Below are 72089 nucleotides of genomic sequence, written 5' to 3' on the forward strand. Positions count from 1 at the left end.
AATCGCCTCAACAATTGCCTAGAAACTGAACCTGAAACTATATCGAAACTAATTTCACACATAACAGATTAAATTAAAGTATGAGGGCAGGCCATTCTATTGTATTGATCCATTATAATTATACGCCTAATCTTAAAATGGTATGTACCCTATATCAGTTCACCAAATCAAAGCAGTCTTATCAGTCTACTCTGGCCTACTTGGAATAGGCTACACAGTAAAAACGTTCGTAATTGTACATGCTGAATGGCTTTCAATCTCTGGGAAAATATCCACATCGGTTAGCAGGCGTGAGAGTTGGAGAATGTGGTGATGAGGCTTGTGGAACCTTATGTTGGCAAGGGGAATAATCTCACCATGGACAATTTCTTCACTTCAATGTCATTGGCAAACAAGTTGCTTGCAAAGAAAATAAAGAAAACATGAACAAAGTGAGATGGGAACTCCCTCCCTCTGTGCAAGATAATGCGGACCACATATACATTGCGGACCACAATGTCTTGCTCCCAGACAAACTAAACAACTTATTTGCTCGCTTTGAGGACAACACATTGCCACTGACACAGCCCGCTAACAAAACCTGCGGACTCTCATTCACTGCAGCCAACGTGAGTAAAACATTTAAATGTGTTAACCCTCGCAAGGCTGCCGGCCCAGACGGCGTCATCAGATCATGCGCAGACCAGCTGGCTGGTGTGTTTACGGACTTTTACGGATTTCAATCAATCCTTATCCCAGTCTGCTGTTCCCACATGCTTCAAGAGGGCCACCATTGTTCCTGTTCCCAAGAAAGCGAAGGTAACTGAGCTAAATGACTATCGCCCCATAGCACTCACTACCGTCATCATGAAGTGCTATGAGAGGACCATATCTAGCAAGCTAGCCAGCTAACGTTAGCTAGTTAGCTAACAGTACACTAACTTGAAATGAAAAGACTGTTAAAATTAGAAATGTGTAATATCTGTAAATGTCGCTAGCTAGACTATCTTATACATCATGGATGGACGCATCTCCTGTCGGATGTCATGGTTGCCCTTAGTTTGAAGATGTAATCCAGAGACAGGCGTTTTCTCCATCTCCTTAACTATCATACTCGAATTCCACTCATTTCAAAACTCGGTCCTCCAGAAAGTGGAGAGCATATACGTAATGTTAGCTAGCGAGCCAGCCAAAAAACGTGTTTTGATTTATTTATTTTTATTCGGTGCAAACGGCTCTCCTGTGAAGTAGTGACCCACGACATACGCCTAGTTTCCAGAAACAGGTCACAAATAACTACTGTTAAAGGGATGAGAAGATAAAGAAAACACCTTTAGGTTTTACAAAGTGGAAAACGTTCAGAAGAGGTCATTATGTCTATATTTTAATGCATTTTTATTTGTTTTTGACTAACTTGAATAATTTACAAACTTATGACACACATACTGAAAAAGCTGAATCTTTATTAAAAGGAAATACTTAATAGGACATACCATGCCGTGTTGGTGTACTACCCTTATCCTCCATCTGCTAACAATGAAGAGAGATTTTGATAGAAAACAGAAGTGCAAACTGGTGAGCACCAAGTTAATAAGGTATCTGAGAAACTGTTAAGTAATGTGAGAATGCTCAGTCATTAGATAAAAATAGAACAGAAGTAAGATTCTAGGTTTAAGATAAGACAGTGAAATGTTTAGTGATAAAAAACTAACCCTCCAAAAATCCTTACAAGTCAAAATGTAGAATATTTAAGGTTGACTCAGCGATGTGCCGTATATGTAAAAAGCATAGTGGGTCAATTTCAGCAACAACTCAGCTGTTTTGGGCCCGTGGTGAAGCGAACCCGTGCACATGCGCAGATACTGCTGTGTGTGAGAGAGAAGTCTTACATCTCACTTATCGCAAAGCTGTGGTGCTGCTTGTGGCAATGTCATTTCCCAGAGTCTACCTTTAAGTCAATCTTACGAGAAGACAAAATAGATTTAAACACAAAACATTATTTGCTACATGAACAATTTACATCAGTTGAACAAGTCTGTTCTCATTATTATTCTCTTTGCCTGGTAAACAAAGCATACATTGGGGTAAAGATATTGCAGTGCTGTACTCTACTTTAAAAAAAAGACTCCAGAGTCCCCCAGTAACTTTTGCCGATGATGGGCCCTCTGGATTTCGCAGCCTTGTTCATCTCAGGCACTCAAAACAACATGGCACATTTTTGAACAGCCGGTAATACTCCTCTTGGATCTGGTAAAGTCAAATGGAATGGGGAATGTGTTACACGCATTAGTTAGCCTCAGTGTGTGGATGAGGTAAAATATTTTTATAATAAAGAAATTAAATGAAGGAATGCTAAAGTAATTACAAATAGGGCCAGAAGTTGTTTATCTCCTGACCATATGATATGTCCAGGCAAAACTCTGGGCCCTGCGTTTCTCCTGGTCAGGTCATGTGGTCAGGAAAACCCCCTGGCCATAATTATGAACCTATTTTAGAGAAAGGTTTTACCTTTCTGGACAACACACAGAGGAAGATGAAGATGAACATCCCTTGGAAAGCGTTGGCAATGGTGAAGAGATAGGCTGTGAGGGTAGTCTCATTGAGAATGTGCAACACGCCAAATGTCCAGGTGGCGCCCAGGACGAACAGAAGGGCAAGGGCACCACGAGCACAGGACCTAGAAGGACCATATATAGTTTTGTCATTGTGAGCCATATTCTGACTTGATGTACAGTATGTGTGCTTAACTTAGGCTCATACAATAAGCTTAATGCTAATGTTTGTAGCTCATGTTCTGCCCTAACGTAAAGTATCTGCTCAATATTCAATACTTCTGTGTGACAACTTTACTAACTGTAGTAATCTTTATTTATTTAATTTTTTTTACACATGTTGAGTTTTCCTCAACAAACACTGGGTCTTTGGCATAAAGTCAATACATTCTTGGGATGTTTTTATCAATCTTACCTTATGTTTTGGTAATGGCTAATCTCTGGCTTCTTCACAGCAGTGTGTCGGTACACTTTGTAAATGATCACTCCAAAAGCCAGGAGATTGACCTTGGATAGACGCATACAAAACCATGAGAAACTACTGAGAGACTACTGCAATATGTTCTTTGGAGTAAACAACTTTTTGATGTAATTGTGGAATGTCATAAACTTTATTACCCATTACTGACATGCAAAATGATAACAATGATTTAATCAGTGTTTCCAGACATTTCTGAAAGAAAGGAAATTCTTGAATGTCCAATAAAATTTGTGAAAATGTATTGAAAATAATATGATGAAATTAAAATGTTGAACCTTACCAGGATAATCAAACATGCAGGCCCAATGAAACTCCAAATAAAGTTATTTTCTGTGCTCAGCCAACACCTTTGAAACATAAAACATTATTTAACCACATGCTGGTGTGTAGTGCTACAACAACACCTAACAAGCACACTCCCTTTTTCTACTTACACTTTATTGGTACCGTAATACTTGGAGCCAAGTGTAGCCGAAATGGCCACCACCACTGCAGGGCTTCCATATCCAAAGATGTAAAAGTTGCGATGCAGGAATCCTTTGTTGTAGATGACACCAACCACTATCAGGTACAGATGGATCCCCTCAATGCACATCCAGGCAAAAGCCGCTAAGAAGAAATAATGAAGAAGCCCAGCAATGATAGAGCAGAATAGCTGAGGGTAGAGAAAGAGAAACAAAATGGACCTTTATCAAATTAGACAGACTTACCATCTATGAAATCATATAAGGCAAGGGTGACTGCACATGTAAACAAATGCAAATGAGATACAGACGGAGGCACAAATACACACACAGGTTCACTTTATTCAACATACTGTCTTTATATGTTCAAGAATATACTGTTCAATATTTACTGGAGCCGAAATGCAGTCAGTGCTCACTTTATGGGTGTTCATATTGATCCCGACCAGAAAGATGAACTCAGCCATGAAGAGGCTGCAGCACAGGTTCTTGTGAATGGTGGTTCTGGTACTCTGTATCTCACTGAAGAACCAGAAGGTGAAGATGCACATGGACAGGCAGATGATTGAGATGATCATTCCCAGCTGAGTGATCCTGGTCAGAATGTTGTAGTGGGCCGCCATCTGAAAAGAAGAACCAACACAATGGAATGGTGAATCATTTTTACAGCTCCCGGCTTCTCCCCTAGTTTTGTTGTTGTCAGAAAATAGAAAGTGACATATCATTTGAAAGCTTCAGCCCTTGTGGTTTTGGAAATCAAACTCGCATCTTACTGCTGGCAATGTCATAAGAATGCCCTGTGCTTTTCAAATGGGTGTGTTCCTATGGGAATTTGCACATGTTTAGAGCGACACCATTAGATAAACAATTAACTGAATTTTTTTAAATATATTTTTTTATCCTTTTGGAACTGTAATTGGGGACATATTTTATTTCAAACCTAGACTTTCAAATCTCCTTTTCCTCAAACAAAAAAGCTGTACATTTCAGTTTTTTTTGGCCTGCTGTATCTCGGTACTTTATGAGGGTAGTTTACAATATTATGTGTTGTTTAGAAAAGGCCACCGGAAGGCGTCAGAGTTTGAGAGGTTAAACCTACAATCTAGTAGGTGTGGTTGAATGGTATAGCCGCCAATACTATGCATAGAGCCCAAAAGGTTGTGGGTTCAATCACCATTTTCTATTATCCTGCCCTATATCCCTATATATGTATGTGCTGTCTGAATAAACAACAAAAAATATGAAAGAGGGTGCAATTCCACTCTCCTTTAAAAAAATCTAAATACAAGTTAGCTTGTCTTTTCTATTAAAAATCACTTCCATTTGGCCTTTCATGCAAGATGTTCAGATCACCAACAAGACAGCCACAGGGGATTGGAATACATTCATATGGATGGTATGGACACTTACGTTGGCCCGTCCAGAAGACATGAGAATGGCAAAGTGTGTGAGGTGATTGCAGGAGCATGTGGTGGTGGTGCTGTTGACGTGGGTTTGCTCACAGCCCTGTGTGGCCCAATGGCCCTGCATGCTGGCCGGATCGTACTCCCAAAAGGCACATTTGGTTACATCTTCTTTAGTGTCAATAGGCTTCAAAAGAAAGGGAATGAAATAGGATAGGAATTGGATATGTTATGGCAAAATATGTTTTTGAAAAAGGTACAAAATAAACAAGGTGGTTTGTGTAAAACAAATGGCTACCTTTTGATTGTGGAAATACTGAACGACCATTTCGTGCCTGCATGCACTTTTAAACTAACATATGGCCATACATATTAATCACAACTCTCCATAACTTAATTTAAATTGTAACACAAAATCTTGTTGTGTTGTAATTTTGTGTGTGTGTCACAAGTTAGCGGTCTGCCACTGGAGAGCTAATGGATGAGTCTAGGCTGTCTGCGTGACTGCAAACATACCTCTGTGTGTCTGAGAGTGAAGGTCACATGGTCCAGCTGGTACATGTCAGCAGGTTTGATGGCAGCCGCTATCACCCGAGAGTTCACAGTGATTTCCCCTGTTTCTGCGTAGCTTGTGTAGTCTGTAACACCAGGGTCAGTGTTTGGTTTCAGGATGCCACCGACACTGTCATACCGCAGGAAAACTATGGACACACTTCCTGATGTACAGAAAAAAATTAGATTGAATTTGAATGTAGTAATATTGAAGTTTATGTCAGGTGTTGATACAGTAAGTGCTAGTGTCTGGTTCTACATTTGACAAATGTAGAGGTTCCCCCAAAAACAACAACATTTGACTTGTTACTTTGATAAGATTCTCATCTCATTTAAATGCATCTTTAGCTGACAATAATGTCGTAATGTTGTCATAGTGAATGTTTTTTCCCTTTAATCTGATCTCTTACCATTTTTGTTTCCCTTCTGCCTTTTAGGATTTAAGTTGATACGATCTCCTCCCATGGAGACAGAGAGCTCGGTTTTCTTTGTTTGCTGGACATCAAAAGTGTAGAGTTTCATTTCTGTAAATGAAAGAACAGAAATGATTCAGTTGAGTGGAATAATAATTATCTGATTAATACAGCATCTGCATCAATAGAACATGGATTTCCAATAAACCAAGATCTTAACACATATAAATACTTTTTCAGCATAAAACTGACTTTAACTATATACAGTGGGGAGAACAAGTATTTGATCCACTGCCGATTTTACAGTTTTTCCTACTTACAAAGCATGTAGAGGTCTGTAATTTTTATCATAGGTACACTTCAACTGTGAGAGACAGAAAAAAAAATCCAGAAAATCACATTGTATGATTTTTAAGTAATTCATTTGCATTTTATTGCATGACATAAGTATTTGATCACCTACCAACCAGTAAAAATTCCGGCTCTCACAGACCTGTTAGTTTTTTTCTGTTCTCCACTTACCTGTATAAAAGACACCTGACCACACAATCAATAAAACAGACTCCAACCTCTCCACAAGACCAGAGAGCTGTGTAAGGATATCAGGGATAACATTGTAGACCTGCACAAGGCTGGGATGGGCTACAGGACAATAGGCAAGCAGCTTGGTGAGAAGGCAACAACTGTTGGCGCAATTATTAGAAAATAGAATTAGTTCAAGATGACGGTCAGTCACCCTCGGTCTGGGGCTCCATGCAAGATCTCACCTCGTGAGGCATCAATGATAATGAGGAAGGTGAGGGATCAGCCCAGAACTACACGGCAGGACCTGGTCAATGACCTGAAGAGAGCTGGGACCACAGTCTCAAAGAAAACCATTATTAACACACTACGCCGTCATGGATTAAAATCCTGCAGCGCACGCAAGGTCCCCCTGCTCAAGCCAGCGCATGTCCAGGCCCGTCTGAAGTTTGCCAATGACCATCTGGATGATCCAGAGGAGGAATGGGAGAAGGTCATGTGGTCTGATGAGACAAAAATAGAGCTTTTTGGTCTAAACTCCACTCGCCGTGTTTGGAGGAAAAAGAAGGATGAGTACAACCCCAAGAACACCATCCCAACTGTGAAGCATGGAGGTGGAAACATCATTCTTTGGGGTTACTTTTCTGCAAAGGGGACAGGATGACTGCACTGTATTGAGGGGAGGATGGATGGGACCATGTATCGCGAAATCTTGTCCAACAACCTCCTTCCCTCAGTAAGAGCATTGAAGATGGGTCGTGGCTGGGTCTTCCATCATGACAACGACCCAAAACACACAGCCAGGGCAACTAAGGAGTGGCTCCGTAAGAAGCATCTCAAGGTCCTGGAGTGGCCTAGCCAGTCTCCAGACCTGAACCCAATAGAACATTTTGGGAGGGAGCTGAAAGTCCATATTGCCCTGCGTCAGCCCCGAAACCTGAAGGATCTGAGCTAAAATCCCTGCTCCAGTGTGTGCAAACCTGGTCAAGAACTACAGGAAACATATGATCTCTGTAATTGCAAACAAAGGCTTCTGTACCAAATATTAAGTTCTGCTTTTCTGATGTATCAAATACTTATGTCATGCAATAAAATGCAAATGAATTACTTAAAAATCATACAATGTGAATTTCTGGATTTTTGTTTTAGATTCCGTCTCTCACAGTTGAAGTGTACCTATGATACAAATTACAGACCTCTACATGCTTTTGTAAGTAAGAAAACCTGCAAAATCGGCAGTGTATCAAATACTTGTTCTCCCCACTGTAGCATCATCCCCGGCATCATCCCCATTTTGATACAATCAAAATGGATATGGTCAAAAGTAAGCATTGTGGCCTCCAGAGTGGCGCAGCGGTCTAAGGCACTGCATCACAGTGCTTGAGGCGTCACTACAGACCCAGGTTCGATCCAAGGCTGTGTCACAGCCGGCCGTGACTAAGAGACCTGTGAGGCGGCACACAATTGGACCAGCGTCATCCGGGTTAGGGGAGGGTTTGGCTGGCCGAGATTTCCATGTCTCATCGTGCTCTAGCGACTCCTTGTGGTGGGCCGGGCGCCTGCAAGCTGACTTCGGACACCAACTGGACAGTGTTTCCTCTGACACATTGGTGCGGCTGGCTTCCGGGTTAAGCGAGCAGTGTGTCAAGAAGATGTGCGGCTTGGCAGTTTTGGAGGAGGCATGGTTTTTTACTTTTGCCTCTCCCGAGTCCGTAGGGGAGTTGCAGCGATGGGCCAAAACTAACTACCAATTGGAGAGAAAAAGGGGTAAAAGTAAAAATAAAATAAAAAAGTAGGCATTGAATAGCTTTTGGTGTTAGAGTTGGATGTAAAGAAGAAAACACATTGCACCAAATGACGGTCTGTTGTTCATATGCCGTTTGTTCACCATTCGTTCAGCGCTGTGTGTTTTATGGACCAACCGCCGGTAGGCATCTAACTGTCGACATTTTCTCAGGTTTCTACATGTAGAATCGGTTTGCAAATTATGGTTGGCACTCTGTTCAGATGTGCCAAGTACAATCGGCCATTAGGCCTGCATAAGACTTTTCAGTCATGTCAACAGTAAATCACCGAATGCACAGAAAAAAATAAGTAAATCTGTTTTACACCATTATTGCTGTGGATTTCACCGAATTATGGGTAAAATTATGAAAATAGTGTTGTTACCTGTAATTGGAAGCCTGGAGTAAAAAATAATCCAACATACTGTACTTCTTTACAGTAATATATTTTTCCTACTGTAGATTCAAATGATCGGTTTCAGGTGCCAACCTCATACTGTCAGGTGAGATATAAAGCTAGACTATTTTAGTAAAATATCTTCTTAAAGCTGTGAAGTGGAATAATATTTTCAGCAGCTGCTGGGAAGGTACCTTGACTTGTTTATCTTTATTGCTAACCAATGTTGAATTACTACATGTTTTCCTAGCTAGCTAGCTAGCTGCCTTACATTTACAAGCTAGCTATAATAAGCTAGCTCAAGCTGACACAAGCCATTTCGGTCTGCCCTAAATTGCTCATAAATATATTTCTGTGATACCTAGCGAAAAAACAAATCACCCTGATAATGATTGTTGTGATGATAGGCGTCGCTCTCCCTCAGCCTCTGAGTGCCATTGATCATAAACTGAGTGCAGATTCGTGACCATTATGTTTTCACCATTAATTAAGAAAATGGCTCGTTTCTAGCAGTTCAAAATATATTACCGGCACATTATGATTGAAAGGCCGCATTTAACACATAAATCACAGCTGCAGCGAATGACCAGTGGAGGTGCTTTCCGATCTAAAGTGATTCCACTGGGGAGCTGTATCACAGTGTCACCATAGGTAGGTAGTAACGTGGCCATTCATTTTCGGCCATTTTTTTTATATGTCAAGTAAGATAACAGCCTACAAAATAAATTACTAATATTGGTAGCCATCTAGATGTCCAGTGATACAGTATGCTAAATGGGGAGAGCATGAACGGCATAACCTGTCACTGTTCACTCGGCTCTCAGCCGTATCCATATATCCTCTCAAACTTTGTTGCATAATGTTACAGTATTAGCCAAACCTGTTCACTTTACCAGTAGTATATAAACATTTGGTGGCAGAGAAAGAAAGGAAAATGTTGTGAGTCTGGTATATCAATGTTTTATTGGATTGAAATAGGTGAATCTAGTCGTCTTATTTGTATTTGTTCATTGCCTCAATTGACTTCATAAACTACACCGAAAATATAAATGCACATGCAACAATTTAAAATATTTTACTGAGTTACAGTTCATTAGGAAATCTGCCAATTGAAATAAATAAACTAGGCCCTAATCTATGGATTTCACACATTTTCACTGGGAATACAGATATTCATCTGTTGGTCACAGATAACTTCAAAGAATAGTTAGGGGAGTGGATCAGAAAACCAGTCAGTATCTGGTATTACTACCATTTCCCTCATGCAGCATGACACATCTCCTTCGCATAGAGATGTTCAGGCTGTTGATTGTGGTCTGTGGAATGTTGTCCCACTCCTCTTCAATGGCTGTGCAAAGTTGCTGGATATTGGCGGAAACTGGAACACGCTGTTGTACACGTCGATCCAGAACATCCCAAACATGTTCAATGGGTGACATGTCGGGTGAGTATGCTGGTCATGGAAGAATTGGGACATTTTCAGTATTTTCAGCTAGGAATTGTGTACAGATCCTTGCGACATAGGCCGTGCATTATCATGCTGAAACATGAGGTGAAGGCGGCGGATGAATGGCACGACAATGGGCCTCAGGATCTTGTCAAAGTATCTCTGTGCATTCAAATTGCCATCGATAAAATGTAATTGTGTTTGTTAACCATTGCTTATGCTTGCCCATACCATAACCTAACCGCCACAATGGGGCACTCTGTTCACAATATTGACATCAGCAAACCGCTCGAACACATAACGCCATCAGTTGAAACCGGGATTCATCCGTGAAGAGCACACTTCTCCAGTGTGCCAGTAGCCATCGAAGGTGAGCATTTACCCACTGAAGTTGGTTACAACGCCAAACTGCAGTTAGGTAAAGACCCTGGTGAGGATGATGAGCACACAGATGAGCTTCCCTGAGATGGTTTCTGACAGTTTGTGCAGAAATTCTTCAGTTGTGCAAACCCACAGTTTCATCAGCTGTGGGGGGGGGGGGGGGGGGGGGGGGGGGCGCTGGTCTCAGACGATTCCGCAGGTGAAGAAGCCGGATGTGGAGGTCCTGGGCTGGTGTGGTTACACGTGGTCTGCAGTTGTGAGGCCGGTTGGACGTTCTGCCAAATTCTCTAAAACGACGTTGGACGCGGCTTTTGGTACAGAAATTAGCATTCAATTCTCTGACAACAACTCTGGTGGACATTCCTGCTGTCAGCATGCCAATTGCATGCACCCTCAAACCTAAGGCATCTGTGGCATTGTGATGTGTGACAAAATTGCACATTTTAAAGCGGCCTTTTATTGTCCCCCAGCACAAGGTGCACCTGTGTAATGATCGTGTTGTTTAATCAGCTTCTCCATATTCCACAACTGTCAGGTGGATGGATTAGCTTGGCAAGGAAGAAATGCTCACTAACAGGGATTTAAACAAATATGTGGACCAAATTTGACAGCTTTTTGTGCATATGGAAAACTCTCTTTTATTTCAGCTCATGAAACATGAGGGCCAAACACATGTTTTTATTTAACCAGGCAAGTCAGTTAAGAACAAATTCTTATTTACAATGACAGCCTACCTGGGAACAGTGGGTTAACTTCCTTGTTCAGAATGACAGATTTTTACCTTGTCAGCTCAGGGATTGGATCCAGCAACTTTTTGGTTACTGGCCCAATGCTCTAACCACTAGGCTTCCCGCCCGCCGTTCTCAACCCCTACAATAACCCATTCTTCCAAGAGCTCACTGAGTTTGAATGAAGTCCTCTAGTGTGGTAAGTACAGACACACACACACACACACATTCTTGATATGTCCCTTGTCACCTTTCTTTTTACCCACAGAGTAACAGCCCTGGTGCGCTCTGTCTCTCATTATACTGTATTCTTTATTTTTCTATGGTTGTCCTAGGGGTGAGAAGAGCTAACAAATCAGAAATTAGGAGGATTGTTATGGCGACTCATGGGGAACGCTTGATGCTGCACTGACTTCTCTCTCCTGGATGCTCTCCTGTCCAAACTGTCCCGTTGTGTGTTTCACCACCTCTGAAACACCATACCCAGAATAGAGTTGCTCCTGATCATAGATCTAGGATTGTAGCCAATCCCAATTTTAACTCCATCTCTCTCTCTCTCTCTTTGTCTCTCTCTCCCCCACATCTCCAATGCACAGGCACACAATATAGTTTATAAATTAGTGTTCTAATGATGCTCTTATTTGGTGCTCTTATGTGTTAACTGTTGTTACTTCATTGTCAATTCTATTAATATGTTGTCACCAATTTGAATAAATGTATTTAATGTAAAAATGTACAGTTGAAGTCAAGTTTACATATACCTTAGCCCAGTACATTTAAACTCAATTTTTCACAATTCCTGACATTTAGTCCGAGTAAACATTCCCTGTCTTAGGTCAGTTAGGATCACCACTTTATTTTAAGAATGTGAAATGTCAGAATAATAGTAGAGATAATGATTTATTTCAACTTTAATTTATTTTATCACATTCCCAGTGGGGCAGAAGTTTATGCATGCTAAATTAGTATTTGGTAGCATTGCCTTCAAATTGTTTCACTTGGGTCAAACATTTTGGGTAGCCTTCCACAAGCTTCCCACAATAAGTTGGGTGAAATTTGGCCCATTCCTCCTGACAGAGCTGGTGTAATTGAGTCAGGTTTGTAGGCCTCCTTGCTCGCACACACTTTTCAGCTCTGCCCACAAATTTAAAGGCTTGAGGTCAGGGCTTTGTGATGGCCACTCAAATACCTTCACTTTGTTGTCCTTAAGTCCTTAAGCCATTTTGCCACAACATTGGTCATTGTCCATTTGGAAGACCCATTTGCGACCAAGCTTAAACTTCCTGACTAATGTCTTGAGATGTTGCTTCAATATATCCACATAATTTTCGTTCCTCATGACGCCATCTATTTTGTGAAGTGCAACAGTCACTCCTACAGCAAAGCATGGCCAAACAGTTCTATTTTTATGGCCAAACAGTTCTATTTTTGTTTCATCAAACCAGAGGACATTTCTCCAAAAAGTACGATCTTTGTCCCCATGTGCAGTTGCAATTCGTAGTCTGGCTTTTTTATGGCAGTTTTGCAGCAGTGGCTTCTTCCTCGCTGAGCGGAATTTCAGGTTATGTTGATATAGGACTCGTTTTCCTGTGGATATAGATACTTTTGTACCTGTTTCCTCCAGCATCTTCACAAGGTCCTTTGCTGTTGTTCTGGAATTGATTTGCACTTTTTGCACCAAAGTACGTTCATCTCTAGGAGACAGAACGCGTCTCCTTCCTGAGCGGTATGATGGCTGCGTGGTCCCATGGTGTTTATACTTTCGTACTATTGTTTGTAAAGATGAACGTGGTACCTTCAGGCATTTGGAAATTGTTCCCAAGGATGAACCAGACTTGTAATGGTCTACCATTTTTTTTCTGAGGTCTTGGCTTATTTCCCCATGATGTCAAGCAAAGAGGCACTGAGTTTTAAGGTAGGCCTTGAAATACATCCACAGGTACACCTCCAATTGACTCAAATTATGTCAATTAGCCTATCAGAAGCTTCTAAAGCCATGACATCATTTTCTGGTATTTTCCAAGCTATTTAAAGGCACAGTCAACATAGTGCATGCAAACTTCTGACCCACTGGAATTGTGATACAGTGAATTAAACTATAGTTTTGGCAGCGGTTGTGGAGCGGTTGAAAAACAACTTTTAGTGACTCCAACCTAAGTGTATGTATAAAACCTTCAACATCAACTGTATGTTTTTTTTTTACACATTTAGATTTCAGGGAGAATTACACTGTACATTTACAGCATTATACTGGCACTAGAATTTCCAGCTTAATACTGTAATGTCGCTTTATAACATATATTTCTACTGCAGTAATGTTTTACAATAAGGAAAATAGTATTGTAAAATATATTACAGCATCTCTGCTGTAAAGTTATATTGCAGTACTAAGTTGGCAACTCCGGAGCCAGCATAATGCTGTCAATTGAAAGGGAAAAGTTGTACAGTGTGGGCTTCTGGGACATCAACCCCATATGTTTTTACTCCAGACCCAAACCTTTTGATGGTCGAATAAGTTTTAAATTGCAAGTTGTATGTTAGCAAGCAGAGCCGACCAGCTGGCTTACAGACGCACTAGGGTCAGACAGGCTGCCTGTGTAGATTAAGACACTGCTGAGTTGGCATGAAATATCGGGATGAGACATGCGTTGTACTCTGAATTATCCCATTATCCCAACTGTTACACTGAGAAGGCTGAACAACTGCTGTTTTTTAAACATGCTAGCTAGCAAGCAGTAGCCACAGCAGCCATTATGGAATGGCACGTTGCGTTGAACAACAACCCAGTTAGCAATGGGCATTCGGAAGGACGTCGTCAGGTGCCGTGTAACAGCTTTTTTTGCCCATCGTCCTCATTGACGGGGAACTCCTGATAGGTTGCATGAGTCACGCGGCAGCCATGTTCCTCCCGCTGACGTGACACTTTTCTCACATGACCCAGCCACCCTTCTCCCGACAGGCGACACTACAGCCGGGGGCAAGCAATTTTTTCAGTTTGATTATGTGTGTCCAAAACATATACGATAACTAAGGCCAGTCCTGGTTCCCTGGATCAACAGGTGACGACAAATAAATAAATAAAAATAAAATACATTTATTGACAGTGATAGGTTATACGATAACTAAGGCCAGTCCTGGCTCCCTGGATCAACAGGTGATCAACAGGTGACGACAAATAAATAAATTAAAATAAAATACATTTATTGACAGTGCAATGGCAAAAAAAGTGACAGTAATCAAAGTGATTCAGTAAAGCAATCAAATAAGTGACATTGTACATAAACAATATACAACAAATCATTAAATTGCCCACATGGATATCCATAGTGGACATTGTTTTCCCATGTGCAAAGCGAGTTGGACAACATACTGTCCAGTAGCAGCATGGAATTATCCAGGTTGTGGCGATGGCAAGATGGTGCAAGATAGCATCCACCACACCGTCGACTTCAGGTCCTTGGCACCCATTACAGCAGAAACCAAAGCTACAAAATGTAGGATTAGAAAGTATTAGAAATGGCACACTATGTTAACATATTTCCCTTCCCTACCACCCATACCAGATTAGCTACATGAATAAAGGTTATATTTTATCCTCTGAATGTACATATCATGTTAGTTAACTAGCTATATTCTGTCATTAAAGGTTGGGTAGCATAAATGTCACCACACTTAACATATGGATTTGCACTAGTATGCACATGCAAAGACCCAATGCAAAGTTACACCTCACTTTTCTATTTTTCTATCAGAATTCTGAAGAATGCCAAAGTCACGTCTGAAAATGTTTTTCTGGGATGTGATGTAATATGAAGGACTTGGCAAGCAAGCCTATTCACCATAACATAAACTCCAACAGAAATAACTTCAAATGTATAACTTCAAATTAAACCAAATATTTTGCACTCATTGCACCCATGCTGGTTTCAATTATTTATCCTCTGAATGTACATATCATGTTAGTTAGCTAGCTAACCACATTGACTAACTAACATTAGCAAACCATCTAACGTTAGTAAGTTAGCTAGCTAAGTAACTTGACTAGCAAGGACACAATAAGATAGCAACTTAACAGCATTTAGCTAGCTAGCAACAGCCATGTTAATGTTTTTAGCTAGCTAACGTTAACAAACTAGATAGCCAAGGAACGTTAATTAGCTGGCTAGGCTAGCTTGCGTTATTGTCCTTGTTGACATTACACAAGTAAAACTACACATAAATGAAGGAAAGTAGAAACGTTACTTACTTGAACAAAAAAAGTTTAATTCCAATCTGGTGCATGAACAACCGAGAAAACAACTAAAAGCGAGAAACATTTTCAAACGTGTTGATTTGACCATTGTTTTACTAGATAACTAAGGTAACTAACAAGGTCCACCGTCTTCGTTGAATGATCCGCTTTTTCCATGCACGAGTCAAAATCCAGGCTAGAGAAATTGTGCTGAAATCAAAATGAATGGTGTGAAATAGGCTTTTAGAAGTGCCATCTTAATTTGACTTCTTATCATTAATGCCGTCTTTGGTGTGCTTATCAATGCATGAACACCTTTTTCACACCTATAGATAAAATAATTATATCATAATTATTATTTTATTTGTCATATAAAAGTTAATGTGCACTAAGTTTAAAATATATTCTGTCATTAAAGGTTGGGTAGCATAAATGTCACCACACTTAACATATGGATTTGCACTAGTATGCACATGCAAAGACCCAATGCAAAGTTACACCTCACTTTTCTATTTTTCTATCAGAATTCTGAAGAATGCCAAAGTCACGTCTGAAAATGTTTTTCTGGGATGTGATGTAATATGAAGGACTTGGCAAGCAAGCCTATTCACCATAACATAAACTCCAACAGAAATAACTTCAAATGTATAACTTCAAATTAAACCAAATATTTTGCACTCATTGCACCCATGCTGGTTTCAATTACATTTTCAGACAATTTTACAAGCAAATACTTTATGAATTTATTGTTAGAAATCAACTTGCAAGGTTACTAGCCAACTAGCCTGCTAACGTTAGCTCTATTAGTCAGCCTGCTGATGTTAGCATTGAATGAGTCAGCCAGTCACTATCAACACCTAGTTTACAGCTACATTAAAGTAATCCAGTTATCAAAGAATGGTAGCTATATAAAGTTATCTTAGCCAGCCAGCTAATGTTAGCTATTTCGCCAACTAGGTATTAGCCTAGCCAGCCTAGCAAACCCCCACGTTTATCGTCGGCAAGCTAGAGCACAACTTCTGGAAACCAGCTAGAACACAACACAACATAACAGAACTAAAACATAAACGCAGATGAAAAGCAAAGAGAGAGCAGACTAATACCCTGACCACACCGCTCGCGTCGCGTGCGCGAGCATTGCAAAATAAATTTAGGAATCTATGTTATTCAATTATTGCACCCACACTGCTCGCGAGCGTCTGCGTTGCCAAAGGCTAAAATAGAACTCTATTCTATTTCTAAAGCAGATCGCACTGAAAGTCCTGCCTCTCCCATCTCCTCATTGGTTTATAGAAGCAGGTACCCACGTGCTATCTCCTCATTGATTATACCCAAGTGGGTGATTGAAAAACGAACTTTGTTGCTGGTCGTCGTTTTAATACTATGAAAATGTAGATGCCAATCACCATATAAGTTCAAAGATGAAAAAGTCTGGAAGGAGAGATGACCAGTAATGATTCGGTTGACCATTTTATGTGTGGATTAATTGTCGGAGTAGAGGACCTTGTGCATTTCAGGTAAAATAGCAACTCAGTGTTTATATCCCAGGACAAATTAGCTGGCAACGGGTGCACGGTGTTTCCTCCGACACATTAGTGCGGCAGGCTTCCGGGTTGGATGCGCGCTGTGTTAAGATGCAGTGCGGATTGTTTGGGTTTTGTGTATCGGAGGACGCATGACTTTCGACCTTCGTCTCTCCCGAGCCCGTACGGGAGTTGTAGCGATGAGACAAGATAGTAGCTACTAACAATTGGATACCATGAAATTGGGGAGAAAAAGAGGGTAAAATTAAATAAATAAAATAATAGCTGGCAACAGCAAGCTAGCTAAATAAGGCAAATTAGCTAGCAAGTGCAAGCGATCTAGCTAGCTAAATTGCCATTGATGTTTAATGCTTTTCGACCTGTCCCCAAATTAATGTAATGTTTGTTTTGATATTTTAACCTGCTTGTCGTTATCACGTTTGGTGTGGGGGGACAAAATACGTTTATGCACGATGGCGCACGCGCACAGCCGGTTTGGGTTCCGTGTTACAGATTGATGGCGGGGGCCAATCCGATGGTAAAACTTTTAAGAGAGCAGGCTGTGTTAGATACCAAAGCGAGGGGGAGGCGGGCACTTCACCGGGCCGAGGGAGAGTCAGGGAAATCCAGTAGCTACACTACATGACAAAAAGTATGTGAACACCTGCTCGTCAAATATCGAATTTAAAAAATCATGGGTATTGATATGGAGGTTGTCCCACAATTTTTACGCACTACGAGCCTCAGCACTTGGCAGTCCTGTTCTGTAAGCTTGTGTAGACTACCACTTCACAGCTGAGCCATGTTGACCGGAGCAGCTCTAGCAGGGCAGAAATTTGACAAACTGCCTTGTTGGAAAGGTGGCATCCTATGATGGTGCCACGTTGAAAGATACTGAGCTCTTCAGTAAGGCCATTCTACTGCCAATGTTTGTCTATGGATATTGCATGCATGTGTGCTCGATTTTATACACCTGTCAGCAACAGGTGTGGCTGATATAGCCAAATCCACAAATTTGAAGGGGTGTCCACATGCTTTTGTAGATACAGTGTATATAGCGAGAAAAATCTCAAATAAATTGATTCCAGATGTCAGTCACCGAGCGCACTAGCACTAACTTTGGTGAAAAGTTGACAAATCACAAAGGAGGACAGATGAGGTACTACACAACTACATGTAGGATTTTCTCTTTTGTTTTGAGCCCACGGCAGGAAGGCACCAGAGCCTGTCGTGCAAACGGGGTTCCCACTAGATAATAGATACAGTCGAGAAGAACTACTGAATATAAGATCAGTGTCAACTCACAATCAGTACAACCAAGAATATGATTTTCGCGAAGCGGATTCTGTGTTCTGCCTTTCAACCAGGACAACGGAATGGATCCCAGCCGGCGACCCAAAAAAACGACTCCGTAAAAGAGGGAAACGAGGCGGTCTTCTGGTCAGACTCCGGATACGGGCACATCGTGCACCACTCCCTAGCATTCTTCTCGCCAATGTCCAGTCTCTTGACAACAAGGTTGATGAAATCCGAGCAAGGGTAGCATTCCAGAGGGACATCAGAGACTGTAATGTTCTTTGCTTCACGGAAACATGGCTCACTGGAGAGACGCTATCGGAGGCGGTGCAGCCAGCGGGTTTCTCCACGCATCGCGCCGACAGAAACAAACATCTTTCTGGTAAGAAGAGGGGCGGGGGCGTATGCCTTATGGCTAACGAGACGTGGTGTGATCACAGAAACATACAGGAACTCAAATCCTTCTGTTCACCTGATTTAGAATTCCTCACAATCAAATGTCGGCCGCATTATCTACCAAGAGAATTCTCTTCGATTATAATCACAGCGTATATATTCCCCCCCAAGCAGACACATCGATGGCTCTGAACAAACTTTATTTGACTCTTTGCAAACTGGAATCCATACATCCTGAGGCTGAATTCATTATAGCTGGGGATTTTAACAAGGCTAGTCTGAAAACAAGACTCCCTAAATTGTATCAGCATATCGATTGCGCAACCAGGGCTGGAAAAACCTTGGATCATTGTTATTCTAACTTCCGCGACGCATATAAGGCCCTGCCCCGCCCTCCTTTCGGAAAAGCTGACCATGACTCCATTTTGCTGATCCCTGCCTACAGACAGAAACTAAAACAAGAAGCTCCCACGCTGAGGTCTGTCCAACGCTGGTCCGACCAAGCTGATTCCACACTCCAAGACTGCTTCCATCACGTGGACTGGGATATGTTTCGTATTGCGTCAGATAACAACATTGACGAATACGCTGATTCGGTGTGCGAGTTCATTAGAACGTGCGTTGAAGATGTCGTTCCCATAGCAACGATTAAAACATTCCCTAACCAGAAACCGTGGATTGATGGCAGCATTCGCGTGAAACTGAAAGCGCGAACCACTGCTTTTAATCAGGGCAAGGTGACTGGTAACATGACCAAATACAAACAGTGCAGCTATTCCCTCCGCAAGGCTATCAAACAAGCTAAGCGTCAGTATAGAGACAAAGTAGAATCTCAATTCAACGGCTCAGTCACAAGAGGTATGTGGCAGGGTCTACAGTCAATCACGGACTACAAGAAGAAAACCAGCCCAGTCACGGACCAGGATGTCTTGCTCCCAGGCAGACTAAATAACTTTTTTGCCCGCTTTGAGGACAATACAGTGCCACTGACACGGCCTGCAACGAAAACATGCGGACTCTCCTTCACTGCAGCCGAGGTGAGTAAAACATTTAAACGTGTTAACCCTCGCAAGGCTGCAGGCCCAGACGGCATCCCCAGCCGCGCCCTCAGAGCATGCGCAGACCAGCTGGCCGGTGTGTTTACGGACATATTCAATCAATCCCTATACCAGTCTGCTGTTCCCACATGCTTCAAGAGGGCCACCATTGTTCCTGTTCCCAAGAAAGCTAAGGTAACTGAGCTAAACGACTACCGCCCCGTAGCACTCACTTCCGTCATCATGAAGTGCTTTGAGAGACTAGTCAAGGACCATATCACCTCCACCCTACCTGACACCCTAGAACCACTCCAATTTGCTTACCGCCCAAATAGGTCCACAGACGATGCAATCTCAACCACACTGCACACTGCCCTAACCCATCTGGACAAGAGGAATACCTATGTGAGAATGCTGTTCATCGACTACAGCTCGGCATTCAACACCATAGTACCCTCCAAGCTCGTCATCAAGCTCGAGACCCTGGGTCTCGACCCCGCCCTGTGCAACTGGGTACTGGACTTCCTGACGGGCTGCCCCCAGGTGGTGAGGTAGGCAACAACATCTCCACCCCGCTGATCCTCAACACTGGGGCCCCACAAGGGTGCGTTCTGAGCCCTCTCCTGTACTCCCTGTTCACCCACGACTGCGTGGCCACGCACGCCTCCAACTCAATCATCAAGTTTGCGGACGACACAACAGTGGTAGGCTTGATTACCAACAACGACGAGACGGCCTACAGGGAGGAGGTGAGGGCCCTCGGAGTGTGGTGTCAGGAAAATAACCTCACACTCAACGTCAACAAAACTAAGGAGATGATTGTGGACTTCAGGAAACAGCAGAGGGAACACCCCCCTATCCACATCGATGGAACAGTAGTGGAGAGGGTAGTAAGTTTTAAGTTCCTCGGCATACACATCACAGACAAACTGAATTGGTCCACTCACACAGACAGCATCGTGAAGAAGGCGCAGCAGCGCCTCTTCAACCTCAGGAGGCTGAAGAAATTCGGCTTGTCACCAAAAGCACTCACAAACTTCTACAGATGCACAATCGAGAGCATCCTGGCGGGCTGTATCACCGCCTGGTACGGCAACTGCTCCGCCCACAACCGTAAGGCTCTCCAGAGGGTAGTGAGGTCTGCACAACGCATCACCGGGGGCAAACTACCTGCCCTCCAGGACACCTACACCACCCAATGTTACAGGAAGGCCATAAAGATCATCAAGGACAACAACCACCCGAGCCACTGCCTGTTCACCCCGCTATCATCCAGAAGGCGAGGTCAGTACAGGTGCATCAAAGCTGGGACCGAGAGACTGAAAAACAGCTTCTATCTCAAGGCCATCAGACTGTTAAACAGCCATCACTAACATTGAGTGGCTGCTGCCAACACACTGACTCAACTCCAGCCACTTTAATAATGGGAATTGATGGGAAATGATGTAAAATATATCACTAGCCACTTTAAACAATGCTACCTAATATAATGTTTACATACCCTACATTATTCATCTCATATGTATACGTATATACTGTACTCTATATCATCTACTGCATCCTTATGTAATACATGTATCACTAGCCACTTTAACTATGCCACTTTGTTTACATACTCATCTCATATGTATATACTGTACTCGATACCATCTACTGTATCTTGCCTATGCTGCTCTGTACCATCACTCATCCATATATCTTTATGTACATATTCTTTATCCCCTTACACTGTGTATAAGACAGTAGTTTTGGAATTGTTAGTTAGTTTACTTGTTGGTTATTACTGCATTGTCGGAACTAGAAGCACAAGCATTTCACTACACTCGCATTAACATCTGCTAACCATGTGTATGTGACAAATAAAATTTGATTTGATTTGATTTGATACCACGGCCACAATGTCTGTAAAGAGCATGAGGTGTGGCTAATGTTAGCCAGCTTGAGCTAGCTAGCATACGAAGGATGGATGGTAACTTCCTGTTGAATGCTTTTTGGCTTCTTCTGTGGGGTTTAAGAGGTGCTGCCACCTACTGTAACGCAGCGATAAACACTTTTCTTCAAGTCAGTGAGGTGGTTTAGGGAGTGGAATTTGTTAAAAGGAGCAGTGTGGATTGCCCCAAAAATATAGTATATTAAATGTAGGGTATCTTTGGGCATAATCAATATAATCTACTTAAACTGTAAATTTAGGTGTATCCTTTTTGTGTCATCCTAGATGATTTTAAATTAATTATGTCCACGTGTAGTTGTGTTTTTAAATTGGCAAATAAATCGAATCAAATTAAAATCACAACAAATGTAAGGTACTTATAGAAACAACAAAAACAGCTTACAGCCTCTGGTTGGCTGGGGTTAGCTTGAAGGCGGCAGGCCGAATTTGAGATTAGAGAAATTCTTTGCTATTGTCTTTGAAATTACTCAACCCCTACATAACCAATGTAACCCAATACAGTTTTGCTTTGACTGCTATAGGCCTAAAAACTCTGTGCATTACTTAGTGATTTTTTCCCCCACAAAGTTTCCTGTACAATTTGGGTGATGCAGAACGATTTGGAAAGGCAACTGTGTGTAGAGCCATAAGAAGAGTCTGCTTCGCATTGAATACTTTTTTGGCCATGAACCTGTCCATATAATCAAGGAGGACTTTTACAGAATTGCAGGCACTGTTGGCTGTGGTCAATTGACTGCCAGCGATGTTTGCTAATCTCAAATGAACAACACTAGGCAACATGATAAAAAAAAAGTTTTACATTTCTGGTGTTAAAACTAAACGTAGAAGATATTGTTGCCCGTGTTGTCATGAAAAGCACTCTGAATTCAATCAATTCTTATTCCTCATACATAGGCTGTGGAATGGGCCTACCAATGCAATTGTGACATAGGCTACCACAATTTATATATTGGTAAATAGCCTTCACATGTAATATCACCAACAAGGCGATAAAAGTGCTCTATAAAGTGAAAGCATTATTACTAATCACCCATGTGTATATTAGGCCTATTAGATATTGGAACAGTGCCGGTTCACTTACACATTTACTCTGTTTGCAATTTTCTGTCAGGCTGTATTTTGCTGTGGCGGCTGTATTACTATTTTGGGGTAAATAAGTGAGCATATTTGTTGTATGTTGTCACAAGTGTTTATTGTTGTGGACTTATTGGGCTCTGTCTTTTGACTCCATATCTATATACTTTTATGTCATCGACATGAGGACCTTTTTGAACGTTGTGTGCACACGCCAATTGTCAGATCGACCAATCTGCACTTCGGTTAGTCTAATTACTTCAAGGAGAGGCAGCCATTCTGGAACCAAGAAATCACAGACTCCCTCATCTGGTTAAGGTAAGCTGGATATGTTCAGGGAATCCTGAATTTGTTAAACCATCTTTTTGGAATTACCCCCCTATGGGGGGAGTAGGGAAAATAGATAGACAGCCTAATTTGGGTGTAGCCCTGGGCAGATTTATTTTTATGCCATGTTGTCTTCAGGAGATTGTCTGTTTCATATATTTATTTCACACTAGTTGATGTAAGTCAGTGGACCAATTCCCATTACTTATGATTGTCTTTCATATTATAGGATATGCTTGTCAGAATGAACAGTAATGTTATTCCTTATACTTATTTTATTATTACATTTCTTCCCAATTTGTCTGGTGCATCTTATTGCCTGCAATCTAATGTCTAAATCCAATATGCATACTTGTGTTTTTTAAAATGAATTACAAGAGGCTATGCCTTTTTGTAGGCATTCATGTAGGTAGGCTTGGTAAGATCAACTTTAAAACATTCAGGCAATCCTAACTTCAAAATCTTTAAGATCTTTATGAACTATAACTATATAAATGAGGATAAAATAACTCACCGACAGTAACTCTTGAACCGTTAAAGCTAGAGACACCAAACCAACTTTCACATGTTCAGGCTATCCTAACGTTAAATTCATATAATATACTATACTTACAGTGCCTTGCGAAAGTATTCGGCCCCCTTGAACTTTGCGACCTTTTGCCACATTTCAGGCTTCAAACATAAAGATATAAAACTGTATTTTTTTGTGAAGAATCAACAACAAGTGGGACACAATCATGAAGTGGAACGACATTTATTGGATATTTCAAACTTTTTAACAAATCAAAAACTGAAAAATTGGGCGTGCAAAATTATTCAGCCCCTTTACTTTCAGTGCAGCAAACTCTCTCCAGAAGTTTAGTGAGGATCTCTGAATGATCCAATGTTGACCTAAATGACTAATGATGATAAATACAATCCACCTGTTTGTAATCAAGTCACCGTATAAATGCACCTGCACTGTGATAGTCTCAGAGGTCCGTTAAAAGCGCAGAGAGCATCATGAAGAACAAGGAACACACCAGGCAGGTCCGAGATACTGTTGTGAAGAAGTTTAAAGCCGGATTTGGATACAAAAAGATTTCCCAAGCTTTAAACATCCCAAGGAGCACTGTGCAAGCGATAATATTGAAATGGAAGGAGTATCAGACCACTGCAAATCTACCAAGACCTGGCCGTCCCTCTAAACTTTCAGCTCATACAAGGAGAAGACTGATCAGTAATGCAGCCAAGAGGCCCATGATCACTCTGGATGAACTGCAGAGATCTACAGATGAGGTGGGAGACTCTGTCCATAGGACAACAATCAGTCGTATATTGCACAAATCTGGCCTTTATGGAAGAGTGGCAAGAAGAAAGCCATTTCTTAAAGATATCCATAAAAAGTGTTGTTTAAAGTTTGCCACAAGCCACCTGGGAGACACACCAAACATGTGGAAGAAGGTGCTCTGGTCAGATGAAACCAAAATTGAACTTTTTGGCAACAATGCAAAACGTTATGTTTGGCATAAAAGCAACACAGCTGAACACACCATCCCCACTGTCAAACATGGTGGTGGCAGCATCATGGTTTGAGCCTGCTTTTCTTCAGCAGGGACAGGGAAGATGGTGGTTAAAATTGATGGGAAGATGGATGGAGCCAAATACAGGACCATTCTGGAAGAAAACCTGTTGGAGTCTGCAAAAGACCTGAGACTGGGACAGAGATTTGTCTTCCAACAAGACAATGATCCAAAACATAAAGCAAAATCTACAATGGAATGGTTCAAAAATAAACATATCCAGGTGTTAGAATGGCCAAGTCAAAGTCCAGACCTGAATCCAATCGAGAATCTGTGGAAAGAACTGAAAACTGCTGTTCACAAATGCTCTCCATCCAACCTCACTGAGCTCGAGCTGTTTTGCAAGGAGGAATGGGAAAAAATGTCAGTCTCTCGATGTGCAAAACTGATAGAGACATACCCCAAGCGACTTACAGCTGTAATCGCAGCAAAAGGTGGCGCTACAAAGTATTAACTTAAGGGGGCTGAATCATTTTGCACGCCCAATTTTTCAGTTTTTGATTTGTTAAAAAAGTTTGAAATATCCAATAAATGTCGTTCCACTTCATGATTGTGTCCCACTTGTTGTTGATTCTTCACAAAAAAATACAGTTTTATATCTTTATGTTTGAAGCCTGAAATGTGGCAAAAGGTCGCAAAGTTCAAGGGGGCCGAATACTTTCGCAAGGCACTGTATGTAAATTAACTATAATTCTATACATTTGAACACATTTACATGAAATAATTCCCTAACAGTAAGTGTTGACACCAAAACAACTTTCACATGTTAAGGCTATCCTCACTTACGATTCATAAAAAACGTATCAACTGAAACTATAAAAATATGTATTAAATTAGCATAAAATAACTCACCAACAGTATCTCTTGAACTGTTCAAGCTAGAGACACCAAACCAACATTCAGATGTTAAGGCTATCCTGACTTCAAATTCTTAAACACTTTTATAAACTATAACTACATACATTTGCAAAGATTTGCATAAAATAACCCACCATTAGTAACTCTTGAAACGTTTACGCTAGAGACACCAAACCAACTTTCACATGTTCAGGCTATCCTATCCTCTCAATTAATCGATCCTTCACAAGCTAGCATACACACCACATTTTCTTCAGGAAATGTACTTTTCTAGTTATTATAATAATTTGTTTTTTTGTACAAATTCTTAATATATATCTAATCTCTCAATTTTCATCTTAAAGTGTACCAGATTTTGCATTTAGCTGTATTTTTTATTTTTTTTTACCCTACTAGTGTTCTATCTCTGGCTTTGGGCTAAGCCCCCAATGTCCTTAAATCCTAGAAATCCTAGAAATGCCCCTGCTCTCGGCCGACAACTGCTACAGGTGTGTCCTTGCTAAGAGACATGGGTGTGGTGCTCTTCTTACCCATTTCTTTCTCTTTGATCTCAATCTCAGTTGTCACTTTATATTTCCTGGCCAGTGTCAAAGTATTCTCCTCCACTGTGTGTAAGAGTTTGGTTATGGTGTGGTCCCGGTGCTCCTCTTTGAGTCTGTTCCAGGCCACCAACTCATCCTTCTCAACCAAATTGTTCACCACATGTAAAAATGTCTGTGGAATAGAAAGGAAGGCAAACAAAAGCATTTATGAATATCAAGAAACAAGACAAATCATACTGTTTATTTTCATGGATTGAACAACCCTTTCTCTGTTTTAATGTATACGCAGCAAAGTTTAAGTAGCCTTACAAATGATGACAGAAACCATATATATATATATACCCTTAGGCCAAGAACATTTAGTATCCTACTTCTAAAAAAAGCAATAACAATGCTAGTGGAAATAAAGATTACTCTGAGAGTTGCTTTGGTCACGGCTGGTTTGGCGGTTTGATTCTTCTCCCCAGAGCTCATCAGCGAGGCCGATTGAGAGAGGGCCTCCACATAGGAGATCACATCCACCGACGTCAGCTCTCCCGACGTCTGTTTTTCAATCTCCACCAGCAGGCTTTGAAGATCTGTAAGATTTCTGATCTACAAATGGAAGAGACAAGATTAAGTAAGCTCCAATGGATGCCTCCTCTCCAAATAGGATAAAAGGGATGGTCAATTTAAAAATGTCTACTAAATCTTAAAGCAAAGCAGACAATTAAACTAAGTTATTCCCACAAAAAGTGTTCAGACCTATACACATTTCTTCACATGGATATTAACATATATTCCTAATAGGAGATCCTGATTGATAAACACATGTACCAACTAAATATCTATATAGTGACCAACAGAGGGCGGTGTCCTATTATATATTATAAGTGGTACTACCTTCCTAGTTCATTTGTTGGAATACTTACATATTCAAGTGTTCTGTTGACACTTTGTGTTAGGCACACAACGTTGTCATGACAATTTTTCTTGGGATGCTCTGGAATACAACATATGGAAACATCATATGAATTTAACAGTCTGCTAGAGTAACCTCAAAACTGCTTGTTTGTTTAACAATATTTAAATATTTACAACTATGATATCACCAGGACATACCAAAATTGTTACATATTTAATTTTTTAAAAAGATAATTAAGATAACACTGCTCACAATTTGTTTATTAAGATTTTATATAATATGGTAATCTCACATCATTTTAATAATGTATCCTCCCAATTCCCTCAACTTTGGTTTCAAAATTTTGAGGGTGAATTGATAGGCTTACCTTGACATATTATCCCATTCTCTGTATGAAATCGCTTAGTGCCTAAAGTAGAAATGTAATCTCTTTGGCAGGTGCAAGAGAAAGATCCATTTGTGTTTGTGCAATGTGAGAATGGCCCACAGATTTGGTCGTTCTTGCATTCATCAATATCTAATAGTAAAAAGAATAACAGGGTATTTTTTTAATGAAAGACATAAAATAGGCCCTGATGAATGACATTTTCAAACTGAGAAAAAAATATTGAATATCAGTTTCTTAAATATGTGTTGTAATGTTGAGAAAAAACCTGATATATACAGTGCATTCGGAAGGTTTTCAGACCCCTTGACTTTTTCCACATTTTGTTACGTTACAGCCTTATTCTAAAATTGATTTTATTGTGTTTTTCCTCATCAATGTACACACAATACCCCATAATGACAAAGCAAAAACAGGTTTTTAGAAATGTTTGCACATTTTATTACAAATAAAAAACAGAAATACCTTATTCACATAAGTATTCAGACCCTTTGGTATGAAACTCGAAATTGAGCTCAGGTGCATCCTGTTTCCATTGATCATTGTTGAGATGTTTCTACAACTTGATTGGAGTCCACCTGTGGTAAATTCATTTGATTGGACATGATTTGGAAAGGCACACACCTGTCTATATAAGGTCCCACAGTTGACAGTGCATGTCAGAGCAAAAACAAAGCCATGAGGTTGAAGGAATTGTCCGTAGAGCGCCGAGACAGGATTGTGTCGAGGCACAGATCTGGGGAAGGGTACCAAAAAATGTCTGCAGCTTTGAAGGTCCCCAAGAACACAGTGGCCTCCATCATTCCTAAATGGACGAAGTTTGGAACCACTAAGGTTTGTCCTAGAGTTTGTCCAAACTGAGCAATCGGGGGAGAATGGCCTTGGTCAGGGAAGTGACCAAGAATCCAATGGTCACTCAGAGTTCCAGAGTGCCTCTGTGGAGATGGGAGAACCTTCCAGAAGGACAACCATCTCTGCAGCACTCCACCAATCAGGCCTTCATGGTAGAGTGGCCAGACGGAAGCTCTCCTCATTAAAAGGCACATGACAGCCCACTTGGAGTTTGCCAAATGGTACCTAAAGACTCTCAGACCACGAGAAACAAGATTCTCTGGTCTGATGAAACCAAGATGAAACTCTTTGGCCTGAATGCCAAGAGTCACGTATTGAGGAAACCTGGCACCATCCCTACGGTGAAGAATGGTGGTGGCAGCATCATGCTGTGTTGGTGTTTTTCAGTGGCAGGGACTGGGACTGGGAGACTTGTCAGGAACAAGGGAAAGATGAATGGAGCAAAGCACAGATCCTTGATGAAAACCTGCTCAAGACTTCAGACTGGGCTGAAGGTTCACCTTCCAACAGGACAAGCACACAGCCAAGACAATGCAGGGGTGACTTCGGCACAAGTCTCTGCATGTCCTTGAGTGGCCCAGCCAGAGCCCGAACTTGAACCTGAAAATAGCTGTGTAGCAACGCTCCCCATCCAAGCTAACAGAGCTTGAGAGGATCTGCAGAGAAGAATTGGACAAACTCCCCAAATACAGGTGGGCCATACTTGTAGTGTCATACCCAAGAAGACTCAAGGCTGTAATCGCCGCCAAAGGTGCTTCAACAAGGTATTGATTAAAGGGTCTGAAAACTCATGTAAATGTCATATTTCTGTATTTTTATATTTTGTAAATTGCAAAAACAATTGTTGCTTTGTTGTAATGGGGTGTTGTGTGTAGATTGATGAGAGGGGAAAAAAACTATTTAATCAATTTTAGAATAAGGCTGTAACGTAACAAAATTTGGAAAAAGTTAAGTGGTCTGAGTACTTTCCGAATGTACCAGTCAAAAGTTCGGACACCCCTACTCATTCCAGGGATTTTCTTTATTTTTTCTATTTTCTACATTGTAGAAATAACACATATGAAATCATGTGGTAACCAAAAAAGTGATAAACAAATCAAAATATATTTTAGATTTTAGATTCTTCAAATTAGCCACCTTTGCCTTGATGACAGCTTTGCACACACTTGGCATTCTCTCAACCCGCTTCATGAAGTATTCACCTGGAATGCATTTAAATTAACAGGTGTGTCTTGTTAAAAGTTAATTTGTGGAATTTCTTTCCTACCTAATGCTTTTGAGCCAATCAGCTGTGTTGCGACAAGGAATGGTTGGTATACAGAACATAGCCCTATTTGGTAAAATACCAAGTCCATATTATGGCAAGAACAGCTCAAATAAGCAAAGAGAAACGACAGATCATCAGTACTTTAAGAATATGGGAAAAAAATGAACTTTTATAGTTTCTTCAAGTACAGTGGTAAAAACCACCAGGCGCTATAATGAAACTGTCTCTCAGGAGGACCGGCACAGGAAAAGAAGACCCAGAGTTACCTCTGCTGCAGAGGATAAGTTAATTTGAGTGAACTGCACCTCAGATTGCAGCCCAAATAAATGCTTCACTGATTTCAAGTAATAGACACATCTCAACATGAACTGTTCAGAAGAGACTGCGTGAATCATGCCTTCATGGTTGAATTGCTGTAAAGAAACCACTGCTAAAGGACACCAATAACAAGAAGAGACTTGCTTGGGCCAAGAAACACGAGCAATGGACATTAGACCGGTGGAAATCTGTCCTTAGGTCTGATGAGTCCAAATATGAGATTTTTGGTTCCAACCGCCGTGTCTTTATGAGACGCAGAGTAGGTGAACGGATGATCTCCGTATGTGTGGTTCCCACCGTGAAGCATGGAAGAGGAGGTGTGATGGTGTGGGGGTGCTTTGCTGGTGACACTGTTAGTGATTTATTTAGAATTCAAAGCACAGCATTCTGCATTGATACGCCATCCCATCTGGTTTGCGCTTAGTCGGAATATCATTTGTTTTTCAACAGGACAATGACCCAACACACCTCCAGGCTGTGTAAGAGCTATTTGACCAAGGAGAGTGATGGAGGGCTGGATCAGATGACATGGCCTCCACAATCACCCGACCTCAAGCCATTTTGAGATGGTTTGGGATAAATTGGAGCATATGTGGGAGCTCCTTCAAGACTGTTGGAAAAGCATTCCTCATGAAGCTGGTTGAGAGAAGGCCAGGAGTGTGCAAAGCTGTCATCAAGACAAAGGGTGGCTACTTTGAAGAATCTAAAATATATTTTGATTTGTTTAACACTTTTTCTGGTTACTACATGATGCCATATGTGTTATTTCATAGTTTTGATGTCTTCACTATTATTGTACTATGTAGAAAATAGCAAAATAAAGAAAAACCCTTGAATGAGTTGGTGTGTCCAAACTCTTGACTGGTACTATATAAATATATATATATATATATATATATATAATACCAGTGCATTCTGTCCCGTCATTTGGTTGAAAGTGATTCAGCCCGGTTGAAGTGTATCCTGAGGCACAGGTGCAGTAGTAGCTGCCCTCTGTATTGGTACAGTTGCTGTTGTTTCCACAGATATTAGTGACATTTTGGCATTCATTGTCATCTGTTATGATGGAAGAAGGACACAGAAACAAAATAAATGTAAATTGTAGATGCTGCGTACACAGTTTAGCAGGTGTTATGGCGGGTGCAGCGAAATGCTTATGTTCCCTGAACCTATCAATCAATGTAGTAAATGTCAACAAGCACACAATAATACAAAATTAAAATATATATTTTTTTACAGCGGTAGGTATGGTAACGTGACCAGTGATCAATGACTATGTACATAGTTCACAGGTCCCTACGGTGCAGGGTAGAATACCCGTCGTAGCTGGCTAGTGATTGTTACTGAAGGGCAGAGTAGGGTACTGGGCAGAGGGAAGGGTGGTGGCTGTTTAACAATTTGATGGCCTTGGGATAGGAGCTGTTTATCAGTATCAACTGTATCAACAAGGGGTTATTATTCAAACATTACTGAGACAAGTCATAGTCAGATTTACAAGGAACGTTACTACGACCCCATACAAGTTAACTACATTGATATAGCTTGCTGTGCACACAGTTCATCCTGGTTGTAACTGGTTTGTAAAATCTGGCAACCGTCAGATATTCACCATGCCAGTTCACATCAAAACACACCTGCATGAGCTATTCACAGTGTTTATTGGAAGTGATCCGATAGGACTTTCAATTGTTGTGTTCGTCTGTCTAGTTATGATGAATATACTGGTCTTCCTCCCCCACTGTACCTTGTGTACAAAGCCTGTCCGGGAAGGGATATCCTTAGCTCTGAGAAAGGGAGGTGACAATATTCAGGATGAAATATGACCTTAAGATTCCAGACCTCTGAACCGCCATTGTTAACACAAACACTGTGTAGGAAAGTGTTCCATAATGACAATGACTGGCTTCCATTTTCTCTGAGTAGCCCATGGGTAGCTCAATAGGATTTCACAGTACAATGGTAGCAAAATGAATATGCATTAGGGATATAAACAAAATTACGTACTCAAGTTGACTGTCTTAAAGGGATAGTTCCCCACTCATATCTATTCTCTAGAATAAAATGAATGGGGTCTGATTTAGAGAATCTAAGAGCATTTCATTGGTGGAGCAAAAATTATAATGTACCTTAAAATTATGGACTATCTTTAAATTTAGAGTAGGAATATTTCATTTAATGGGGCCATCAATTCTGCTCTATATTAATGAAGTGAAGTTCAAAGTTATTTTTAAAATTCTCAAAAACCCATATTTGTACTGTATTTCCGTGTAGAAGCCATTTACTGTATGTTTATATTACCACAGTTTCATTTACATCGGGCCCTTGAATATGTAAACCCCCATGATTATGATCAGATAAGGAAATATGAATACTAAGCAAAAGTGCCCCACAAACCTAAATGCAACAATGTTGGCTGACAGACGAACTTGAGCAATAAAACAATTTGACCACTTTCACCAGGAGCAATCATTTTTCACATTTCAGTCCTTTTGTTATGATAAACACACTTTGATGTTTACAATTTCAATAGGGTAGATAGGTTGGGGGGAAAAAAAACACTAGGAATGATTCATGATTGAAACAGGTTTACAATAACTGTGCGAGTTGCCTGAGAGGATGGTGCCCATAAGGTGCTAATTAACCTCTATGGGATCGGTGTCCACCCCATGGGACGGGTGAGCTAACATTGGCTAATGTGATTAGCATAGGTTGTAAGTAACAAGAACTTTCCCCAGGATGTAGACATATCTGAAATGGGCAGAACGCTTACATTCTTGTTAATCTAACTGGACGGTCCAATTTACAGTAAAATAATACCATGCTATTGTTTGAGGAGAGTGCAAAATTATGATCTTGAAAATGTATTAATAAACCAATTACGCACATTTGGGCAGTCTTGATACAACAGTTTAAATAGATATGCAATGGTTCATTGGTTCAGTCTAAAACTTTGCACATACACTGCTGCCTTCTAGTGGCCAAAATCTAAATTGCGCCTTGGTTGGAATAATACATTATGACATTTCTCTTGCATTTCAAAGATGTCGGTTAAAAAAAAAAAAGCATGTTTTTTTCTTTGTATTATCTTTTACCAGATCTAATGTGTTATATTCTCCTACATTAATTCCACATTTCCACACACTTCAACGTGTTTCCTTTCAAATGGTATCAATAATATGCATATCCTTGCTTCAGGTCCTGAGCTACAGGCAGTTAGATTTGGGTATGTCATTTTAGGTGAAAATTGAAAAAAAGGGTCCTATCCTTACAATTTACCTCTCTCCTCCCCTTCATCTACTCTGATTTAAGTGGATTTAACAGGTGACATCAATAAGGGATCATAGGTCAGTCTATGTCATGGAAAGAAGTGGTGTTCCTAATATTTTGTACAATCAGTGTATGTAATAAAGTTAAGTCAATATTGGAGCTAAACAAACTGGCCAAATTGTTTGTTACCCTAACAATATGTTAGCTGTCTAACCTTTCTTCAGCATGTCATTAAACCTTAATTAATTCAGGGAAGTTCCATTAAGACCAATGTCCCTTTTAGAAGGAAGCCCTGATTTACAAAATACAGCATAAAAATACTAAATACATAATAAGGAATTAGTGAGACAGTTATTTTTAGTGACACTGTTAAAAAGTTGTGTTCACTGCTGAATACGTTATTATTTATTAGCTAACTTCCTTTGCTAACATGTCTAGAACATTTTCTTTGCCACAAAAACGGCTAAGATTGTTGATATACTTTTCTTCTCCCTTCTCAATTCTCAATCTGACCATTTCTACCATGGGAATACATGTATGTCAAGTGTTGTTCTACTTAAAAGCGATGCTGTTGAAAAATAAGCCCTTTTTGATTGAGTTAATGTCCTAATGTATTTTCACTGGGTGTGTAGCTAAAGAAGGAGTTTTAATCCTTGAAGCAATTGAGACATGGATTGTGTATGTGTGCCGTTGAGTGTGAAATGGCAAGACAAAAGATGAAAGTGCCTTTGAATGGGGAATGGTAGTAGGTGCCAGGCACACCGGTTTGAGTGTGTAAAGAACTGTATCACTGCTGGGTATTTCACGCCTAACAGTTTCCTGTGTGTATCAAGAACGGTCTACCACCCAAAGGACATCCAACCAACTTGACACAACAGTGCATTAGTCGCCATGGGCCAGCATCCCTGTGGAACGCTTTCGACACCTTGTAGTCCATGCCCCAACAAATTGAGGCTGTTCTGGGGGCAAAAGGGGGTGGAACTCAATATTAGGAATGTGTTTATAATGTTTTGGATACTAAGTGTATATTTCCAATTAGATTTGGGTAACTTCCAGTCCACATGGACAGATGAACCCCAGGTTCAATTCAATTGAACCTGCTTTGCTGTACTTATGCAAATTAAATTACAGATTGGTTTTGGCTCATTGGTTTTGGGTAAACGTTGAATTACCACCAAGTGGACTCCTCTCACAGGTACTGTAGATTCTTCAAATTTTAAGAATAGCAAGTGTTCTCAGGCAGTAATTTGTAAACTACATGTGTAAATTAAATTCCAGCCTTAACATTGTAAAACAGGACAGAGAAAGTGTTCATTTTTGCCAACCTACAGACCTGATGATGGTAGTACGCCTGCTGTTGAAAGATATAAGACAAATGGGTACCACCGGCTGAAAGTTTTCCATATATGTGAAGCAGTACATACATGTATGCAGTAAGGATCCAAGTACAATCAGCTGATTATGATTAAAGTTTACTCCTAGTGTTAAAAGGTAGTCAAATGTTGGAGTGTTTTTCAACCTTTACACCAGTGTAGATTGAATGCAACAATAACCAGTGTTGGCCATGAATATTTTCACCTAGAGTTACAAAAACTCTGAGTGTTAAAAGCTAATACTTCTTGTGTTGGTGTTAAACGTGTTGATTTAAAAGTTTCAATGGTTATCTCATTTAATAATATATATGCTTGAATAATATAACTTCTAAATCCCAAATAAGCTTAGTACAACCGTTTTATCCCAACTTTTCCATTGTTATATTAATGGTGTCCATTTGAGTCTTTGTAAACAAAGGATAGCCTCAAAAAAACACTATGCAAAATCCTGTTGATCGTATGGACTCTCTCAGTCCTTGCATCCAGAGCATCCTCTATGAACTATGGTTAAAATCCTACATCCCCTCAGCTTTACAGCCAACCAGGTGGCTGTTGTTTGACTAAAACACAAATATCGGATTGTGCCTTTAGCCGCAGACATCATCATGCAACTTTACTTTACAGACCAGTAATATACACCCTTTTAACCCTGAATTAATGCAAGGATAATCACCCAATATTGCCTAAAATAGAGCCTATTTTTTTTCATTTATTTGGGGGTTGAGGCATTAGACTACCTATCAGGTCTAAACCTGAGTGTAATGTCCATTTAAGTGCTATGTATTCCATAGGCCTAATTAACCTTGTTCTGTATAGGTTTGTAAAAAATCTAGAACTTATATTTACCATTACAAAACTTGGTTCCATCGCCAGTATATCCACGGTTGCAGTAACAGGCATTATTGGATCCATTCAGGGTTTTACACGAGGCAAGTTGATGGCATGTATGACAAATGTCATAAAATCTGCATGGGTCTATAACACTGGAAAGCCATGCTATGAGATAGAAATAGAATACATTTGCTTTGTGAATTGATTAAAATATGTGAAAAAAATGTACTACCAGATCAGCATTAACTCATCAATATGGAAGGAACAATGGTACCATGAACTATGGTATGTATTGAATGTTGCATACAATCATATTATGCTATTATGACTAAGAATGTTTACATTTTCAGCAAATGGTAATATAATAACAGAAAGACAAAAATCTTATGTAAGCCTACTCAACATCAATAAACTACTCAGAAGTAATGTTAGACTGATATTGAAATGGACTCGCACAACTGCAAAGTTCCTAATTATATCTATGCAACTATGATCACTAAAGGCCAGAAGACCTGGAATTTGGGATAAAAAATATCCCGCCATGCATCCTGATTATTTTCTCTGGTAAATCCCACATACACATAACGGAAATGGCAAAGAACACATGTGTATTTGTATCATGTTCAAGGGGTCTGCTATGCTACAGTGCATACTATATGACAGAAGAATGGATAGACTCACTTACCTGCTAAAAGTACAAGTTTCATCTGGGACTTGAGCAAAGACTCCATACTTGCTTTGGGACAGAAATACTTTTAGCTGAAACTCTGTGGCTGGTGACGTGGTCCATTTCCTTGCGTCAGTTTTCCTGTTTCCCTAAACCTGACCCTTCCTGTCCTGATCTTTAATCAGCTTTCACAAACATTAAACTGGGGACACGCCACCGTCCCATGACAATGGAGTCTAATCAACAGCATAAGAGAATGCTTATTAACCAGTATAGTCTGGCTTCCTAATGAAAGTTATTGTAGATGTAGTATAAGAGTATACATTCTTACAATTTATGATTTTCAATTTGGTGGCTTTTTCTTTCAACTCCATCTCAATACTAAGTGTTATTTAAGTAGTAATGCTATTGTGCATCTGGGGTGGCCATTTTACAAAACCACAAGGACATTGTTCTCAAAAGAAACAGAAACACTAGCTGAACAACATTGACTTCAGTGAAGGACAACACCCTCTTTTCTAGGACACTGTACAAAAATTACAGAGATGTCTTCCTACAAATGTAACACTGATTTCAATGCACTCGACTAACTTGCATCAGTATTTACGCATCTTTTCATTCATTTTATTCAGATGATCTCCAGACTAGCACTCAAGAGGATGATAGCCACTAAGCCACTCTGAAGCTGCCAAGTAATTGAATTAAGGAATATGAATATCTTATACTGTAAATGTTTTGATAGGGAAAATGAAAGTAAAGGTTTCCTGCATGCTATTAATTCACTCTTCATCCCTTTGATAAGTTTCCAGTTTCCAGTTTCCAGTGGACCATTTCACTGGCTGAGTTGCATGGAAAGTCAAATTGGCCAAGTTGGACTGATTCATTGTATTATATTCTCCTGTCACATGATCAGTTAATTTACATGCATGTAGAATTAAATGAGAACTTTTGGGGTATAGGGTCTTCCAAACAAATTTTATGGTAAATGTAAGTAACGTACCCTACACTTTAGCCTGCAAAAATCGTTGTAGGTTTATTAAATGATGGGTGATATACAATTAAGGTTGGCAAAATTGTTTAGGAAAATGCTCAGAAAGATTGAAGAAAAAAAACACACTGGTGCAAGTCCAAAATTAAAAGGATTATTGGTCTAAATCTATGCTTTGTTTTAGTTTCCCTGGCACTGTTTCCAAATGCTAAACTTTTATAATTTGTAGCACAACTCCCATGAAAGTTATGATACTTATATTAGTATTTTCCGTGCATCATGCCCAAATTGTCTATAAGTGACTTTGTTGAGATACACAATCAAATGTAAATACTTCAGGATGATTTGGACATTACGCACAAAAAAATGCTAATAGAATAGGTACCATAACAAAGGTTACGCATGTAACCATGGTTATGTGAGCTATATGGATCACTCCAATAAATTGGTACAACTCCGCAGCGGAGGGATACATCCGAGGTGAGGATTTACAGATTTACTCCTGTGTACTCTCCTGCAAGGCCTTGCGGAACTCAGCAGAGATGGGGACAGATGGAGAGTCATCACTGTCCACCAGTTTGATGTCCAGTGCAGTGGCTACCTGAGTGAGTAGGCTCCTCATAACCTCTCAAGCCGCTGGGGGCAATGAAGCCCCGTTGCTGGCTTCTGATGGCCTGTCAGCCTGGTAGCCCTGCTCACAGTGGTGAACAGTGCCAGCATCGTCCCCCAGGAACAGCCTATCACTGGCCAACAGGGAATAGCCATCGAAGCTATCAACCTCCGGATGCAGGGCAAACGCCCTCCATTCCAGGTGGTCTCAGCGGTCCGACTACTGCCCCCGTCCAGGACTGGCAGCAGATGGGCTCTGCCTGTGGTGGCTCTGGCCATGCTTCCTGGGAGGGACACTAGGCCCAGTAGAGGGACTAACAGCTTACTGTGGCTCAAACCCAGGCAGTGCATACAGAATTCATAAAGGGAAGCCATAAGCTCAGCCATGAGCTTAGCCAAGCCAACAAGGCCACGGAGCAGGGGTCCAACGCCCTGGGAGAGCTTATGTCGTGACCCGCTTGGGGGAATAACCTTTGATAATCTTCATCAGATGACACTCATAGGACATCATGTTACACAATACATTTATGTTTTGTTCGATAATATGCATATTTATATCCACAAATCTCGGTTTACATTGGCGCCATGTTCAGAAATGCCTCCAAAATATCCGGAGTAATTACAGAGAGCTACGTCAAATAACAGAAATACTCATCATAAACTTTGACGAAAGATACATGTTTTACATATAATTACACTTGTTCTTAATGCAACCGCTGTGTCAGATTTTTTTTTTAAAAGCATACCATGCAATAATCTGAGACGCGGTCAGAAATACACAACATTTCTCCGCCATGTTGGAGTCAACAGAAATACGAAATTACATCATAAATATTCCATTACATTTGATTATCTTTCATCAGAATGCAGTGCCAGGAATCCTAGTTCCGCAATAAATCGTTGTTTTGTTCGATAATGTCCATTACTAGTGTCCAATTAACTACTTTTGTTAGCACGTTTAGCTCACATGTCCAAAAGCTGGCGCCGGTCCAGGCGAACTCGGACGAAAACTTCAAAAAGTTATATTTCAGGTCGAATAAACTGGTCAAACTAAGTAGAGAATCAATCTTCAGGATGTTATTATTATATATATCCATTAACTGTGATAACATGCGTTTTGGTAAGAGGTGTAGGAGTCAGGCGCAGGAGAGCAGGGATGTCTGAGGAGCGTGTTTAATAATAGTCCAGCAATGCAAATGGCACAGAACAAAAATCCCAAAACTACGCTCTCGAATAATCGTGCAAACACACGGAGGAACTAACACAGTTCCGACACTTTACATACACGTGCGTAAATGCGAAAAAACAACAAACATCAAATACCATCGAACGCAACACACACAAGTCTAATCCTGCACGAATTACGGCAGGTAGCAGCTGCCCTATATACCCACAGAAATCAAAGCAATTGAAAACCAGGTGTGAAAAGGAACACAGACAAAACAACCAGAAAAAGAAAAAGGGATCGGTAGTGGCTAGTAGACCGGCGACGCCGAGCGCCGAGCGCCGCCCGAACAGGGAGAGGAGTTACCCTCGGCAGAAGTCGTGACAGTACCCCCCCCCCTGACGCGCGGCTCCCGCAGCGCGACGACGCCGGCCTCGAGGACGACCCGGAGGACGAGGCGCAGGGCGATCCGGATGGAGGCGGTGAAACTCCCTTAGCATAGGAGGATCCAGTACGTCCTCCACCGGCACCCAGCATCTCTCCTCCGGACCGTAACCCTCCCAGTCCAGGAGGTACTGAAGACCCCCCACCCGACGCCTCGAGTCCAGTATGGACCGAACTGCATACGCCGGCGCCCCCCCGATGTCCAGGGGGGGCGGAGGGACCTCCCGCACCTCATCTTCTTGAAGCGGACCAGCCACCACCGGCCTGAGGAGAGACACATGAAACGAGGGGTTAATACGGTAATACGGGGGGAGCTGTAACCTATAACACACCTCGTTTATTCTCCTCAGGACTTTGAATGGCCCCACAAACCGCGGACCCAGCTTCCGGCAGGGCAGGTGGAGGGGCAGGTTTCGGGTCGAGAGCCAGACCCGGTCCCCCGGTGTGTACACCGGGGCCTCGCTGCGATGGCGGTCGGCACTGGCCTTCTGCCGTGCTTCGGCCCGTTTAAGGTACCCATGGGCGGCCTCCCAGGTTTCCCTTGAGCGTTTCACCCAATCGTCCACCGCAGGAGCCTCGGTCTGGCTCTGATGCCATGGTACCAGGACCGGCTGATAGCCCAACACACATTGGAAGGGCGACAGGTTCGTAGAGGAGTGGGGGAGTGAGTTTTGGGCCATCTCTGCCCAGGGGATGTACTTCGCCCACTCCCCTGGCCGGTCCTGGCAATACGACCGCAGAAACCTACCCACATCCTGGTTCACTCTTTCCACCTGCCCATTACTCTCGGGGTGAAACCCAGAGGTCAGGCTGACCGAGACCCCCAAACGTTCCATGAAAGCCTTCCACACCCTGGACGTGAACTGGGGACCCCGATCAGAAACAATATCCTCAGGCACCCCGTAGTGCCGGAAGACGTGAGTAAACAGGGCCTCCGCCGTCTGTAGGGCCGTAGGGAGACCGGGCAAAGGGAGGAGACGACAGGACTTAGAAAACCGATCCACAACGACCAGGATTGTGGTGTTGCCCTGTGACGGTGGCAGATCGGTCAAGAAGTCAACCGACAGGTGTGACCAAGGCCGCTGTGGAACGGGAAGGGGTTGTAACTTCCCTCTGGGCAGGTGCCTAGGAGCCTTGCACTGAGCGCACACTGAGCAGGAGGACACATAAACCCTCACGTCCTTGGCTAAAGTGGTCCACCAGTACTTCCCACTAAGACATCGCACCGTCCTCCCAATCCCCGGATGACCAGAGGAGGGGGATGTGTGAGCCCACCAAATTAACCTGTCTCTAACCTCCAGCGGAACATACACCCGTCCCGCTGGACATTGTGGTGGAGTGGGCTCAACACGCGATGCTCGCTCAATGTCTGCGTCCACCTCCCACCTTACAGGTGCCACTAGACAAGAAGCCGGGAGGATGGGCGCAGGATCAATGGCCCGCTCCTCCGTATCATATAGTCGGGACAGTGCGTCTGCCTTAGTGTTCTGGGAGCCTGGTCTATAGGAGATGGTAAACCTAAATCGGGTGAAAAACATGGCCCACCTTGCCTGACGAGGGTTCAGTCTCCTCGCTGCCCGAATGTACTCTAGATTACGGTGGTCAGTCCAGATGAAGAAAGGGTGCTGGGCCCCCTCAAGCCAATGTCTCCACACCTTCAGGGCTCTGACAACAGCTAGCAGCTCCCGATCCCCCACGTCATAGTTTCGCTCCGCCGGGCTGAGCTTCTGAGAAAAGAAAGCACAGGGGCGGAGCTTCGGTGGCGCACCCGAGTGCTGGGAGAGCACGGCTCCAACCCCAGCCTCGGATGCGTCCACCTCCACTATAAATGCCAAAGAGGGGTCCGGATGCGCCAGCACGGGAGCCGAGGTAAAAAGAGCCTTCAGGCGACCAAAAGCCCTGTCCGCCTCAGCCGACCACCCCAGACGCGTCGGCCCCCCCTTCAGCAGTGACGTAATGGGCGCAGCCACCTGCCCAAAACCCCGGATAAACCTCCGGTAGTAGTTGGCAAACCCTAAGAACCGCTGCACCTCCTTTACCGTGGTTGGAGTCGGCCAATTACTCACGGCTGCAATGCGGTCATCCTCCATCACCAACCCCGATGTGGAAATGCGATATCCAAGGAAGGAGACGGCCTGTTGGAAGAACAAGCATTTCTCAGCCTTGACGTACAGGTCATGCTCCAACAGTCTCCCAAATACCCTGCGCACCAGAGACACATGCGCGGCCCGTGTAGCGGAATAGACCAGAATATCATCGATGTAAGCCACCACACCCTGACCGTGCAGATCCCTGAGAATCTCATCCACAAAAGATTGGAAGACTGCTGGAGCATTCTTCAAACCGTACGGCATGACGAGGTACTCATAATGGCCGGATGTGGTACTAAACGCCGTCTTCCACTCATCTCCCTTCCGGATACGCACCAAGTTATATGCACTCCTGAGATCCAGTTTTGTGAAAAACCGTGCTCCGTGAAATGACTCAATCGCCGTTGCAATGAGAGGTAGCGGGTAACTATACCCCACCGTGATGGAATTTAGACCTCTATAGTCAATGCACGGACGCAGACCACCCTCCTTCTTCTTCACAAAAAAGAAACTCGAGGAGGCAGGTGAGATGGAGGGCTGAATGAACCCCTGCCCCAGAGATTCCGATATGTATGTCTCCATAGCCACCGTCTCCTCCTGTGACAGGGGATACACGTGACTCCTGGGAAGTGCAGCGCCTACCAGGAGATTTATCGCACAATCCCCTCGTCGATGAGGTGGTAATTGGGTCGCCTTCTTTTTACAGAAGGCGATAGCCAAATCGGCATATTCTGAGGGAATGTGCACGGTGGAGACTTGGTCTGGACTCTCCACCGTTGTAGCACCGATGGAAACTCCTACACACCTGCCTGAGCACTCCTCCGACCACCCCTGTAGAGCCCTCTGTTGCCACGAAATCCTGGGGTTGTGACGGGCCAACCAGGGGATCCCCAACACCACCGGAAACACAGGAGAATCAATGAGGAAGAGACTAATTCTCTCTTCATGACCCTCCTGCGTAACCATATCCAGTGGAGCCGTGGCCTCCCTGACTAGCCCTGACCCTAATGGTCGGCTATCTAAGGCGTGCACTGGGAAGGGTTTATCCAGCTGAACAAGGGGAATCCCTAACCTGTTCGCTAAACCGCGGTCAATAAAATTCCCCGCCGCGCCTGAATCTACTAGCGCCTTATGCCGGGAAAGAGGGGAAAATTTAGGAAAAACAATCCATACATACACGTGACCAACAGGGGGCTCTGGGTGAGCCTGGTGCCGACTCACCTGAGGTGTCCGGGCAGTGCTCGGCCTGGCGTCTCGACTCCCGGGGGGACCCCCCCAGCACCGGTCAGCAGTGTGCCCTCTGCGACCACAGCTGGCACAGGAAAGGCCCCCTCCTCCGGTCGCCCTCGCTGAAGCACCTCCTAGCTCCATGGGTGTTGGAGTGGTGGAGCTGGGAGATGGAACTGACAGAGCCCGATCTGGACGTCCGCGGGTCGCCAGCAAGTTGTCCAACCGAATGGACATGTTGATCAATTGGTCCAAGGACAGGGTGGTGTCTCTACAGGCCAGCTCCCTACGGACGTCCTCACGCAAACTACACCTATAGTGATTGATCAAGGCCCTGTCGTTCCATCCCGCGCCAGCGGCCAAGGTCCGGGACTCTAGAGCAAAGTCCTGAGCACTCCTCCTCTCCTGCCTCAGATGGAACAGCCGTTCACCCGCCGCTCGACCCTCAGGTGGGTGATCAAACACGGCCCGAAAGCGGCGGGTGAACTCTGGGTAGTGGTCCCTCGCCGAGTCAGGATCGTTCCACACCGCGTTGGCCCACTCCAGGGCTTTACCTGCAAAGCGGGAGACAAGGGCGTTCACGCTCTCACCCCCCGAAGGAGCCGGACGAACGGTCGCCAGGTATAGGTCCATCTGGAGTAAGAAGCCCTGGCACCAGGCCGCCGTCCCATCATACTCCCTCGGGAGGGCGAGTTGAATTCCACTGTGCTCAGGCAATGAAGGAGAGGGTAGTGGTACTGGTTGGGGTGTAGCTGATAACGGTGTGGGAAGGCCACCTCTCTCCCATCTCTCCATCGTCGCCATCACCTGATCCATGGCGGTCCCCAGTCGGTGTAACACTGCCATGTGGTGTTGAACTCGCTCCTCCACGGACCCTGGAAGTGCGTCCGCTCCTGCTGACTCCATATGCGTCTTGGTGAGAGGTGTAGGAGTCAGGCGCAGGAGAGCAGGGATGTCTGAGGAGCGTGTTTAATAATAGTCCAGCAATGCAAATGGCACAGAACAAAAATCCCAAAACTACGCTCTCGAATAATCGTGCAAACACACGGAGGAACTATCACAGTTCCGACACTTTACATACACGTGCGTAAATGCGAAAAAACAACAAACATCAAATACCATCGAACGCAATACACACAAGTCTAATCCTGCACGAATTACGGCAGGTAACAGCTGCCCTATATACCCACAGAAATCAAAGCAATTGAAAACCAGGTGTGAAAAGGAACACAGACAAAACAACCAGAAAAAGAAAAAGGGATCGGTAGTGGCTAGTAGACCGGCGACGCCGAGCGCCGAGCGCCGCCCGAACAGGGAGAGGAGTTACCCTCGGTAGAAGTCGTGACAGTACCCCCCCCCTGACGCGCGGCTCCCGCAGCGCGACGACGCCGGCCTCGAGGACGACCCGGAGGACGAGGCGCAGGGCGATCCGGATGGAGGCGGTGAAACTCCCTTAGCATAGGAGGATCCAGTACGTCCTCCACCGGCACCCAGCATCTCTCCTTCGGACCGTAACCCTCCCAGTCCAGGAGGTACTGAAGACCCCCCACCCGACGCCTCGAGTCCAGTATGGACCGAACTACATACGCCGGCGCCCCCCCGATGTCCAGGGGGGGCGGAGGGACCTCCCGCACCTCATCTTCTTGAAGCGGACCAGCCACCACCGGCCTGAGGAGAGACACATGAAACGAGGGGTTAATACGGTAATACGGGGGGAGCTGTAACCTATAACACACCTCGTTTATTCTCCTCAGGACTTTGAATGGCCCCACAAACCGCAGACCCAGCTTCCGGCAGGGCAGGTGGAGGGGCAGGTTTCGGGTCGAGAGCCAGACCCGGTCCCCCGGTGTGTACACCGGGGCCTCGCTGCGATGGCGGTCGGCACTGGCCTTCTGCCGTGCTTCGGCCCGTATAAGGTACCCATGGGCGGCCTCCCAGGTTTCCCTTGAGCGTTTCACCCAATCGTCCACCGCAGGAGCCTCGGTCTGGCTCTGATGCCATGGTACCAGGACCGGCTGATAGCCCAACACACATTGGAAGGGCGACAGGTTCGTAGAGGAGTGGGGGAGTGAGTTTTGGGCCATCTCCGCCCAGGGGATGTACTTCGCCCACTCCCCTGGCCGGTCCTGGCAATACGACCGCAGAAACCTACCCACATCCTGGTTCACTCTTTCCACCTGCCCATTACTCTCGGGGTGAAACCCAGAGGTCAGGCTGACCGAGACCCCCAAACGTTCCATGAAAGCCTTCCACACCCTGGACGTGAACTGGGGACCCCGATCAGAAACAATATCCTCAGGCACCCCGTAGTGCCGGAAGACGTGAGTAAACAGGGCCTCCGCCGTCTGTAGGGCCGTAGGGAGACCGGGCAAAGGGAGGAGACGACAGGACTTAGAAAACCGATCCACAACGACCAGGATTGTGGTGTTGCCCTGTGACGGTGGCAGATCGGTCAAGAAGTCAACCGACAGGTGTGACCAAGGCCGCTGTGGAACGGGAAGGGGTTGTAACTTCCCTCTGGGCAGGTGCCTAGGAGCCTTGCACTGAGCGCACACTGAGCAGGAGGACACATAAACCCTCACGTCCTTGGCTAAAGTGGTCCACCAGTACTTCCCACTAAGACATCGCACCGTCCTCCCAATCCCCGGATGACCAGAGGAGGGGGATGTGTGAGCCCACCAAATTAACCTGTCTCTAACCTCCAGCGGAACATACACCCGTCCCGCTGGACATTGTGGTGGAGTGGGCTCAACACGCGATGCTCGCTCAATGTCTGCGTCCACCTCCCACCTTACAGGTGCCACTAGACAAGAAGCCGGGAGGATGGGCGCAGGATCAATGGCCCGCTCCTCCGTATCATATAGTCGGGACAGTGCGTCTGCCTTAGTGTTCTGGGAGCCTGGTCTATAGGAGATGGTAAACCTAAATCGGGTGAAAAACATGGCCCACCTTGCCTGACGAGGGTTCAGTCTCCTCGCTGCCCGAATGTACTCTAGATTACGGTGGTCAGTCCAGATGAGGAAAGGGTGCTGGGCCCCCTCAAGCCAATGTCTCCACACCTTCAGGGCTCTGACAACAGCTAGCAGCTCCCGATCCCCCACGTCATAGTTTCGCTCCGCCGGGCTGAGCTTCTGAGAAAAGAAAGCACAGGGGCGGAGCTTCGGTGGCGCACCCGAGCGCTGGGAGAGCACGGCTCCAACCCCAGCCTCGGATGCGTCCACCTCCACTATAAATGCCAAAGAGGGGTCCGGATGCGCCAGCACGGGAGCCGAGGTAAAAAGAGCCTTCAGGCGACCAAAAGCCCTGTCCGCCTCAGCCGACCACCCCAGACGCGTCGGCCCCCCCTTCAGCAGTGACGTAATGGGCGCAGCCACCTGCCCAAAACCCCGGATAAACCTCCGGTAGTAGTTGGCAAACCCTAAGAACCGCTGCACCTCCTTTACCGTGGTTGGAGTCGGCCAATTACTCACGGCTGCAATGCGGTCATCCTCCATCACCAACCCCGATGTGGAAATGCGATATCCAAGGAAGGAGACGGCCTGTTGGAAGAACGAGCATTTCTCAGCCTTGACGTACAGGTCATGCTCCAACAGTCTCCCAAGTACCCTGCGCACCAGAGACACATGCGCGGCCCGTGTAGCGGAATAGACCAGAATATCATCGATGTAAACCACCACACCCTGACCGTGCAGATCCCTGAGAATCTCATCCACAAAAGATTGGAAGACTGCTGGAGCATTCTTCAAACCGTACGGCATGACGAGGTACTCATAATGGCCGGATGTGGTACTAAACGCCGTCTTCCACTCATCTCCCTTCCGGATACGCACCAAGTTATATGCACTCCTGAGATCCAGTTTTGTGAAAAACCGTGCTCCGTGAAATGACTCAATCGCCGTGGCAATGAGAGGTAGCGGGTAACTATACCCCACCGTGATGGAATTTAGACCTCTATAGTCAATGCACGGACGCAGACCACCCTCCTTCTTCTTCACAAAAAAGAAACTCGAGGAGGCAGGTGAGATGGAGGGCTGAATGAACCCCTGCCCCAGAGATTCCGATATGTATGTCTCCATAGCCACCGTCTCCTCCTGTGACAGGGGATACACGTGACTCCTGGGAAGTGCAGCGCCTACCAGGAGATTTATCGCACAATCCCCTCGTCGATGAGGTGGTAATTGGGTCGCCTTCTTTTTACAGAAGGCGATAGCCAAATCGGCATATTCTGAGGGAATGTGCACGGTGGAGACTTGGTCTGGACTCTCCACCGTTGTAGCACCGATGGAAACTCCTACACACCTGCCTGAGCACTCCTCCGACCACCCCTGTAGAGCCCTCTGTTGCCACGAAATCCTGGGGTTGTGACGGGCCAACCAGGGGATCCCCAACACCACCGGAAACACAGGAGAATCAATGAGGAAGAGACTAATTCTCTCTTCATGACCCTCCTGCGTAACCATATCCAGTGGAGCCGTGGCCTCCCTGACTAGCCCTGACCCTAATGGTCGGCTATCTAAGGCGTGCACTGGGAAGGGTTTATCCAGCTGAACAAGGGGAATCCCTAACCTGTTCGCTAAACCGCGGTCAATAAAATTCCCCGCCGCGCCTGAATCTACTAGCGCCTTATGCCGGGAAAGAGGGGAAAATTTAGGAAAAACAATCCATACATACACGTGACCAACAGGGGGCTCTGGGTGAGCCTGGTGCCGACTCACCTGAGGTGTCCGGGCAGTGCTCGGCCTGGCGTCTCGACTCCCGGGGGGACCCCCCCAGCACCGGTCAGCAGTGTGCCCTCTGCGACCACAGCTGGCACAGGAAAGGCCCCCTCCTCCGGTCGCCCTCGCTGAAGCACCTCCTAGCTCCATGGGTGTTGGAGTGGTGGAGCTGGGAGATGGAACTGACAGAGCCCGATCTGGACGTCCGCGGGTCGCCAGCAAGTTGTCCAACCGAATGGACATGTTGATCAATTGGTCCAAGGACAGGGTGGTGTCTCTACAGGCCAGCTCCCTACGGACGTCCTCACGCAAACTACACCTATAGTGATTGATCAAGGCCCTGTCGTTCCATCCCGCGCCAGCGGCCAAGGTCCGGGACTCTAGAGCAAAGTCCTGAGCACTCCTCCTCTCCTGCCTCAGATGGAACAGCCGTTCACCCGCCGCTCGACCCTCAGGTGGGTGATCAAACACGGCCCGAAAGCGGCGGGTGAACTCTGGGTAGTGGTCCCTCGCCGAGTCAGGATCGTTCCACACCGCGTTGGCCCACTCCAGGGCTTTACCTGCGAGGCGGGAGACGAGGGCGTTCACGCTCTCACCCCCCGAAGGAGCCGGACGAACGGTCGCCAGGTATAGGTCCATCTGGAGTAAGAAGCCCTGGCACCAGGCCGCCGTCCCATCATACTCCCTCGGGAGGGCGAGTCGAATTCCACTGTGCTCAGGCAATGAAGGAGAGGGTAGTGGTACTGGTTGGGGTGTAGCTGATAACGGTGTGGGAAGGCCACCTCTCTCCCATCTCTCCATCGTCGCCATCACCTGATCCATGGCGGTCCCCAGTCGGTGTAACACTGCCATGTGGTGTTGAACTCGCTCCTCCACGGACCCTGGAAGTGCGTCCGCTCCTGCTGACTCCATATGCGTCTTGGTGAGAGGTGTAGGAGTCAGGCGCAGGAGAGCAGGGATGTCTGAGGAGCGTGTTTAATAATAGTCCAGCAATGCAAATGGCACAGAACAAAAATCCCAAAACTACGCTCTGAATAATCGTGCAAACACACGGAGGAACTAACACAGTTCCGACACTTTACATACACGTGTGTAAATGCGAAAAAACAACAAACATCAAATACCATCGAACGCAATACACACAAGTCTAATCCTGCACGAATTACGGCAGGTAACAGCTGCCCTATATACCCACAGAAATCAAAGCAATTGAAAACCAGGTGTGAAAAGGAACACAGACAAAACAACCAGAAAAAGAAAAAGGGATCGGTAGTGGCTAGTAGACCGGCGACGCCGAGAGCCAAGCGCCGCCCGAACAGGGAGAGGAGTTACCCTCGGTAGAAGTCATGACATTAACTTTCCAACCGGAGCATTCGTTTTTGTCTACAGAGTAATGGAATGCATGGTGATATCAAGAGTAATGTGCGTAACCAGGAACTGGCATTCTGCCAGACCACTGACTCATTCCCTTCCCATCCGGTCCCACATCACACTAGAGGCTTCATTCCACGTTCTACTGACTGTTGACATCTAGTGGAAGGCGTAGGAACAAATCCATATCTTACTGGGATGTGAATAGGTGATAAGTGGAAAATCAACCAGCCCCAGAATTTCCACTTCCTGTTTGGAAGTTTACCTGCCCTATGAGTTCTGGTATACTAATATAATAACTACAAATACAAACACAAATATCATAGTGTTACATGCATTTGTTATTCCATTTATGTTTTGAGGTTTGATGTTAGCACATTAGCACATTTGGCGCACCGATTGGTGTCACCTCGTTAGTCAATATGTGTTACAACTGTGCCGGCACATAGCACATATTATATTTAAGACGGACTGACCCTTGAGTGATGTAGAGGGTTAACACCTTAAGTTTGCTCTCCCTATGTGATTTTTTAAAACTATCCTTTATTTAGTGGGCACACATGGTGGGTGTCTTTTAGGTCCCAGTTGTTGTTTTTGTAGTCACCTTTCAGTGGACACTCCCATTAGTGTGTTTCATAACCCCTTCTAGAGCCACAACTGTTTCATTTAGGTTGTTGTTAATGACTCTTTGTTAGTTCTCCCTTCTGTTTGAGCGACAATTTTTGGTTTCGTCCTGGGGAACGTAACACTCAGAACAGTAAAGGAGTATTTTTGTGTCATACCCATGGTGTATTGTCTGAGATACACACGGCAGGAATGCAGTAGCCAAACTACCCAGTTTATAAACACAGGCAAAACACCTTCATACATAATGCTCATAACTATTTCTAAAGCAGACATTGACTAGGATTTTAGCATATATACTTTTGAGTACTCATGAGTCATAACAGTATATTCGCTAATTAGCATTGTATAGGCCTAATTCCAAACCAAACAATACAACAGGATAGAGTGGCCGCAACACAAACAAAATAAACATGATGAAAATTAATTTAGATTAAATGAAATCAAGAAAACAAGGAAGGGCTTTGGGTGAAATGCCTGCTGGGGGTAGACCATCTAAACCGTTGTGTAATGACGGGTGAGTGAAATGAGTGAGGAGTCAGATGCAGAGCGCGAAATGAACGGGAAATCGCTTTAATGTCCTTCAAATCGTAACAGGTCCAAAACATGGGTGAAGGCCCAAAACACTGGCGCTAAACCAACCCAAAACCTAGATACAAACACTGGACAGCAAAAACACGATACATCACCAACCCTAACAACCAACAAGCCCGCACAAACACCAGCTGGTAAAACAAACTTAAATAACACCCATCCCAAAACCCCAACAAGGAACAGGTGAAAACAATTAGACAAAAACAAAGGAAAAGGAAAAAGGGATCGGTGGCAGCTAATAGACCGCCGAGCGCCACCCGAGCAGGAAGGGGGAGCCACCTTCGGTGGTATTCGTGACAACCGTCTCCATAACACCACATTTTCTAATGATACCAAATTTCATTGTATGGAATGGTGTTTCACTGTTTCTTGTCAGACATTACACACATCACAATGCACTGTCATAATGAATAGCCATGTGCTATGTGTTGAAATATCGGTCAATTTGCCATTGTTAAAAAAAAATTATGCCACCACTATGCCCTAGAATGATAGCATATTTCTATCAACAGAGTCTAGTTGTGTTTAAAAACGATAAAGCCTTTTGTCTCATGTTTCTATACCAAGTGTGCATTTGAAGATAAGGCATGAAATAACACTCAGTTGGTGGTTTTATTTATGGTCATTTGACACTGTTAATGTCAAAATTACCCTATTCTTTGTGTGGGAAACAGACAGAAACAGATTATGGGCGGTGAGGAGAAAGTCTCATGCCAAACATCTGAGTCACACATAACTAAATGATGAGATAAGGAATATGAACTGGTGACTTAAATGTGGGACCAAAATCTATTGCGTTTACCAGAGAAAATTTAATTTAGTGGTGCAACAACTACATCTACGTAGATATGATTCTTAATATAGCATATAGCCGAATATGAAATAAATTAGGTACATGGAATCACTGAAACATTAGAGTAGACCACTTTTGCAGCTTCAAAATGACTAAGAAATGTATTTTCATAATGAGTAATACAGTAACACTTGACATCAAGTTCTTATACATGTGTAGTAAATGTGTGATTATTACAATAGCAACATTGTTGTTACATAGGACTTTGGAAATTGCTTTTTAATTGCATAATAATGGAGTTATTAAAATTGGAATAAGGAACCGTCACCATTCCTCTTGTGTGCAGTAGTTACGCAAACTCTCAGCTCATTGCTATGCAATTACCAAAGTATTATGTATGCTAATGAAATGTTGCTCCAGAAGTAATTACAGTTGTATTACACAGGCACAATGACAGTTGAATGTTAAGAGTTGTTGAGAATACTAACAGTAACAAGATATGGCTGTCATGTGTCTAAAGGAAACTAAATATCCCATCACTGCCTTCTTCAATCAACTACAGCCAAGTTAGGTGGGCAATCATGTTAGTTTGTATTCTGAATAAAACTATCCCTTTAAAATGGTATAGTGTGTGTTTAAACAAGAACACTTACCCTCAAATGGACAAAGAGTTACAAAGTTGTTTTTGCTAAGCATTCAACTTGCTATTTGCAATGCTTGCAAATGGCTTTGAATTACTCTGCAGTATTTTCAGGTATCATAAAATGAGTTACAGCTTTCAACCTTTTCAATGGCATGTTGAAAGAGTCATACAGTAGTTGAGCGTCACAACTTATTTATACTAATGTGTACAACATATCATTGGTTTGATTTGATTATGTACACCTGAGGCAATGGACATTCAGGAAAATTGACATTCACAAAAATAGAATTGTATTGTGTAGTTCAAATATGACGTTCAGATAGATTTGAATAGTGTAGGAGGTTGTGTGTGCTCTATTCATTATATTTATATCTTCAACATGCAGTTCCAGATACAGCCAATCCAATAGTTTCAAAAAAGTTGTCACTTCCTGAGATCTGTATTCAAATAGTTTTCAAAAGTAGTCATTTTTTGGGATCTGTTTTCAAATAGTTGTAGTCACCCCTAAAGTAACTATTTGTTCCCCTGAAAAATAGTTCATTTCCACAAAGCATAGTTAAAACTATAGTTATCCCAGGTCTGGTTCTGGGTCAAATGTTTGAAGGAAAAAACATCTGAATGTCTCACTCTGACGCTGTGCTAACGGAGAGGAAGGAAGAGATGTTGTCTAGAACAAACCAATGTTGTTTGCTCCCTTCCTCTTCAGTCTTTTGAAGTCAGGAAATCTCTCATTCATTGTAAATGCTTAAACCTCTTGGAGGTGCTTGATACACAATGACATTGTAAAAACGAATTGGAAAATAAAGCTCTGAAATGTTTCGCTTCTTTCCATTTCTCCACATGGATATGATGAAATCATTAAAAAGCATCAAAGCGGTACAATTGACAAAAAATATAGGCTTCACAAGACATTAAACATTGCATTCAATGGGGGTGAGAGTAGCAACACAATATGGATTCCTAGAGAAAGGCATCATGTGCATTATTTACATGCATGAGATTGAGAGATAGAGAGGAGGGAGAAAGGGTGAGATGGAGGGAAGGAGGGAGGCAGGAAGTGAGAGATGGGTTAGAGGTTGAAGGGGTGAAAGAAGGGGGAGGGAGAGAGAAGAGAAGGAGGGGGGGATAAAGAGGTAGAGAGACAGAGGGAGGCAAAGGGAGGGAGAGAAAGAAGAAAGAGAGGAGATTGTGGGATTAGTTTGTCTGTCTCCACAGTGCAATGATTATTTCCTCCCATTGAATGCAATGTACTCACTTATGCATCATCTCCTTGATGCATTTCTCTAGACATCAATAGTGTGAGGTTAATCTTCCCCCCAGTTGAATGCAATGTATTCACTGAGGCGTCATGTATTGTGAGGCATATCATTTTGCAAAATCATACCAGATTGATACTCTGCTGATACCAGGATGCCCCCACTTCTATCATACTGTTACCGGGCTGTTGTTGATTAATTTAGGAGTGGTTTATTTAATTTTACATGTAGGCCTTACTTGGCCTAATTGTGGTACACAACACATACAAGTATTTTTTTTTCTTAAATCACTTGAAAAGTAAAATTTACAAGCATCAAGTCTCTAGCTTTCAGAGGATGCCTGCGCTTGGTGAAGACATCTACCGGTTTCCTATGGCAGCCTAGTTTGATAGTTGCGGAGTTGCTGGTAGGGACAGGTTTGATGATGGTAATGTTGGTGGTGAAGGAGTTGGCTCGCTGGACTTGTCCTCAGACTTTGTTCTCATTCCTCAGCTTAGTCATTTTCACTACGAGGGAGCCCTCGGCCATCTCTGCACTGCAGTCTTCTCACATTTTGGGTGGTGAAACAAGAAGCTGTGTCAAGAAAGCATATTTTGAAGCAAACATGTACAGTTGAAGTCGTAAGTTTACATACACCTTAGCCAAATACATTTAAACTCAGTTTTTCACATTTCCTGACTTTTAATCCTAGTAACAATTCCCTGTCTTAGGTCAGTTAAGATCACCACTTTATTTTAAGAACGTGAAATGTCAGAATAATAGTAGAGAGAATGATTTATTTCAGCGTTTATTTCTTTCATCACATTCCCAGTGGGTCAGAGGTTTACGTATACTTAATTAGTATTTGGTAGCATTGTCTTTCAATTGTTTAACCTCTCTAGGGTAGGGGACAGCATTGGGAATTTTGGATGAAAAGCGTGCCCAAATTAAACTGCCTGCTAATCAGCCATAAAATAATATGCATATAATTAGTAGATTTGGATAGAAAACACTATGAAGTTTCTAAAACTATTTGAATGATGTCTGTGAGTATAACAGAACTCATATGACAGGCAAAAACCTGAATAAAATCCAACCAGGAAATGGGAAATCTGAGATTTGTAGTTTTTCAACTCATTCCCTATTGAATGCACAGTGTCAAATTGCACTTCCCAAGGCTCCCACTAGATGTCAACAGTCTTTAGAACCTTGTTTGACGCTTCTACTGTGAAGTGGGGGCGAATGAGAGGGGAATGAGTCAGAGGTCTGCCAGAGAGCCACGTGCGTTCACATGATAGTTAGCTTGAGTTCCATTGCATTTCTGAAAGGAATTCTCCAGTTGGAACATTATTGAAGATTTAAGTTAAAAACATCATAAAGATTGATTCTATACATCGTTTGACATGTTTCTATGGACTGTAACGGAAGTTTTTGACTTTGCGTCATGAATTTGGATTACTGGGCTGAACGCGCGAACAAAAAGTAGGTATTTGGACATAAATGATGGACATTATCGAACAAAACAAACATTTATTGTGGAACTGGGATTCCTGGGAGTGCATTCTGATGAAAATCATCAAAGGTAAGTGAATATTTATAATGCTATTTCTGACTTCTGTTGACTACACAACATGGCGGATATCTGTTTGGGTTGATTTGGAATCTGAGTGCTGTACTCAGATTATTACATGGTGTGCTTTTTCCGTAAAGGTTTTTTGAAATCTGACACAGCGGTTGCATTAAGGAGAAGTGGATCTAACATTCCATGCATAACAGTTGTATCGTTTAGCAATGTTTATTATGAGTATTTCTGTAAATTGATGTGGCTCTCTGCAAAATCACTGCATGTGTTGGAACTACTGAACTAACGCGCCAATGTAAACTCAGATTTTTGGATATAAATATGAACTTTACCAAACAAAACATACATGTACTGTGTAACATGAAGTTCTATGAGTGTTATCTGATGAAGATCATCAAAGGTTAGTGATTAATTTTATCTCTTTGTGCTTTTTATGACTTCTCTCTTTGGCTGGAAAAATGGCTGTCTTTTTCTGTGACTTGGCTCTGACCTAACATAATCGTTTGGTGTGCTTTCGTCATAAAGCCTTTTTGAAATCGGACACTGTGGCTGGATTTACAGCAAGTGTATCTTTAAAATGGTGTAAAATACTTGTATGTTTGAGGAATTTTAATTATGGGATTTCTGTTGTTTTGAATTTGGCGCCCTGCACTTTCACTGGCTGTTGACGAGGTGTCAATCTTGGGTCAAACGTTTCGGGCAGCCTTCCACAAACTTCCCACAATAAGTTGGGTGAATTTTGGCCCATTCTGCCTGACAGAGCTGATGTAACTGAGTCAGGTTTGTAGGCCTCCTTGCTCGCACACACTTTTCAGTTCTGCCCACAAATTATCTATAGGATTGAGGTCAGGGCTTTGTGATGGCCACTCCAATACCTTGACTTTGTTGTCCTTAAGCCATTTTCCACAACTGTGGAAGTATGCTTGGGGTCATTGTCCATTTGGAAGACGCATTTGCGACCAAGCTTTAACTCACTCCCTCGTGATGCCATCTATTTTGTGAAGTGCACCAGTCCCTCTTGCAGCAAAGCACCCTCACAACATGGTGCTGCCACCCCCGTGCTTCACGGTTGGGATGGTGTTCTTCGGCTTGCAAGTCTCTCCCCTTTTCATCAAACATAACGATGGTCATTATGGCCAAACAGTTCTATTTTTGTTTCATCAGACCAGAGGACATTTCTCCAGAAAGTACAATCGTTGTCCCCATGTGCAGTTGCAAACCGTAGTCTGGCTATTTTATGGTGGTTTTGGAGTAGTGGCTTCTTCCTTGCTTAGCGGCCTTTCAGGTTATGTCGATATAGGACTCGTTTTACTGTGGATATAGATACATTTGTACCTGTTTCCTCCAGCATCTTCGAAGGTCCTTTGCTGTTGTTCTAGGATCGATTTGCACTTTTCGCACCAAAGTACATTCATCTCTAGGAGACAGAACGCATCTCCTTCCTGACCAGTATGACGGCTGCGTGGTCCCATGGTGTTTATACTTGCATACTATTGTTTGTACAGATGAAGGTGTTACCTTCAGGCATTAGGAAATTGCTCCCAATGATGAACTAGACTTGTGGAGGTCTACAATTTCCTTCTGCGGTTTTAGCTGATTTCTTTTGCTTTTCATCCATTATTTTACCAGGTAAGTTGACTGAGAACACGTTCTCATTTGCAGCAACAACCTGGGGAATAGTTACAGGGGAGAGGAGGGGGATGAATGAGCCAATTGTAAACTGGGGATTATTAGGTTACCGTGATGGTTTGAGGGCCAGATTGGGAATTTAGCCAGGACACCAGGGTTAACAGTCCTACTCTTACGATAAGTGCCATGGGATCTTTAATGACCTCAGAAAGTCAGGACACCTGTTTAACGTCCCATCCGAAAGACAGCACCCTACACAGTGTCCCCAATCACTGACCTGGGGCATTGGGATATATTTTTTAGACCAGAGGAAAGAGCACCTCCTACTGGCCCTCCAATTCCACTTCCAGCAGCATCTGGTCTCCCATCCAGGAACTGACCAGAACCAACCCTGCTTATCTTCAGAAGCAAGCCAGCAGTGGTATACAGGGTGGTATGCTGCTGATGTAAAGCAAAGAGGCACTGAGTTTGAAGGTAGGCCTTGAAATACATCAACAGGTACACCTCCAATTGACTCAAATTATGTCAATTAGCCTATCAGAAGCTTCTAAAGCCAAGACAGATTTTTCTGGAATTTTCCAAGCTGTTTAAAGGCACAGTCAACTTAGTGTATATAAACTTCTGACCCACTGGAATTGTGATACAATGAATTATAAGTTAAATAATCTCTCTGTAAACAATTGTTGGGAAAAGTGCTTGTGTCATGAACACAGTAGATGTCCTAACCGACTTGCTAAAACTATAGTTTGTTACCAAGAAATTTATGGAGTGGTTGAAAAATGAGTTTTAATTACTCCAACCTAAGTGTATGTAAACTTCCGACTTCAACTATAATTGGCCCACATTATGTTTCTGTGTTACAAGAAATGTAACACCTTATTTGGTCTGTTCCAATGTTTTACAGAGAAACAAAATGGCCTTGATTTGGTATGTCCCAATGTTTTACAGAGAAACAGAATGGCCTTGAATGTGTTATGCATGACTCAAATGTTCTGTTGAGAGAAATACAGCATGAGGTCTGACTACAACAAAACGAGCAAAATGACTCATGAAATATAATTACATTTTGCCAACAGTTTTCCTTCGCCACCCACACTACATTGTCCCTACTGGTTCAGTGGTACTATGGAAAAAGGAAAGATTGGCTCAGTGCTCCGCAGTTGGCTCATCTCATGACCTATTAAAAATGGCCAGGAGTTAGGGCAGGGACTGCTTCCTTGAGGCTCCAGACAATGGGAGGGGAGCAGTTGGGACTCACATTTCCTATCTGGCCTGAAAGAGTGTCACGCTGTGGCCATAAACCAATAACTAGTTCTGTATCAAATCAATGAAATAAAATTGTATTTGTCACATTCGCCGAATACAACTGGTGTAGACTTCACAGTGAAATGCTTGCTTACAAGCCCTTCCCAACAATGCAGAGTTTAATAATAAAATAGTAACACAAGAAATATACAAGTATGCACAAGAATGGAGCTATTTACAGGGAGACCAGTACCATATCAATATGCAGAGGTACAAGGTATATGAGGTATGTACACTAAGGCAGGGTAAAGTGACTATGCATCAGGATAGATAATAATATGAGCAAATAACAAACAGAGCAGCAAATGATGAGTGGAAAAGTGTGTTTGTGTCAGAATATGTGAGCAGAGCTGAGCGAGGAGCAGAGCATGCCCAATTTGACTGGAGTGTGGAGCGAGATTCCTTTAGCAACTGTAATGGAGTTCGCTAAATATTTTCATAAAGAAACTTACAAAACACGCAGGTGCTAAATCAAGGTGATTTAGAGCAAGAGAGGGAGTCCGGTGAGGTAAAAATCATTGTGAAATCTGAAAAGATACGTATCCCAAAAGCATGATGGTATGCTTACTACGTGCACATGCTAAATTCAAGGAATGAGGTGGGTAGATACTGTAACTAAGTGTGTCATTGTAGCAAAGTATTTATAAACAATAAATCTGATCTCTTATCTATACAATAGGCCATTTTTTGTTTAATTTGTATTTAATTCTAACTAAGTCACAGCCTATATGCGCAATTTACAGACTATAATGATTTATAGTGAATAAATATATATATGCTATTTAATGAGTTGGACAAATTTCCTGTCAAAATGTTTATAATTTTTTATTTCACCTTTATTTAAACAGGTAGGCTAGTTGAGAACAAGTTCTCATTTACAACAGCGACCTGGCCAAGATAAAGCAAAGCAGTGCGACACAAACAACACAGAGTTACACATGGAATAAACAAAGGTACAGTCAATAACACAATAGAAGAAATCTAAAAACATTGTGTGCAAACAAGTGTAACAAGTCATTTTGGGTGTCGGGGAAAACTTATGGAGAATAAAGTACATTATTTTCTTTCGGAATGTAGTGAAGTAAAAGTAAAAGTTGGCAAAAATATAAATAGTTAAGTAATGTACATATACCTCCCCCAAAAACTTAAGTAGTACTTGAAAGTATTTTTACTGAAGTACTTTACACCACTGCCCAAATACCATCACACCAGTACATTAGCATACTTTATATACACAGTTACATACGCATGTATCACATAGGATTCCATACATAAGTTAAGGCCATGCAACCTGAGTTGAAAGTGAGTGAGGTGCACTGTACAGTACATAAACAGATGCATTCACCATATATTTATGTGGTGGACACTTGATACGGTCACATGATATTGTTGTGGTATGTCACAAAATCATCTTACACATATCAATATTCATTTTATGTATTAATATTTAGCTAAGTGGATGGGTCTCTACGGAAGGTACAGCAAAATGGTTACTTGCATAGTAGCAATATCAGAAGTAGATAGTGTCAATATAAATAAAATATATAGCATGTACATGAACAATATCAATGACGAGGTAGTTATATGCATACAATCAGGGGTAAAGTGGCTGAGCAGCAGGATACATAAAAAAATTGTAGTAGCAACGTATGGCGTTTGTGTTAGGAGAGAGTCATTTGAATAGAGGCACTGCCGATAGTGCTGATGAGAGGTCTGTCCGAACCACGCATGAACAAGGGAATCTACATTCGGAGAGCCTGTTTCTGTCCTGCCCTTGACTTTGGTGCGGGGCATGTGATGTCCACAGACTCTTCATCGCAAAACTCCCTGATCTTCTCAAAAAGATACGTTTGTCAAGCTGTGTCCAGTCCAGGTGGTGCTTGTACAGGCAGACCATCAATTGGAGGAAGGATGTCAGCAGTCCGAATGCTCCTTGGCGACAACAACACCAGGCTCCAGAGCATCGAAGCTATAAAACAGGGAATAACAACAACAAAAATCAGAAGACATTACAATCTTGCACAACATCAATTCACCTCCCAAGTTTATATAAGAAAAATAACCTCATACAATGCAAGGAAAATTATTTTCACCTGAAGTGCTGGTACTGCTTGATCTGTGGCAGCGGCCTGAAATACGGAGTCAGGTGTTGTTGCCAGCCATAGCTTTCCACCAGCACCGTATCATCCTCCAGTCCAACCAACTGTGGGATGTTGACCCCTGTCACAGTGCTGACCTTCGTAACACCAGCAATCTCAGACAAAGTGTTAATTCTGTTTTTTTCGGAAGCACTGCTTGATGAGGCCGAAGCACCAGTTGGGGGCAAACTTGGTGTGGTCTGTGATCAAGAATTGAAGATCCAGACTGTGGTGGAGCTTGTGCATGGTCCGCCAGGCTTTAACTTCCTGACTGATGTCTTTAGATGTTGCTTCAATATATTTTGGTATCCCAGGAGGTTTACCAAGGGGGATGGTAATAGAGGGGAGGTACGTGAGGCGACGTTGGCTCCCTCTGCTGGGAATACGGGAGCTGGGCACCCCGACACAGACAGCTCTAAGTGGAGGTAATTAGAGGAAAGTGCCAACCAGCCGTGAAGGCCAAATAAAAGGAGCACGGTGGCACACCGCAAGAGAGAACGGGGAGAGACTGATACCAAGCGAAAGGAGAGAAGAAGGACCAAGCCAAACCTCAGTGATTTTCTTGTTATATTTTTTTTCTGTCTTAGTAAAGTTGTTTTTGCGGACTAAAGCCTCCCTGTCTCTGTGTCAGTTTCTGCACGCTCAACCCAACGCCCCACGGTTTACCCCAATATCCACATGATTTTCCTGCCTCAGGATGTCATCTATTTTGTGAAGTGCACTAGTCTCTCCTGCAGCAAAGCACCCCCACTTCATGATGCTGCCACCCCCGTGTTTCACGGTTGGGATGGTGTTCTTCGGCTTGCAAGCCTCCCCCTTTTTCATCCAAACACAACGATGGTCATTATGGCCAAACAGTTCTATTTTTGTTTCATCAGACAGGGTGGACATTTCTCCAAAAAGTACTATTTTTGTCACCATGTGCCGCAAACCGTAGTCAGGCTTTTTATGGCGGTTTTGGAGCAGTGGTTTCGTCCTTGCTGTGCAGCCTTTCAAGTTATGTCGATATAGGACTCGTTTTACTGTGGATATAGATACATTTGTACCTGTTCCTCCAGCATCGTCACAAAGTCCTTTGCTGTTGTTCTGGGATTGATTTGCACTTTTTGCACCAAAGTACATTCATCTCTAGGAGACAGAACGCGCCTCCTTCCTGAGCAGTATGACAGCTGCGTGGTCCCATGGTGTTTATACTTGCGTACTATTGTTTGTACAGATGAAGGTGTTACCTTCAGGCATTAGGAAATTGCTCCCAAGGATGAACCAGACTTATGGAGGTATAAAAAAAACATTCTGAGGTCTTGGCTGATTTCTTTTGATTTTCCCAATGACATCAAAACAAAGAGGCACTGAGTTTGAAGATAGGCCTTGAAATACATCCACAGGTGCACCTCCAATGGACTCAAATGATGTCATGATTTTTTCATGCACAAAGTAAATGTTCTAACCGACTAGCCAAAACTATAGTTTGTAAACAAGAAATTTGTGGAGTGGTTGAAAAACAAGTTTTATTGACTCCAACCTAAGTGTATGTAAACTTCAGACTTCAACTGCATATCCTTCATCTGGGGTTACCTGTTGCCACCCATGTAAGCAGGTAAGCACCACATTCGAAATGCAAAGATCAATGAAAGAATAATTAAGCAGATCACTGGCAGGAGTCATCCAGCTTGACCCAGGGCGAGCCTCCATGGGAGTTACTTTAGTTTCGGGCCCTGCTTAGCATAAATGCAAATACTATTACCCGCATTTTCCTGCTCATCTGAAATGAATTATCGTCCTTCAAGAAGTGATTAAGTGGATTTGTGTGTTTTATTCAAGGATCTAAGAGATGTTTATCGATTAGTATACCTAAGTTGTGAGGTGCTGGGAAAACCTTGATAGTGGTGCTCAAATTTGATATCTGAAAAGGTGTAGGTACCCGGATTTGTGATATTAATAATAATAACAAATAATAAAAAAAATTCTAATTCATTCCTAATTCACTGTAATGATTAATTCATTTAATAATTAATTGTGCTTTTAATATACCAGTGACAGCCACTAAGGCAAGCTAGCAATGACTAGCATTAGCATTCAGTGGGGTGAATAAGCACGCACAGCCTTGAAAAAGTGCACAGTCATTAACTGACATTTATGGGAGAGAATTTGGCGGACGTGGACGGAGATGTAATGCAACTGATGTCAAACGTGCACTGGAATTTCAAGATGTGTCTTGGTACGTGGGTGGACGTGGGTGGTAGTTTCAGGGGATTTACTGAAACATTTTCTGCACATATACATACACACCCGTACACGTCCGTGCACAAAAGTGGTCCGTTATCGGAGATATAAGGGACTTGTTCAGGGCCATACACGGCTGGACACTGGCCCGCAAATTTCCCGAATTGTGAATTGTAAACTGGAGTGTTCAACCCGTAAATGTACATTTTCATGCAGTGTAGCCATGTGCAAATGGGGAATATTGTGGATCTTAATGTTGTGGATCTTAATGTTTTTCCTCATAATCAAATCAAATCAAATCAAATGCTCATAATCATGGACTATCGGACCACCATTTTATTACATTTGCAATCGCAACAAATAATCTACTCAGACCCCAACCAAGGATCATCAAAAGCCATGCTATAAATTAGATGCCCTTCCAGACTCTCTCCACCTACCCAAGGACATCAGAGTACAAAAATCAGTTAACCACCTAACTGAGGAACTCAGTTTAACCTTGCGCAATACCCTAGATGCAGTCACACCCATAATAACAAAAATAATTTGTCATAAGAAACTTGCTCCCTGGTATACAAAAAATACCCGAGCTCTGAAGCAAGCTTCCAGAAAATTCAAACGGAAATGGTGCTACACCAAACTGGAAGTCTTCCGACTAGCTTGGAAAGACAGTACCGTGCAATATCGAAGAGCCCTCACTGCTGCTTGATCATCCTATTTTTCCAACTTAATTGAGGAAAATAAGAACAATCCAAAATGTATTTTTGATACTGTCGCGAAGCTAACTTAAAAGCAGCATTCCCCAAGAGAGGACGGCTTTCACTTCAGCAGAGATAAATTCATGAACTTCGAGGAAAAGATCATGATCATTAGAAAGAAAATTATGGACTTCTCTTTAAATCTGCGTCTTTCTCCAAAGATTGGATGCCCCGAGTCTGCACAACTCAGCGAGGACCTAGGATCAAGGGAGAGACTCAAGTTTTTTAAATGTAATACTATATCTTTTGACACATTGATGAAAATAATCATGGCCTCTAAACCTTCAAGCTGCATACTGGACCCTATTCCAACTAAACTACTGAAAGAGCTGCTTCCTGTGCTTGGCCCTCCTATGTTGAACATAATAAACGACTCTCTATCCACCGGATGTGTACCAAACTCACTAAAAGTGGCAGTAATAAAGCCTCTCTTGAAAAAGCCAAACTGGACCTAGAACTAACTATCGGCCTATATCGAATCTCCAATTCCTCTCAATTTTTAGAAAAAGCTGTTGCTCGGCAACTCAAATCAAATCAAAGTTTATTTGTTTGTCACGTGCGCCGAATACAACAGGTAGACCTTACAGTGAAATGCTTACTTACAGGCTCTAACCAATAGTGCAAAAAAGGTTTTAGGTGAACAATAGGTAAGTAAAGAAGTAAAAAACAACAGTAAAAAGACAGTGAAAAATAACAGTAGATAGGCTATAATACAATAGCGAGGCTATAAAAGTAGCGAGGCTACATACAGACACCGGTTAGTCGGGCTGATTGAGGTAGTAAGTACATGTAGATCTGGTTAAAGTGAGTATGCATATACTGTATGATGAACAAAGAGTAGCAGCAGTGTAAAAGAGGGGTTCGGGGGGAGGCACATAGTGCAAATAGTCCGGGTAGCCATTTGATTACCTGTTCAGGAGTCTTATAGCTTGGGGGTAAAAACTGTTGCGAAGCCTTTTTGTCCTAGACTTGGCACTCCAGTACCGCTTGCCATGCGGTAGTAGAGAGAACAGTCTATGACTGGGGTGGCTGGGGTCTTTGACAATTTTCAGGGCCTTCCTCTGACACCGCCTGGTGTAGAGGTCCTAGATGGCAGGCAGCTTAGCCCCAGTGATGTACTGGGCCGTACGCACTACCCTCTGTAGTGCCTTGCGGTCGAAGTCCGAGCAATTGCCGTACCAGGCAGTGATGCGGTGCTAACTTAGTGTTAGTGCTAACTCACTGCCTTCCTGAAGACAAACAATGTATACGAAACACTTCAGTCAGGTTTTAGACCCCATCATAGCACTGAGACTGCACTTGTGGTAAATTACCTTTTAACGGAGTCAGACCGAGGCTCTGCATCTGTCCCCACATTCTTTGGAGAGATTGGAAACCCAAATCGGTCGTCTACACGGACAAGTTCTGGCCTGGTTTAGATCTTAATTATCGGAAATATATCAGTTTGTCTCTGTGGAGGGTTTGTCTTCTGACAAATCAACTGTACATTTCAGTGTTCCTCAAGGCTCCGTTTTAGGACCACTATTGTTTTCACTATATATTTTACCTCTTGGTGATGTCATTCGGAAACATAATGTTAACTTTCACTGCAATGCATACGACACACAGCTGTACATTTCGATGAAACATGGTGAAGCCCCAAAATTGCCCTCCCTGGAAGTCTGTGTTTCAGACATAAGGAAGTGGGTGGCAGAAAATGTTCTACTTTTAAACTCCGACAAAACAGAGATGCTAGTTCTAGGTCCCAAGAAACAAAGAAATCTTCTATTGAATCTGACAATTAATCTTGATGGTTGTACAGTTGTCTCAAAAAAAACTATGAAGGACCTCGGCGGTTACTCTGGACCCTGATCTCTCTTTTGACGAACATATCAAGACTGTTTCAAGGACAGCTTTTCTTCCATCTACGTAACATTGCAAAAATCAGAAACTTTCTGTCCAAAAATTATGCAGAAAAATTAATCCATGCTTTTGTCACTTCCAGGTTAGACTACTGCAATGCTCTACTGTCCGACTACCCCTGATAAAGCACTAAACTAACCTCAGTTAGAGATAAAACACGGCTGCTAGAATCTGGACTTGAACCCCAAAAATGTATCATAATACTCCAGTGCTAGCCTCCTGCTTTCTGTTAAGGCAAGGACTGATTTTAAGGTTTTACAGCTAACCTACAAAGCATTACATGGGCTTGCTCCTACCTATCTCTCTGATTTGGTCCTGCCGTACATGCCTACACGTACGCTATGGTCACAAGACCCAGGCCTCCTTACTGTCCCTATAATTTCTAAGCAAACAGCTGGATGCAGGTCTTTCTCCTATAGAGCTCAATTTGTATGGAATGGTCTGCCTATCCATGTGAGAGACGCAGACTCAACCTTTGTCTTTATTGAAAAATATATCTTCAGTAGGTCCTATGATTGAGTGTAGTCTGACCCAGGAGTGTGAAGGTGAACGGAGAGGCACTGGAGCAACGAACCACCCTTGCTGTCTCTGCCTGGCCAGTTCCCCTCTCTCCACTGGGATTATCTGTCTCAAACCCTATTACAAGGGCTGAGTCACTAGCTTACTGGTTTTCTTCCATACCATCCCTAGGATGGGTGCGTCACTTCAGTGGGTTGAGTCACTGACGTGGTCTTCCTGTTAGGGTAGGCGCACCCCCCTTGGGTTGTGCCGTGGGGGAGATCTTCATGGGCTATACTCGGCCTGGTCTCAGGATGGTAAGTTGGTGGTTGAAGATCTCCCTCTAGTGGTGTGGGGGATGTGCTTTGGCAAAGTGGTGGGGTTATATCCTGCCTGTTTGGCCCTGTGTCAGGGGGCTAGGGTCAATCTGTTAGACAGGAGAAATACTCCAGATATATCTGGTGACCTGTGTGAATTTAAGTATGCTCTCTCTAATTCATTCTTTCTTTCTTTCTCTCTCTCCATGTCTCTCAGAGGACCTGAGCCCTAGGACCATGCCTCAGGACTACCTGGCCTGATGACTCCTTGCTGTCCCCATTCCAGCTGGCGATGCTGCTGCTCCAGTTTCAACTGTTCTGCCTGCGGCTATGGAACCCTGATGTAATGGACGTCGTCGGTGGAATAAGATGAGGACCAAAGCGCAGCGTGGTACGTGTTCATCTTTTTAATAAAGTAAACTGAACACTGAATAACAAAACAACAAAGAAACAACCGGAACAGTTCTGTCTTGTGTAGACACACAAAGACTGAAAACAACCACCCACAAAACACAATCGAAAACAGGCTACCTAAATATAGTTCTCAATCAGGGACAACGATTGACAGCTGCCTCTGATTGAGAACCATACCAGGCCAAACACAGAAATAGAAAATCATACAAAAACTAACATAGACAACCCACCCAACTCACGCCCTGACCATACTAAAACAAAAGACAAAACAAAGGAACTAAGGTCAGAACGTGAGACCTGACCTGTTCACTGGACGTGCTTCCTGTCCCAGATCTGCTGTTTTCAACTCTCTAGAGACAGCAGGAGTGGTAGAGATACTCTGAAAGATCTGCTATGAAAAGCCAACTGACATTTACTCCTGAGGTGCTGACCTGTTGCACCCTCGACAACTACTGTGATTATTATTATTTGACCATGCTGGTCATCTATGAACATCTGAACATCTTGGCCATGTTCTTTTATACTCTCCACCTGGCACAGCCAGAAGAGGACTGGCCATAGCCTGGTTCCTCTCTAGGTTTCTTCCTAGGTTCTGGGCTTTCTAGGGAGTTTTCCCTAGCCACCGTGCTTCTACACCTGCATTGGTTGCTGTTTGGGGTTTTAGGCTGGGTTTCTGTACAGCACTTTGTGACATCAGCTGATGTAAGAAGAGCATTCTAAATAAATTGGATTGATATACGATGACTTATTCATAACAAAAAAACAGGTAGCTAAATATTATAACAAAATGCAATCATTGGCTGTTAGTGAAAAGCGAAAATCAATTAATTTTTTATCTTCATTCAATCTATTTTCCATTATTTATTTATTTTCCATGATCATTGAGGAATATATTTCTCAACTTTTCTGACTGTGATGGTTTCATACTCACTAAATAGCCTATAGACCTACAACAAGTTAGGATCGGCTGCCATTTTCACAACTCTCATTGAATTGGACTCACTTCACAGTAGTAAATGGATAAGCTACCGGTATTAAAAGTATTTTGCTCTGTGATCTGATCCGAAGCGCAGTTTAAAGGTAGAACATGCAGTTCACCTTATCCACTGACGTTTGTAGGCTACGTCTGAATAGCCTACTGTCGTCTAATGTCAAATGTCTCGAGTAGCCCAGACAATATTTCATTTATAAACATCATACATACACTACATGATCAAAAGTATGTGGGCACCTGCTCGTCGAACATCTCCATTCTTCTTGGAAGTCTTTCTACTAGATGTTGGAACAATGCTGCGGGGGCTACACGCTTCAGTACTCGGCAGTCCCGTTCTGTGAGCTTGTGTGGCCAAGCACTTCGTGGCTGGGCCGTTGTTGCTCATAGACGTTTCCACTTCACAATAACAGCACTTACTGCTCTAGCAGAGAATACATTTTTGTTGGAAAGGTGACATCCTCTGACGGTGCAATGTTGAAAGTCACTGAGCTCTTCAGTAAGGCCATTCTACTGCCAATGTTTGTCTATGGAGATGTGTGTGCTTGATATTATACACCTGTCAGCAACGGGTGTCGCTGAAATAGCTGAATCCACTAATTTGAAGGGGTGCCCACATACTTTTGTATTTATAGTGTATCGTAACCACCTTTTCTGGCCATGATGAGTAGCCATACAACAAATTGCCATGCACATATCTTGTTTAATTGGGCCTATTAGATAGGCTATTAGATAGGCTATTATAATTCACGTATTTTCTCTATGCAATGGCTCCCAAGTGGCGCGGTGGTCTTAGTGCAAGAGGTGTCACTACAGCCCCTGGTTTGAATCCAGGCTGTATCACATCTGGCCATGATTGGGAGTCCCATAGGGCGGTGGACAATTTGCCCAGCGTTGTCTGGGTTTGGCCCGGGGGAGGCGGTCATTTTAAATAAGAATTTGTTCTTAACTGACTTGCCTAGTTAAATAAAAACTTACAGGCTACCACTGCTACTGTTGTTTTCATTTTTTTCAGAGTAGACAATGTTTCAGAATTCGCGGGCAGTGCAGCATATTTAGGTTAGGGAGAAATAAATGTAAAATTGAATTAAAACGATCTGTTACCAGTTCCACAAAAACTTGGAATTGGTTTTGTATTTCAGGAACAATCAGATACAGTAAATGTCACTGCAAAAAAACAACATTCTGCCAACATCTCCAGACATTTGATCAACTGTGCCATTGATATTTCCTTCAGATATATTGTCTTAGCCTAATTCCAATACTTCCAAACAATATAGTAAATAAGGGCGTTATCGTCACCATAAAAGGTGAATGATGGGTGTTATTCAGGCACAGTTTTAATGCACGTTCACACATGCACAGCTTAGCGAAATGTTTTTGTGCGTGTAGTCTTTTCAGAAATTTTCAACGCAGATATTTACTTAAAAATGTAAGCCATGGTTATAAATGAGATCCAACTGCCTAAACAGGAAGAGGATATGGCATTACACAGGGTGAAAAGATGGCAGCATCAATGGTGCCCTGTAAGTCCAGGGTTTCTCTAGTTTAGGCCGGGTTACTGTAAAAGCACTTTGTGACAACTCCAGGTGTAAAAAAAGGCCATGTATAATTTTGCCTGATGTATTGTAACATTCACCAAATACAACAAGTGTAGACCTTACCGTGAAATGGTTACTTACAAGACCTTGAAACCTAATACCTTTTTTTTCAATTTTCGCCTAAAATGACGTACCCAAATCTAACTGCCTGTAGCTCAAGCACTGAAGCAAGGATATGCATATTCTTGGTACCATTTGAAATTAAACACTTTGAAGTTTGTGGAAATGTGAAAGGAATGTAGGAGAATATAACACAAAAGATCTGGTGAAAGATAATACAAAGAAAAAGCAACAACATTATCTTGTATTTTTTTGTACCATCATCTTTGAAATGCAAGAGAAAGGCCATAATGTATTATTCCAGCCCAAGTGCAATTTAGATTTTGTCCACTAGATGGCAGCAATGTATGTGCAACGTTTTAGACTGATCCAATGAACCATCGCATTTCTGTTCAAACTTTTGTGCCAAAATGTGCAATTTTTTCTCATTAATTACTTTTCATGTTCAAAATTGTGCACTCTCCTCAAACAATAACATGGTATTATTTTACTGTAATAGGTACTGAACATTGGACAGTGCAGTTAGATTAGCAAGAATGTAAGCTTTCTGACAATATCAGATATGTCTATGTCCTGGGAATTTTCTTGTTTCTTACAACCTCATTCTGATCTCATTAGCCTATATTAGCTCAACCGTCCCGTGGAAGAGACACCAACGTTTTTAACCAACGATGAAGTTCAGGAAGAGTTATTTACCAAATAAAGTGAAAAATTATAAAAAAGTAACACAATAAAATAACATACCTTAAGGGAACATTTTGACGCTTGCTATATGGTTAGTGAGAAAGTCCATATTGCAAATGTACGGTCCCTTACTAGACGTCCGAAATCGTTTCCAAAATTTGTGGACGGCGTCGGGCAGTGCGGCAGGGCCAGATCTTCCAGGAAGTCATCAAACGAACTCTCTCTGACATTCGGTTTCCGTTTTATAAAATATTCAAATTTTGGTCATTTTTCCGCTGTCCCGGTAAATCCCACAAGAGGGCGAATGGAATCATATTGCAAATGTACAAAACATCACAAATCACGACATGGCCTTATCTCCTAATAAACGGAAAAGACTTTGAAGACAAAACTTGGTGAGCATAGGTTTGGCATAATGGGCAGTTGACCCTGAACAAGATGGCGTCTAGGCCTCAACGGTTTTTGAGTTATGGCCATTTTTCTGGGTTTAAAGGTCCAAAATTAAAATAGAGCAATAATTTTTCCGCTTCACGTCAAAGTAAAGGAACCTACGGTGTCAATAAAAAAAGAACCAGCCATTTATCTGTCGTCATTTAAGAGAAATCGTACAACGTCATATTGGTGATGTTGAAAAATATATATATATATTTTTTTTTTAACAGTTACAGATCCAGTTGCAGCGTGTTCATATGAATCTTTTTAAAGTGTGCTTCGGAGCTCTGCGAGATTTCTGTGATTTTCTGAAATAACACACACTCACTAAACCCTCCGTAAATAAGTCAGTTCTTAACGTAAAAACTTAAAACTCAAAATTATATAATTGCCTACCCCAAGGAGGATATGTGTTCACTTTCAGATATGTGTTTACTTTCAGTGATTAGGCAACCCTCATGAACTGTAAGTCAGTCATTTCTCCCAACAGATGTCAAAGAAAAGCTCTCTCACACACACACACACACAGCAAGGACGGAGTGACAAAGGGCAATGCTTAAAGACACACAGAGCCTGCAATGGCATTTCCATATTCTCAAGGCCGTGCTGAGTTCAACGAGATGCCCCGCTTGACCGTAGCTCGCTCGGTCTAGGCACAGCGACCACGAGAAAAAGTAGGCCCAAAATGAAGCCTGGCCCTAAATGTCATTTGCTTTTGGGTGACACTGAGAGAACCGTTAGGGTGAGAAGCGCAATTCGACCTCAGGTACATTCCTGAGGTCCTCCCGATCTGTGCAAGCCTAACCTTAACCGTGTGGCATTAACCCTTAACAGTAAAACAGGGTTTTTTGATCTCACAGATTACAATGACATCTCTCCCCATAGGAATACATTGCCTGCTCCCCTAAATTCAACCTAGAGCATATGTGGGTTAATAATGCCTTATGAACCTGTCTTCAATGACAATCCATCAGGCCACTATGAGGTCTACCTGTGTCAATTCTAAGCTTCCTGGAGCAACCGGAAGTGGTTAAATTCACCCAAAAGGTATTTTGATGTACATAACCTGCAAATGTGAAAATGACTGCATTCAACCCTGTGTGGATCAGTCAATTCTTAACATAAAGTCTTTAAACTCAGGACTCTGTAAGCGCATATGCCAAGCAAGATATGTGTTTACTTACAGCTATCTGTGCCGACCGAAAGTGCCTTTAATTGGGGTCACAGTGTCTGTTTCGAAGGGTTAAAAAGGTCAGATCTTTCCAAAACTTCATATGTGTGACTAGGTAACCCTCATGAACTGTAAATCAGCACAATTCGACCTCAGGTACGTTCCTGAGGTCCTCCCGATCTGTGCAAGCCTAACCTTGACCTTGTGGCATTAACCCTTAACAGTAAATCAGGGTTTTTTGATCTCACAGATTACAATGACTTCTCTCCCAATAGGAATACATTGCCTGCTCCTCTAAAGTCAACCTGAAGCCTATGTGGGTTATGAATGCCTTAAGGACCCCGTAGCAAGAAAAAAAGTGGATTTTCAGCACCAATTAAGGTCTTGCTCGGGCACCAAATGACCTATCGAGCCAAAACTTGGGATTCGGGGTCGGCTCAGCTAGGCCTACACATAATGTCAGAACTGGACCCGCAGCTAAAACGTAACTACGTGTTTTACGTTTTTATTATGGTTTGAACTGATGGTGGTGTGAATTTTGGGCCAGCTCTGAACTATGTGATAGTTGGCTTCTAAACGAGTTGGAAGTGGGTGTGGTGTCAGTTTGTATCAGTTTGGTGTCAGAATGATATCTAATTGACTGATGGACGGTGACTTGCTGGTGACTTTTGTCCATTTGCAATATGTTTAAACAGTGAGGTACCATCACCAAAGTGACATTCTGAAATCAACCCCAACGAGCGATGGAGAGGAACCAGAATCACTGCCCAGCCATCCCTAGTTCATCGGGCAAGCTAATTTCGCATTCCTGCAGGATTTTTGAGCATGCCAAATTTGTGATGGTAAATGCCCATTGAAACATATTGCAAATTCCCCCCGCATTTGCAATATGATTCAACAGTGAAAAAACATCACCAAATAGACATGATGAAATCAACACAACGAGCGATGGCGAGGAACCACTATCACTGCCCGGCCATCCTGTGTTCATCATGCCAGTCAGTTTTGCATTTCTGCAGGATTTTTGAGCATGACAAATTTGTGATGTTAAATGCCCATTGAAACATACTTGCCGCTCTGGTACCGCTTGCCGTGCGGCAGCAGAGAAAACAGTCTATGATTTGGGTGACTGGAATCTCTGACAATATTTTGGGCTTTCCTCTGACACTGCCGATTATATAGGTCCTGGATGGCAGGAAGCTTGGCCCCAGTAATGTACTGGGCCATATGCATTACACTCTGTAATGCCTTACGGTCAGATGCCGAGCAGTTGCCATACCAGGCGGCGATGCAACGGGTCAGGATGATCTCGATGGTGCAGCTGTAGACTTTTTTTGAGGATCTGGGGACCCATGCCAAATCTTTTCAGTCTCCTGAGGGGGAAAATGTATTGTTGTGCCCTCTTCATGGGGACCTTTGTCTTGCTCACATTGAGGGAGAGGTTGTTGTCCTTGCACCACAATGCCAGGTCTCTGACCTCCTCCCTATAGGCTGTCTCATCGTTGTCGGTGATCAGGCCTACCACTGTTGTGTCTACAGCAAACTTAATGATGGTGTTGGAGTCGTGTTTGGCCACGCAGTCGTAGGTGAACAGGGAGTACAGGAGGGGACTAAGTACACACCCTTGTGGGTCCCCAGTGCTGGGGATCAGCGGGGCAAATGTGCTGTTGCCTACCCTTACTACCTGGGGGCGGCCCATCAGGAAGTCCAGGATCCAGTTGCAGAGTGAGGTTTTTAGTTCCAGGGTCCTTAGCTAAGTGATGAGCTTCGTGGGCACTATGCTGTTGGACGCTAAGCTGTAGTCAGTGAACATCATTCTCACATAGGTCTTCCTTTTGTCCAGGTGGGAAAGGGCAGTGTGGAGTGTGATTGAGATTGCGTCATCTGTGGATCTGTTGGGGCAGTATGCGAATTGGGGCAGTATGCGAAACGTCAGTGAAGAGTACTGAGTACATGTCCTGGTAATCCATCTGGCCCCGCTGCTTTGTGAATGTTGACATGTTTAAAGGTCTTGCTCACATCGGCTACCGAGAGTGTTTTCACACAGTCATACAGAACAGCTGGTGCTCTCGAGCATTCTTCAGTGTTGCTTGACTCGAAGCGAGCATAAAAGTGATTTAGC

General features: G+C 43.0%; 1 protein-coding gene across 2 annotated transcripts; it reads right to left on the reverse strand.

Moving 5' to 3' along the window:
* Positions 1-1176: 1176 nt before the first annotated feature.
* On the reverse strand, positions 1177-35907 carry LOC139407512 (adhesion G protein-coupled receptor L4). Of its 2 annotated transcripts, XM_071151302.1 has the most exons (16): positions 35783-35907; positions 35113-35262; positions 30533-30682; positions 27172-27321; positions 26812-26882; positions 26315-26494; positions 25889-26072; positions 5842-5955; positions 5396-5595; positions 4887-5066; positions 3896-4099; positions 3447-3667; positions 3293-3359; positions 2947-3038; positions 2488-2656; positions 1177-2226 (listed from the first exon to the last, which is right to left on the reverse strand). In XM_071151302.1, exons 1-16 carry the CDS (start codon positions 35826-35828, stop codon positions 2164-2166), a joined length of 2241 nt encoding a protein of 746 aa, XP_071007403.1. In that variant the 5' UTR covers positions 35829-35907; the 3' UTR covers positions 1177-2163. The 2 variants fall into 2 exon arrangements, with proteins under 2 accessions (XP_071007403.1, XP_071007404.1); XM_071151303.1 differs by lacking the exon at positions 30533-30682 and having other exon boundaries at positions 1348-2226; positions 35783-35875.
* Between the last annotated feature and the right edge of the window lie 36182 nt (positions 35908-72089).

Source organism: Oncorhynchus clarkii, chromosome 4, assembly GCF_045791955.1.
Source record: "Oncorhynchus clarkii lewisi isolate Uvic-CL-2024 chromosome 4, UVic_Ocla_1.0, whole genome shotgun sequence".
Lineage (NCBI taxonomy): Eukaryota > Metazoa > Chordata > Actinopteri > Salmoniformes > Salmonidae > Oncorhynchus > Oncorhynchus clarkii.

Bases quoted from the DNA above. Each gene is read 5' to 3' on its own strand.
- LOC139407512 (XM_071151302.1), bottom strand. From the start codon at position 35,828: ATGGAGTCTTTGCTCAAGTCCCAGATGAAACTTGTACTTTTAGCAG. The intron at 5,596-5,841 runs GTAAGAGATCAG...TCTGTACATCAG, and splicing joins GCAGAAGGGAAACAAAAATG to GAAGTGTGTCCATAGTTTTC. The intron at 3,360-3,446 runs GTAAGTAGAAAA...TATGTTTCAAAG, and splicing joins TATTACGGTACCAATAAAGT to GTGTTGGCTGAGCACAGAAA.